At 43.1% G+C, this 72,089-nt stretch overlaps 1 protein-coding gene across 1 annotated transcript; it reads right to left on the reverse strand.

The window, feature by feature from the left end:
• Nucleotides 1-6,324: 6,324 nt before the first annotated feature.
• On the reverse strand, nucleotides 6,325-41,442 carry OPRK1 (opioid receptor kappa 1). The gene is made up of 3 exons (XM_090037323.1): nucleotides 41,139-41,442; nucleotides 11,042-11,394; nucleotides 6,325-6,952 (listed from the first exon to the last, which is right to left on the reverse strand). The coding sequence occupies exons 1-3, from the start codon at nucleotides 41,396-41,398 to the stop codon at nucleotides 6,420-6,422; spliced, it is 1,146 nt and encodes a 381-aa protein (XP_089893449.1). The 5' UTR covers nucleotides 41,399-41,442; the 3' UTR covers nucleotides 6,325-6,419.
• Nucleotides 41,443-72,089: the final 30,647 nt, after the last annotated feature.

The raw sequence follows: 72,089 nt of genomic DNA on the forward strand, positions 1-72,089 counted from the left end.
ATAAATAACTACTCAGAAATAACTTTTGGTAACTTTTTCCTGGCAGTATTGCCAAATCTTTTTCAATATGCAATATAATTTTATGCATAGCAGACTTCTTTTTAAGTTTCTTCTCAAATGTTTTGGCCTTGCAAACAGTGTAAAGCACATACCACAGTATCATTGTGGAACAGCCTCATTCTCCACACTGAATAACACCTTCTCACCCACAGTCCCATAACAGTCTCACATACTATCATCATCAGCAATCCTTTGCAATCAAGCATGATTGTCTTCCATGATTGCTTTATCTGCAGGGACAAAGATGGCAGACAAGGCTGACCAATGGGATCCATGCAAGGTGGATGGTTCTGGATTCCTGATTTGGTCCGCAACATGCTGTTTCTGGTGCTTCTGGTTTTCATCTCCTGTTGTTGTTGTTGTTGTAAGGTTTCAATGTACAGTGATCCTGGCAGCATACTCTTCCTCCATTTGGGGTGGTCTTGGGTAATACCCTTCCATGAGTTGATGTCAATGTTGCATTTTTAAGTTGGCCTTGAGGACATCCTTGAAGCACTTTATCTGTCCTACATTTGAGCTTACACTTTGGCTGAGCTGGGAAAATAAAATTTGCTTCAGGAATTGGAGCTGGATGACATGGCCAGCCCAGCAAAGTTGATCGTCAGATGATCATCACACCTCAGTGCTCATGCTGTCTGCTTGAGAGAAGATGCCAATGTTGGCATGTTTGTCTACCCACAGGATTTGAAGGATCCTTCTGCAGCAGTACTGATGGTACTCCTCCAGTGCATTCAGGTGCCTTCTATACATTGTCCATATCTCAGATCTGCACAATAAGGTGGGGATCACAACTGTTTGATAAACCATGAGCTTGATTTTGTGTCTAAAGTTGCGATCTTTGAACATCAATTTTCTCATGCTTCCAAAGGTTGCACGTGCACTTTAAAGTGATGTTGGATTTCTTCGTCAATGTCAGTCTTCTGTGAAAAGAGAGTTCCCTAGAGTCTCACCATAAATCTGAATTACCAGAACTGCTCATTAAGAGCTTATTGATGGAAGACCTTAGTCTTCTGAATGTTGTCAGTCCCATTTTCTTGTTTGCCTCGGTAAAGACATTGACAATTGCCTGAAGGTCTGCTTTTGAGTGAGCACACACTACAGCGTCATCAGCATACTTCATCTCCAAGATTGAGGTCAGGGTGGTCTTGACCCAAAGTCAGCTAAGATTAATGACAAACACCAAGCAAAAGAAACTGAATTGCTAAGAAGTCAAGGCAGAAGTCCAAAGGAGGACCTGTGATATGAAGAACTGTTGGTTAGAAGACAAGGTGATTTGACATCTCACTGAAAACCACAATATGCATGGTTTTTTCAGTGCCAAAGCCATCTACAGTATGAGCACTCAGAGACTAACCCTTTTGAGACCTAAGGATGGAGGAGACCTGATCAAGGAAATGGGAGCCATCAACACTCATTGGAAAGAGAATTTTGAAGACCTTCTCAATTGAGACTCTTTTGTTGAGGAGACTGTTCTCAATTCCATCATGCAATATCCAGTCAGAGATCCAGTTTGAATTCCTCCAACCCTTGACACAGTGAGGTAAGTTATCAAGCAAATGAAGAATGACAATGCATTTGGAGCTGATGGAATCACAGCTGATATCTGCAAGCAGGGGGAGGAGCTTATATCACAGCTCCATGCCATCATTTTAAGGATTTGAGATGAGGAAATCCCAGATGCCATTATCTTCACTGGTTTCCAGCTGCAGGAAAAACGCTGGGAACATCATAAACCTCTCTACATGGCCTTTTTTGACCTCACAAAAACTCTGTCAACCAAGAAGTGCTGTGGAGATTCCTTCTGAAGTATAGATGCTCTCCAAAATCTGTCACCATTCTTTGCCTACTCCAAGAGTGGACATGTCTACATGTGCATTTGATCTGGGATCAGTTTATTTGTGATTAAACAACTTGCAAGTAAAAGCTCCCGAGCAGGCATTTGTGGAAGCAAATTTGTTGCTAATGGCACCAAACTGCTCCCACTTACTAGGGCCCTGCAACGGGCCCTTGCTGCCAACCTGCTGCCACCAAGGGGAGCTCTAGGCTCCTCCTGGGTGTTAGCCCAGGGGTTGGCAGGGAGCGGCAGGCCAAAAGACAGCTTTCTTCTGGACGGGGCTGGGATACTGAATCCTGCCCATGTGGGGGCTGCCTGCTGCTGGGACAGGGATAATGGCAGGCAGCACGGAGGTCCTGGCCCTGGCTCCTAAGTCAGGGGCAGGGGACTTGGAAAGATATGCAGGGGAGGGGCAGATCCCAGATCCCTGCCCATCTGCCACTGGGGTAGCTAGTACAGTGCTAACTACCCCACCAGCAGATCGGGGCAGGGGGCAGGCACCTACCACACCCCTGCAGTGCTTTCTAAGCCCCTGCAGGATCTGACCAATACTTCTGAATCCTAGCTTAATAGAATTCAACTTTGTATCTGCCCAAAGTAGATTACTGTCTACTATCCATTGGTTCCAGATTTCTGCTATCACACAAGGAATCATAGCCCATCTCAATAGCATCTGCATCCCTTAAAACGTACCTGTGAAAAAGGGAAGAAACAGAATCCCCTTATTACAGAGAAGTTACCATGTTCAGAGAAGGCAGAGTACATAAGACCAAGATCTTTCAGTGGGAGATAGATAAGCGCAGAAACAAGTACCTTCAGTAAGTCAGTAAAATCATACAAAAATTGCCAGGTGCTGATACATTTCCTCAAATCCAACAGGTAAGGTGATTTAATTAAAAAACCAAGTCGTCACAAAATTTTGATGATCAGTTATCCTCTTTTTAACAAGTGAAGAACTACATAGACTTTTCATAATAGGGCATGGCAATTATTACATAGTGCAGACAGCAACACCTGTATTTAAATACAAATACATATATACAGTACACTAATGGAATCTGAACAAGAATACACCTTTTAAAAAAAATTAAGTTTTTATTCCCTTTTAGAATATTTCCTTACATGACTATATGAAGAAGTTTTTGTGTGAGCATCAGTAAATTTTAAAAAAGGCATTACCGTAACACCCAGTTGTTATTTCTTCTTTCAGAGGGGGCATCCAGATTACTTTCCAAATATTTTCTCTGTATTCTATGTTTCCCTGTCATGCCATATGATTGAAATTTTAATAAATATAGTCAAGCAATTAATAATGACTATACATGCCTTAAGAGCAAAAAGACTTACACTATAATTCTCTTAACCACAAGGTTAAAATCATAGATTTCATAGACATCAGGGCTGGAAGGGACCTCGGGACATCATCGAGTCCAGCCCCCTGCCCAAAGGGCAGGAAGTCAGCTGGGGTCATAGGATCCCAGCAAGATAAGCATCCAATTTACGCTTGAAGGTGTTCAATGTAGGTGCTTGAACCACCGCCGCTGGCAGACTGTTCCAGACCTTGGGGGCTTGGACAGTAAAGAAATTCTTCCTTATGTCCAGCCTGAAACGGTCTTGCAGGAGTTTGTGACCGTTCGACCTCGTCATCCCTTGGGGCGCTCTGGTGAACAAACGTTCCCCCAGATCCTGGTGGTCACCCCTGATAAACTTATAGATGGCCATCAGATCACCCCTGAGCCTGCGCTTTTCCAGGCTAAAGAGTCTGATGTCTCTCATGGGATAATAATCAACTGAATATTCTTTATTAGCACATCATACATAACATTAATTTTAAAATTCTTCATGGGGAGGAGTGCAGAAGGGGTAGTAGAAAGATGAGATTTTTGCCATTCATATATTTGAAATATTTTATTGTGAATTTTACCTGAAACTATCTCTTTCTGTATTATTTGTACATTATAACATTATTTAGAAAGGAGGATTATTTAGAAAGGATTTTCTAAAGAAGAATTGGGAACCACATTTTCAAAATTAGGAATGTACAATAGTTGTATACATCTTATTTCTGGAAATCACTGATGTGCTCATACCAGTATTTCATGTTAGGTTCCTCACTGGAACAAAATCAGGGAATAGAAAATTTAACAAGATACTTTGTCAGTATTAGATAACTAAACATTAGGCTCCTTAACTATGAAGTGGCAAAAGTAGTGGCTACCCAGCTACACTCATTGAAGTCTGTGTGTGGTCACTGACTTCAGTACCTAACTACAAATGTGTGTGCCTAAATTTACACAAAATGGAAACATTACATATTTTTAGCTGAAGTGCAATTTTAGATCAACATAGAACAAAGAGTTTAATTTTGTTTTCAAGTTATTTCATCCTTCCCAAATCCTTTTCTAAAGAATTAACATTATGCAAAATCAGTTTTGAATAAAATTAGGAAATTTCTTTGAAAAAATATTAAAAAAATAAAGCCTTTTTCAATGTGTTTATTTTTTCAGATGAAGGATTCACCAAATCCAAATAAAAGTCACAAATGATTTGTCTTCTCCCCACCTACATTCTTCTGTAGATATACTACTTTCCGCAAAATGATTTGCCCAGCTCTACTCTTTACTTGCCTGTGAGTCATGAAATTTCTATAAAGTTGCAGTTCACCTGGTGGCTGACCTAGCTCCTTCCAATAGTTAGCCTAAAGTCAAGTAGATTTGCACCTTATAGACAACAAAAGTGTGTGTGCATGCGTGCGTGTGTGTGCAGCTTTTGTGAGCTGTGGCTCACATCATCAGATGTTAGCTCCCAGTATCAGACAAGGAATTTCCCATTAACTTCAGTGAGAGCAGAATTAGGAGCAATGTGTTGATGCGATAGATGACAGCATAAAGCAATGGTTCTCACTTTGTTTAGACTCAAAGCACCTTTTGGTAGACTCGAGTTACTACTCAGAAAATGTCAATTTCTACTTTTCACTCCTTTTTTTTTTACTGCAGACAAATAACAGAGCAATTCTTCTGTTGCAAACTCAGAAAGACTGCAATAGGTCAGAATGTTTTAACACTATAGATTCCTATGAGACATTTCTAGGTTTATCTTGTGAATAATGTTTGTGCGCATAACAGTGCTAACATTGTGTAGTGCCCTCCAGCACTCTTCAAAAGATGTCATGGCACCCTGGTTGTATATCACTGGCATAGAGACTGGGTATCTACGGTTTAGTTTCATTTCTGTGGTAAGTTACCTTAGACAAGTCAGTTAAATTCTTTCTCCGTTGGCTTCCCTATCTTTGTAGAAAAAAAAAGATAATATTTACTCAAGTCAAAAGTGTTTGGAGGCTAAAACTGTTTCTGTAAATAAAGGTACAAGGTGCACTTTCATAAGCAAAATGTAGCACAGTGCATCAAAAAGAATAACTCCCATTCTCAAGATTGAGTGGTACACAAGTGAAGTAGATGTGGGGGGGAATTTATTACATTGTATGATAAAGAATCTCTAAACATATGCTTATTTTAATGTGTTTAAATAGTTAATAGTTTAAATATTAAGAAGAGCTAATATATTACATATGCCCATTTTCTGATTCACTGCACATAAACATTTAAACCTGAATCCAATTGTTTGGTTGTATTATAAATGTTATACTAGTTTTCAGTAATTAAATGCAAGAATTTGCATTTTCTTGTATTTTCTGTAAAACAAGTTGAAAGGAATAATATAATATCCACATTCAATAGATATACAACATTCTGGAGAATCACACAAATACATTAAGCATCATCTGTGACAATATATGCAAAAATATATTAATACTTTGTCCTTAAATCTTTTTTTTTAAACACTGAAAAGTCTTCACAATATAGACACAATAAAATCACTTTGGTATGAAGGCAGATCATGCTTAAATTGGATTTCTACAGCACAGACAAACATACATGAGTTCACACAAAGTAGTCGATAAAGGTTTTGATTCTCTGTTATGCTCTGCAGGTTCAGAACTGAGAGTGTTCTTTGTTAAAAAGCAAAATAAATTAGGATGACTACTTCTCATTTCTGACAATTTAAAGGAAAAACTGGAGTTTTTGCAATCATTCAAATTAATGTTATGACCAAATGCTTAATTTCATGGTAAATGACAGATACACAAATGGTAATGACAGATACACACTGCAAGAAGAAAACAGTAATAAGAAACATTTTCATTTTGAGCCACTTTTTGAGCTTATTCTGGTATTAAGCTTTTCCTGTCTTGCAGGAAGTGAATGTCTTAGCAATATGGAAAGCATGGTCCCCAAACTGCAGAACCAATTTTTTTTCCACTGAGCTTATTTTTTGGGAATACCTCATCCATAAGTATCACCTGGATCTCATTTATGTTACTGCAAACTAGGAGAGCTCTTAAATATTGTCAAAAATGTCTCTGTGTGGCAAACTGCACTCAAACAGCAGTAGTTATCTGAGTTAGTCCTAAATCATTTGATTCTTCTCTTCCTTGAGGACAATAAGATGACATCTCCACGACTAGTCATACCGGTTTGTTTGTCCCATCTGCATCCCTTGTATAAGCAGGGTCTTGGATTGTGTTTCTGACTCTGCTGATGCTCTGCCTATCCATCCTCATCTTAAAAGGAAAGCAGAAGTCCTTGAAACATCGCTTGAAATTTTCATCCAAAAAAGCATACAGGATTGGATTTAGGCTGCTATTGGTGTAACCCAAGGCAATACAGAAATAATAGCTGGAAATTGCTGCAGTGCTATGGGATACATCCCCTAGTGCCTCAACCAGCACAAAAATGTGAATGGGAGTCCAACAGATAATGAAAACTGCCACAACCACAAGAACCAATCTGGTAATACGACGTAGATTTCTGTCTTTTTCTCGAGACCCTGAGAGGAGTCGGACATTTTTCAAGCGCAGGATCATCAGGGTATAGCAAACAATTATAATAAGAACTGGAATAACAAATGCAAAGACGAAGACGCATATTTTCATGAAGATGTCCCACCACACATAATCCGTGTCTGGAAACTGCAAAGAACATTCAGTACTACCTGTATCTAAAAGTAAAATAGGCAAAAAGAAAAAGAAATTTGTTTTATTATTAGATATTCTAAACCATGCCTCTATCACAAAAGAAGCTAAGAAAAGTGATTACCACATAACAATCCTAATAAATAATGTTTCACCAAATCATTTCGGTAACCATTTCCATTTACTGTTGCAACTGGTTTAATGTCACCAGCTTATGAAATTAGTCAGTCTTTCATATATATATAGAAAAAGCAGAGAGAGACAAAAATAAAACCTATAGAGATTGAACAAGTTTTTTGGATTTGGATCTAAGGTATTTAAGACCAGATCAGGTTTCATGTTCAATGGAACCGAACTCTTGTAGCTGTAATCATGTTATACAAAATTATAGATTTCTGCCATCCTAAAGAAATTCAATGAGGTTGCTTTGTCTGATCACATACATGTCATCATGAGACAATCCTGAAGTGAAACACTGTGGGGCCATGTGTTCCTATAAAGTTTCTTAAGTGCAAATAGTTTAGGCACAGCACAGAGAAAAAAATGTTTTCTTAGTAATAGATTCCTTTTTAGTAAAGAATAAGTAAAACAGATATACATAGTATCTAATTGAACTGCTTTTTGTTTTAGTGGATCACACTTCATTGCATAGCAACTGCCAGGTTTGAGCCACAGACATCACTTTGCTTCTGTTCTTCCTGTAACATCATGACTGGAAGTCACATAACATCATTTTATGTTCTAGTAATATATTGTCAAGCAAAAATGAACGTTTGTAGTCTTAGCTAATACAACTGGACTTGAATTCAAGATTTCATTACAGGTCCTGCAGTGAAGTGGCACAAGCAGTATTTTGTATAGAATTCCTGGGGTAGATTTGATGGCAGGTGGTGCTAGTTAAGGAAATTGCTGCTGAAACTTGTTTTGCCTTGAGTAGACAGTGTTTTTACTACTGCTGTTCAATTGATTGACTACAAAGTGTTCTGTCAGAATCCTAGCTTTACTGTACAATTCAAGGATTTTGTAGGTGGTATCTTTTATTGGACCAACTGCATGGCTGGGATAGACCTAGACAAACTTTTGAAAGCAATGTATCCTTCTTTAGGTCTATGCAAGTCCTTCCTGAAGCTTTATGACTTCCTCTTAAATCAAGTTACTTCCTAATATAGAACCTTATGAAGAAAGGACCCTGGGCATCAGAAAAACAGACTTTGACTCACTCAGGAAACTGGTGGGCAGGATCCCTTGGGAGGCCACTCTGAGGGGGAAAGATGCTCAGGAGAGCTGTTTGTATTTTAAAGAAACCTTACAGAAGGCACAGGACAAACCATCCCAATGTGCAGAAAGACTAGGAAGTATGGCAGAAGACCGGTCTGGCTTAGCTTCAGGGAGCTAAAACACAAAAAGAAAGCTTACAAGATGTAACAACTTGGACAAACTACTAGAGAGTATAAAAGTATTGCTTGGGCATGCAAAGATGAAATAAGGAAGGCCAAAGTGCTGCAGTATCTCCATTTTCAAAACACTGACGCTTGGCTTACATGTGGCTGAACAAGCGATTTCTAAAATGCATCAAATGCAAAGGGAAAGTATGCAGACATTGGAAGGATGGGGAGGTAGGTCACCAAGGAAGCACACCAGGAAATAGCAAGAACCTGCATGAAAAAAAATCAGGAGTGCAAAGATGAAGAACAAACTGTACCCGGCAAAGGAAGTTAAGGACAACAAGAAGAGATTCTATGAATATGTTGGCCAGAAAAGAAGGTCCAAGGAAGCTGTGGGTCCTCTGGTAACAAACTAGTGGGGGGGAGGACTCCTAACAGAAGATATAAGGAAGGCAGAGCTACTCAAGAAGGCAGAGCTATGTTGCCTCAGCCTGCACAAAAAATTTAGCTGCACACAGACACCTAATTAGGATTATCTGGATAAGGAATGGGGAAAGCTGAGGGATGAGATAACAAGAGATGGCCAGAGAGTTTTTTGTGGGTGTGAATAAATTCAGTCAGCAGGGCTGGATGACCTTCGTCCCAGGGTACTGAGAGAACTGGAAAAGATCTTTGAGCCCTTGTCAATGATCTTCATGGGAGGTGGGCCAGGTAGCAGAAGACTAGAAAAGAGCCAATGTAGCGCCCCTCTTTAAAAAAGGCAAAAAGGAAGACTGGGGGAATTACAGACCTGTTAGCCTCACCTCAATACCTGGGAAGTTACTGGAGCATATCCTAAATAAGATAATTAGCAAGCATCTGAAAGAAGAAAGGTTGATCACAAGCACGAAGTATGAACTTAGGAAAAACAAATCATCTCAAACAAACTTGATCGTCTTTGACAAAGTAACTACTTGTGTGGATGAAACAAATGGTATAGATATAGTGAATCTGGACTTCAACAAGGCCTCTGACAAGGTCCCACAGACCTTCTTATAAACAAATTAGAGAAATGTGGGCTGGATGAAACTATTCCAAGGTGGAGAGATAACTAGTTCAATAGCTGTAAGCAAAGGGCAATTATTAATGGGTCCGTGTCAGAATGGCAGGAGGTTTTGAGTGGAGACCCACAAGGCTCTGTCCTAGACCCAGTGCTGTTCAGCATGTTTATTAGTTATTTGGATGCTGACACAGAAAACTTCTTGAGCAAGTCTGAAGATGATACAAAACTGGGAAGGATTGTGAACATATTGGGGGATGTGAGCACAATTCAGAAGGGTCTCAACAGATTGGAAAGCTGGGCTAGAGCTAACAGGATGAAGTTCAGTGCAGACAAATGCAAAGTGCTCAGGAAAAATAATCCAAAACAGAAATATAAATGGGGGACACCTGGCTGGATGGCAGCACCATGGAAAAGGATTTGGGAGTCCTGATACATCACAGACTCAGTATGAGTCTGTAGCATGATGTAGCCACACAAAAGGCAAATACAGTTTTGGGCTGCATGAATAGAAGCATAAGGTGCAAGACATAGGAGGTGATAATGCCTCTCTACTTGGCACTAGTTAGGCCTCATCTGTGTATTTCTGGGCTCCACATTTTAAAAAGGACATGGAAAAGTTAGAGAGGGTCCAGAGGTGAGCAACAAAGATAATAAGAGGCTTGGAAAGCAAGTCATACTAGGAAAGGCTGAAGTAGCTAGGCACATTCAGCTTGTGGAAAAGGCACTTAAGAGGAACATGATAGCAGTCTTCAAATACTAGAAGGGTTGCCATAAAGAAGAGAGAAAACACCTTTTCTTTCTTGCTGCAGAGAGGAGGGCAAAAACCAATGACTTGAAGTTGCAGCAAAGTAAATTTAGATTGGATAACCAGAATAACTTCTTTATCATTAGAATAGTGAGGCAGTGGAACAGACTACATAGGGAAGTTGTAGACTCTCCAGCACTAGAAGTGTTCAAGAAGAGGCTGGACAGCCACTGGTTGGGGATGATCTAGGCACAGCTATGTCTGTGTTTTACTGTGGGTATTTCCCATGTTTCTAGGCTTTGCTAGTTCCCCTGATCCCTCCCCCCCCACCTTTTGCTACATGTGTCAGGGTGTTTTTAAACCTGGCTCAGAGACATTCGGTGTTGGCTACAACTAAGATGCAGGACTTCAGTTAGGGTGTGCCGACTGTCCTGCTGGGAGCAAATCCAGAGATTCCTAGCTACAGGGTCTTGCTGCTCTGCTCAAGGTCAAACCAACTGCCACATTTGGGGTCAAGAAAAACTGTAAGATTTTAAGCCATCTTCTGTAGTGTCTTCAGAATTGTTAATTTCTACTGTCTACTGTCCACTCATAGATTTTGGTGGTCTTTTCCTAGGAGAGATAATGACTCAGTGTATGTTTCAGTCATTTAATTAACAAAGACATCTTACTTTTCATTATTTATATTTCTTTCTAAAGCGTTCCATAATACATGGACAATATTGTAAGTATTAAAGTCCTAGAAATATGAGATAGAAGAGCATTCATTATTAAATACTTGCTGAAAAATGTAACCAATATTTTTACACACAGAATTATAGGATACACAAATTAGAGAAGTGTGAGTTAAGGAGGTTCCACTGTTTTCAATGGTCCAAGCCACATTTTTATATTATGTTAGAAACAAAAGAATTTAAGTTTAAGTGATCAGGATCATACTCACCTTCCCTGACTTTGGTTCCTCCAAGAACTATTGCAGATATACCCACTGATGAGGACAACAGCCAAATACATATATTGATTATCTTTGCTTTGAGAGGAGTACGAAAATCCAGAGCCTTCACAGGGTGACACACAGCAATGTATCGATCAACACTCATCATGGTCAATGTGAATATGCTGGTAAACATGTTGTAATAGTCAATTGAAATAACAATTTTACACAGCACATCCCCAAAAGGCCATGAGTTCATCAGGTACTCCGTACTTTGAAAAGGCATAGTAGTGGTAACTAAAGCATCCGCAAGAGCCAGATTGAAAATATAGATGTTTGTTGCTGTCTTCATCTTTGTATACCTAAAGCACAAAAAAAAAGGTTTATTATAGCAATGAGTTCACAAATATGGTCAGAGTATTAAGGGAATTTTATGTAAACACATTTGGACAACAGTCTCTAGTTCACAGACAGAAGTGCAAGAATGACCAAGACTCAAGGATTATATTAAATATAGCACCTCAACTGTATCGCTTACGTATTGCCCATAACTATTGGGATTACTGGCAGAACTGGACAAACAACTAATTTTAATTGGATGTCAGTTTAAATGTCAGTTTTAATTTTGTCATCTAAAATCCAGCTACAAATAAATTAAAACAATTTATTTCATTTGCAAGGACAGAAAATTCTAGCGTGACCTTTCCTTATAGCCAGATTGTTGTTTGTTGTTGGTGGGAAGTAGTTGATATCCTTATCTCACCTTGCGCTTTCATGAACCAATGTTAACCATCATTCTTCCTGGGCCAAACTCTCTACTTATATAAATTATTCTCTCTCTACTGATTTGCACTAGCTAATGATCTGACCCATAGCCTATACTTAATAAAAATAAACTTCTGCAATCCATCACAATTACTTGCAACATAATATGTGTATGCACATACACACTTTAATGCACTGTTAATATACTTTAAAGCAAAATTGATACCTTTATTTGCTTTGTGTTATACCTTTTAAGAACTGTAGCCTGCAAGAGCAACAACACAGTAGGATCACACAGTGAAAAGTAATTTTTAAGGTTCAGAAGTGTGACATAACAGCTTTTTAAACATTTCTCATTATGCTCAAGGTGCATACAATGATTATATTATTACACAGCAATAATGTTCATGTTGATAGTAGAGGGGAACTGAAAGTCAGGATATCCAAGACTGCTTTTGACTCTATTATTGGCTCACTTTCAACTATCCTTATCACCTTTCTATATCTGTTTCCCCATTAATAATATACTGACTCTTGTAAAATACCTTTCTTTTAGGAAGCAGTTTATGTATAAATCCTGAAATACTTTAAGATTCACTCACTTTCTTCTGCTCAGGTTTCTTGTACTCCTAGAGTACATGCACACCTTCACAGGACCTCACCTACAGTCATGCAGCTTACTTTAAACCATGTGACAGTAGATCGGGTCTTGCTTATGTGACATTTGCCTGTGCCAGAAGCCATGCTGGGGGCCTGATCTAAGACAGGGTGGGAGAGGGTTGGCAGGGAGCTAGAAGGTCTGAGAGGAGTGTTGGGCAAGGGGCTAAAAATAGCCTGATCAAGGTGGTTGGGTAGAAAGAGCACAGCCCCAGAACTAGGATGAGTATTTGGGCTTTCTTAGCCCTGGGGCTTTACTCTGAACATGTACAGATGTTCATTAGATCGGGCTAACCTGTTCCCTATCTAACTTTGTTCATCTCCTCAGGTTAACTAAGTTAGATCAGGCCAGCCATTTTCGCTCCATCTGACCTCCCCACACATCTGTACAGATCTGCACTTAGATGAATCTAAATCAATCTAAATTAGGTCAATCTAAGTATAACGTCTGCATGTACCCATACATTTCAAACATGTGTACAGTCATTTCCATGTGCAAACCTGACAGCGATGTGCCTAATTGCTTGTTTGGGCATATCATTAACTGATTTGTAGATAGAAATATAGAATCTGTGAGCACAGCTGACGCACAATATGTGAAAGTGGCTGCTCATTAAACTTAATTTGTAAGATGAAAAATAACTGTGCAGTCTAATAATGAGCAGTTTTGTAATGCCAACTGCAGGCACATGCAGAATAAGAATAGTTTTATGTAATTAAAATATATACAAAACACTAATTTCTGATTAATAGACAACTTATGGGCTGAGGCAGTTCTTTTGAAGTATTCGTAACAAAATATATTGAGAAAATGAAAGGCCTGTGATGAAAAGAAGTTGTACATTTTTTCCTTAGATACCAATGAAATCAATCATATCTATTGGTTAAGCAGAAGCTGACTTTAAAAATTCTTCGTATATGATAAGGAAGAAATATTGTAAACTCTGCATGTATATTATAAGGAAATATTGTTAATATATTCATTTTCATTCATCAGTCCAGAACGGGCTCACGAATGCCCTCAGCTGTGACACATCACAGCTGAACCACTTCACTAAGTGATGTCTGTTTCTAGCTAGTTTATTAACAAGTCGGTACACAGTCCAGAAAATTATCAGAACCGATTACTAAATTATTACCTGTTTTTTCAAAATACTAATTTCAACCAGAGAAGAAGAGGTAGACAAGAAATTACTGCGTGGCATTAATGATGCTAAAGTCGGGTAGCTCTTTTCAAATCATTTTTTTCATTGAAATATAACTTTAACAACAACAGTATTTTCAGGCTGAAATGTTCCCTGAAATATGAAATAGGCGTTTTAGAAAGTTTGACAAACATAGTATGGCAGAGTTCCACAATAGTGCTAATATATCTAAACTGCAAATAAGAGTAGGAATGAATTAAATGAAATATGAAGAGTAAAACAATGTTATAGGAGGGCCCTGACTCAGTGAAACCAAATCATATATAAAAACAAATGTCAAAAGCTCCTATCAATTATATGTACCTGATTCTGTTCTGCTTCCATGTGTGATTTTTTTTCATGAATGTCAAGCAGTAAAGATCAGGGGCTTATATGCAGATGAAATTCAATATGAAAATAAATCAGAACATAGTAACAGGCTGAGGATATAGGGTAACTAGATATCAATCCAATATGATGGATCTGCTGCCTTTGAGGTCTTAAATATCAATAATAAAGTTTGTCAATATGGAACTAACACACAGCCAGCTGCAATATGCTGCAATTGTCTTGTCGATATAAAGTTAGGCAAGTGGTTCTCAACCTTTTTAGATTCATGGCAGCCCTTGTTAGACCCACAGCACCCTTTGGAAAATGCTGGCTCTCAGCTTTCACTCCTTTTTGGACTTTAGAAAAATAGTAGAGCAATTATTCTGTTGCAAAGATCCCAGAAAGACCACAATGGATCAAAATGTTTTTGATATTCCAGATTCTAACTTGAAATTGCTGGGCCTATCTTGTGAACTGTGCATAGGTGTTTGCATGCCTCACAATGCTAGTAATTGCCAGATCCTTACAAGTATTTCTTGGCACCCGAGGATACCTGGTTGAAAAAAACCCTGTGTTAGACCTCATCATCACTTTCTGAATGACAGTCTAGCTTTTACAGAAGCAAGGGCACATTTTCATGTTAAAAACAATAAATATAAAAATGTTATTGTAGGCCAAGATTTTCAGTGGAAGCCTAAAGCTAGAGCCTAAAGTCATCTTTAGATTCCTAGATGTCTAAGGCATCTTCTGGCACCTAAATATTCCTAAGTGGCAAGCTCCCAGAAGTTCCTACTGAAATGAATGGCAGTTGCCATGTGCACAGACTTTCTATAAAAAAAAAATGCATAGAAGTACAGACTTAAGAGCAAAAGCCAATGGGTGGCTACACAAAAAGTTGCCATGTGGTAAGCAAAGGGATGAACTTGCTGTCTGTGTGCATGCTCTTAGCTCACAGTATGTGTTACATAGCTTCCCCCCTCGGTGCAGCTATCCAAAACTCAGTGAAGTAAGTCATCTCACATCTACCTTACATACATGGGTAATCACCTCAGGGTAATGAATATTTCAACCTTACCTCATGGTAGTTTGCCCTTGAAGGCATATACCAAGGAATTCATTTCTTTATTATTGTATCTAGTTAAAATCCATACATAAAAAGTTATTATGAAGTTACTCATGAACTGCAAGGAATCTTTTTTTATTTAAAAATGGAACAGTTCCCTTGGACCAGGACCCTTGGATCAAAAAGCATGACTCTCTACTGTTTCTCCTTAAGAACAAGCTCCCTTAGCTCAAATGCAACAAGAAACTTAAGCTTGCATACAGTTTTACCATTAGAGGTTGATCAAGAGGGATATTGTTCCTTGGCTGGATAAATGTATCCCAACCCAAGATATAATTTAAGTCTCCTTTCAGGCCACTATAACTGCACTAAACAAGTCATCTGCAGGGACTAAACATGGGATTTCCAGATATAACCCTCTACACCTTGAGTAAGTTTGGGGGCTAGTTTAAACCAATAAACTTCTTCATAAGGTCTCACCATTAAAAGATAACAATGTCATATTGTGGTAGTATAAATACACTGTTTTTCTCCTTTTTAAAAAAAAAGACTTGAAAAATCATTAGTATAAGTGAGGGGTACAGGATGGAAGAGGACAGGGTGACAGGGGCATGAGTCCCACAGTGCTTGTAAGGCAGGGCACCGGAGGGGAGACAGGGGAGCCTAAGCCACCAGCAACACAGAGGAGAGTGGAGTGGGGTCAGGTGTTCCCTCTTCAGCCTCACCTTCCCTCCCTGTGGAAGATACTGTTGCTGCAAGGAGAGAAACTGGGGAGCTTATGGATATATGGGTATCACCAAATTGGGCAGCTTTGCACAGTCACTCACTGTATAAAATGGCAGCACTCGTGGGCCCAGGGGAGAAGGGCTGCTGGCAGCAGCATCCTGTCCCTACCCTGCTGGGCATGGCTAAAGCCTAGAGCTCCGCTGTCTCCATTCCAGCACCCCAGCGTGCAAACCCTCAAGTCTGAGTCTGCTGCCAAGTGACAAAATCTACTAGTTCAACCTTTGAACTAGTAGATTTTTTTTGAGGGTTTTATTTTTATTTTTTTGTTCTTTATTTTGATTTGGGGATTTTTTTCTATTAAACATAAGCTTGTATTTTGTCTTGTATGTAGAAGCAACAATTATGGTTGATCTTTTCTGGAGCTGCTGAAAGAACCCAGAAAAAACCCAAGCATATTGTAATTTCCCATATAGTAATTTGAGGGGACAAGGATGTTCATTTTTAATACTTAATCTATCAAAAAGTCATTTAATTCATTTAATAAAACAGGCAAAAACACAAGTTTTTAAGCAGTCCAATTGAAAGTCCTTCCCGCCTCTCCCCTGGCAACAGCTCTATTTTTTAATTTTTCAAATCTTGTGATGTCACCTAGTTCTCCAGTCTTCAGAGTGCCAACCTAGACAGAAACAGACCTTGTAATGTAAAATACACCGGTGACTCATGGATCTGCTTCTAAGGATAGTGGGCTGTATTTTACAAAGCTTGCAGGGGAAAAGGCTGTTTTCCAATGGGACAGACAACTGGAGAGCTTTAGCTTCACAAAAGCAAAAATAGCCTCATGAAAGTAGGAAATAGGTAAAGCAACCACAACTAAAAGCTTAGTGAGCAGGAGACCAATTATTTTGAGGAACTTGTAGACTCCATCTTGAAATCAGCCTTTATAAGAGCCCTTGGGTGACTAGCTATCTCATTCAGATCCAGTGGACACAGATTGATCCTGTTCACCATTTCTCTACTATGTGCTGCTCCTCATCCCATGAAGCAGTTCCTGTTTCAGCAGGGTGACCTGAGTGGAGCATACTATCACTTCCCTTATTATATGCCATATGCAGCAATGATGATAACAGCAGTTGTGGGAGAAAAAATATTCACTCCTGCATTGCAGTTTCAGTAGAACAAGCTGTTTCTTAAGCCTCAAGTCTTTCTAAAGCAGGAGTGACTGTTCTTCACTTTGATGGAGGCCTCTGTGCTTGTGGATCCTGTGTTATCATCTGGTGAAGGGCAGAGGTCTCTCTGCCCTCAGGGAACAGAAATAGCAGGTCCAGCAAAAAAATTTCAAGATGTCGTTTCTCTTGTTTTGCTTTGCAAGAACTATCACTCTTCCAGGGCAAAATGGTGATTGCCTCCAACAGTCCTCTTGCCTGCAGTCAAATTATGATCTGATAACTGTTCCTATCTAGATATTTCTGTAAGAGAGAAATAGAGGAAAAAATTATATACACACAGAGGGCCCATTATCTGGATTCCTCTCATAGGGAATAATCTTCTACCTATTCTCAAAGCAAAATATTTGTTCTCTGCCTTACAAGTACAGATAGAAAATATTAGCAGCCAATTCAGGGACTATTCTCTCTCATAACTTTTTAATTTAAACTCTGGGCAAAATAGTAGTTGCATTTCAAAGAGGCACTCTACTTGTGCTTACTGGAATAACCTAGCGGTAGCAGGGGGAATGTGCTATATATTCACTTCATAGTGAATGAGCACTACAATTGTACTATAAGGCATGTCCATGCTATAAAGGAGCTTGTTTATAAGGGTGGTTTCCAATCCCCCTCACTAGACTGCCAGTGCTCAGGATGGACTACATTCCACTCTATCTATATGGTGTATGGGTGGACATCTTAGTGTGATTCTTTTCCATTCTGCTTGAGTCCTGGAAAAACAGTTAGTGCAAAAGATGGATTATTCTTCCTCCTTGCTGCTCTTTTGCACCTCAAAGTTAAATTGATAGCATATTATAAAAGCAAACATAATGATAGATTTTCAGAACTTGAACAAGGTAGGACAGAAACAAACTTAGGTGCCTACATTCACTTACACGTTTAACACGTGGAACAGAATCTGGTCCCTAGTGTCTCTTTTTGAGAGACCGCTTCTCTGCCCCTATATGTTGTTTATCTGTCCCCCTCGGCTCACTGCTCCATACCCCCACCTCCTTATAGCCTGCAAACTTTTCAAGCCTCTGTATTATTCACCAGATCCAAAACAATCTTTCCTTGTGAGGTTTGTTGGGCTCCATATGGTAAAAAGATAAGCCTAACACTCTTGGATCATTTGGGTCTCTCTATTCTGACAAACGTTGGATAAGCTAGCCATCCTGGAATCACCTCCAGAAGCAGCACAGCTGCTGACACAGCTAACATTCATATTCACTGAGCATTGACTAAAGATTTAAAAAAACCCAGCCATTATGACTAAATCAGCTTAAGGAATCAGCCAGGGTTTGGAAAGGCATGATTAAGTAAGAATATTTAAATTGGCTGGGAAAGACTCTAGCATCTAGCAAAACCCTACTCTGCATAAGAATGAAGAGGACATTATTATGCCCACTTCATTCAAAGTCACTTTTGGGGACCAATCTGACCTCAACACACTCAGGAAGAATCAGTGCATTGAGACAGAATAGCACTGGTTCCTAGGAGCCATTAGCTGGGCAAGATTTGTTAGATCTCATATTCTAGCTATCTCCCTTTTCCTTCCTATCGCTCTTTCATGCCAGAGCAACACAAGCTGGCAAAGAGCTTAGCTGAGATCTGACCTTTGTCTTCAGAGTAAAATGGTCTATTTCTCTCTCTAATCCCTGATTGTTACAGGTCTCACGTTATCCTCATTCTGCTGTTTGGAACTAAAACAGATTCCCAAACCTCTTGCATCTCCACTACCTCAACAGCATACCCTAAGATGCTTCAGGATAAATCATTTTCATAGCTGCACTCCCATCATCCAGCCCTGCTACACACACACTCCCTCATGATTCTGGGTGAAATGAATTTGTCAGCCAGAAAGTCTATCTGACTAGACATAACTCAGCACACAGGCAAGATGGAGATCTGACAGGATTAGAGCCAAAAGGTCTAAGTATATGAATGGCAAACATCTGGCCCTTACCTTTTTTTTTATCTAGTATGCTGTTAGTTTGTGAAACTATCCACAATCCTGTTCATACTTAATGGGTGTCTTCAATATTCAGTGGTGTTCGTAGGCAAAATTTCTCCAGGAGAACTTGTGACTCTACCATCCGCTATTAATATTCCCATTTTTTTTCAGTACACGTGATAGGGCATTCCCTCAAGGAACAGCTCCTTCAACCACCTCATAAAGTCCAACCATTTTTTGTTCACAAGTATTTGCCTTTAGGCAAATCCTATATCAAACAGTCTAATGCAGTTGTTTAAGTGAAACTTGGTTTTTTCTATTAGTAGAGAAGACACTGGAGCAAAGGAAGGAAGGAAACAGGATGAGGAAAGCAAATCAGCTAATGATTGGTAGTTCATTGATCCTTCTAAACTTCTGCTTCCAAAGAAGCTGCAAGCACTGTCATCACCAATCTTCCCAGGACCTGCTCACATTTCTTGCTAGCTGGCCGACATTTTCTGCTTCCACCCTGTAACATTATCCCTCTTCAAGTCATTATTATATCAGAACGTATTCTTTTGAACTGCAGTGAAAATTATGATATTCCTCAGCTTTACCTTATTAAAAATCATCTTTATTAAGATGAGGAGGCAACGATGGCTTCAGTGGGAATGGTTATTTTAAGGGTTTGGATTCGGTTTTCTTTTGGTTTCTGGTTGCTCCAAACCTGCAGGAGAACATAATGTTTGTCAGTGTAAGACCTAGAACACAGCATCCAATGACACCGTTTTGCCATTATCAATAAAATAATGTAGTAGAGAGCATGCACATAAAATGGATAAAGCTCTCACCAGTTGTCAACAGTGCTTGATTCTGGAGCAGAGATTTGGAGTCTCTTCTGTAGTTCTTCCAAATGATTTGTAAGAAAATACTTCAGAGAAGACATCAAGCATTTCATATTAAGTGTATACTAAATAAGGAAGTTAAGTTGTAGGCACAATCTTATATCTGCAATTAATCCTATGCCAATAAAGGAAGAGAGAGTTAATTCTTCAGTCCATCCTTAGCTGGTGAAAACTTGGATATAAAATTCAGTGTGCCACCAAATTACCCCCCACATCAATTTGACAGATTCCCCCAGCTCAGCTTCAGACTAAGCTACCTGGGCATCTGTGCACTTAACCAGATAATTGATAACCGAAGCATTGCTTCCCTGCTGAGCCCAGGATACAGCCAAAAAATTATTCCCACCCACTTGCTCACGCTCCACACCTCCCCACACAGAATGGGTAGGTCTTCTTTCTTAGTAACAGTCCTTGGCTCAGCAGGACACAAGTATAGATATGGCCTTAGACTACACTTCTGAGGCTGTTTCCAGCATCCAGGTTTTTTTTGAGTGATTATATGAGATACCTGGGGTATATTTCTCAGAGGCAGGGCCATCAAAAGTCTGCACACTTAATTATGTAAATCAGATTTTCAGAACAAAAAGGCGCTTAGCATGCCTTTCAAAAACTCCTGACAAATAATGTGTGCAGATATATATAGGAAATTTCCTATAGGAATTTTTAACTTAGGCATTGAATGGCCAGATTCTGAATCCATCAACTGACCATGCATACAGCACCGCTGAACTTCTGCATGCCTCTGGGACAGAAGACAGCAGGGTTAGGGACAGACATTATACATAAAGCAGTTTAAGTGATCAGAAACTGTTTTAAACCTGTAACAGAACAGATGTTCAGTGCACATAAACCAGTTTGAAAATGGCTAAAAACCAGTTTGAGATAAACCTGGTGGAATGTAGTATCAGACTTAACTGATTTGGCTGCAACTGGTTTATGCAATGTCTGTCCTAGACCCTTTTCTGGTTTAAATGAAATCGGACTCCCCCGCACCCCTCATGCTTTCTGGGCTGGGTGGGGCTCTGTGCTCCACAGCAGAGTTGGCTCCTCCCCTCTGATCCCTGGCTGCAGCTTCAGCAGTATCTGCAGGTGTGTGCTTGGCTCCTGCTCTCCCCCTCCCCTCCCCACTCTCTGCTAAGCAGGCATTCCCCCATCCCTCGCAGACAGCTCTCAGCACTAGCTAGCAAACCACATGCTGGCTACAGTCCTTGCTGTGGCACACAGGACGAAGGCAGAATCAACAGGTACCTGGTAATATCCCTCTGTTGTTTTCTTAATGGGTTGATAAACACTGAGTTAGGGGCGATAAACGTTTCCTGCTGGGCTGCTCGGGGGAGGGGGGTACCCCTCCCTCATCATAGTGTCCTGCTGGGGCATGGCCACGCCCCACTCAGCACAGCTCTGTTCAAGGGAAGGGAGGGCTGCTTTAGTGCCCCCCCCCCACACACCCCAGCTTCTAGCCCGAGCTACTGCAGGCGTGTGTCTGCATTTCTGGGATGTCTTTCTGGTTCCAAACTGATTTAACCTAGCCAGGTTAGACTGACCTGCAAAGATTGAATCAATTCAGGCTCAGGCTCTTTGAATGTCTGTCCCTAGCCCAGCTGTTTGGGGCACAGCAGAGTGCGCAAGAAATTGGGAGACGAGCATTCTTAAAATTCCATTGTAGTGTCTAACATCCAGGCAGAGAAGACACCCATTCACTTTTACATGATGTCTCTCAACAATATAAACAATAAACTGCATGAAAATAACTTTATCTTCCTGGAGACACTAGCTGAATGTGACTAGGACAAATGATTCTTAGGAGAGTAAATACCTCAGGCTTGAGTTTAACTATTACAGAAACTTTCCCAGCAGGGTCACCAAAATCTATTGTATAGATTCAATGTTTTTCTTTTTCAACATCCGTGTGCAGAAAAGGCTTTCGTCAAACACAGCCCTTCCCATCCTCACTTCATTGTATAGACACACCCTGAGATTTTCTTTTTCTTTGCATGACTTTCTTCTCCAAGCTAATTAAGTTAGTGCACTCCTATCTGTCAGCTGACAATTGATCCACATGCTCACAGGTACATTTCTTTTTTGTTCATACTTCTCTGACACAATAAATTGCGGAACAAAGCTATACCACTTCCATGGTGCTTCTGTGAGTGTCACCAAGAAGCATGCCCCACCCATCCACTCCCATCACATGTCAAACCCAGAAATGAGATAGCGAAGCTATGCTGTGAGCATCGTCTGTCCTCATTCTCAGGGTTTCTATGGTAGGGAATGCCTTTAGCGCCTGGAGCAGGTGGTCAGGACATGTTCCTTGGCAGCTCTCTCAAACACTGTAGTATCACTATATACATGCTTACCATGATCTGGGCATGCCTGTCTATAACAGTGCATTTGCTTTGCTTTAAGCAGGAAAGCCATGAGGTGAACAACCATTGAGTGGCTAACTAAAAATAATCGCTATTCCCCATGACAGACAAGGAAACAGAAGAAATATCTTTCCTAGGAGTACAGCTGGTCACACATTTTCTGAAAGAATGGTTTTTTTAGGAAAATGTAGTTGAAATTAAAATTATCTGAAGGAACCAATTCATCTTAATTGCATTTCATTTATTAAAAAAAGTTATATATCTGGTTTAAGCAAATGGACTACTAAAGAATTTAGCCTCATTTTCTGTCTATTAAAGGAATTACATTTCACCTAGAGATGGCTAAATATTTCCTTTGGGAATGATTTCTCAGTGGAAGATGCTCCTTTTTTGCAAAACTGACATCTTCCATAGAGAAAATTGAAATGCTGGCACCCTATCTGCTCCCCAGGAGAAATACCAAGATTGAGCTCTCCAATTCTCTGCCTCCCTCCCTCAATTTCTTTCTCTTTCCACCATACCAGTGGTTGGAGTCAAGGGATGTGTCCACACATGCAAGCACATATGCCTGCAGCTCAAACAGAAGTAGTGCAAATTTGAGCCAGGGCTTTTTGCCTCAGCACACGTGCTTGGACATGCACTTTGTTTTGGAGCAAATTGTGCCACCTGGGAAAAAATAACCCTCCCTGGCTCCTCCCAGATCTGCAGCCAGGAGAAGCTAGAGACCGGAGCCAGCACCTGTGCTGTCCCCAGCAATATAAAAAGCCGTCCAGGCAAGTAGCTCAGGGAGTATATCAGGATTGATATACTAGCAATCAGGAGCTACTGGGGCCCAGCCAATTGGTACCTGGGGACACTACCCCTTGTGCCAGCTGGACTGCTGAAGCAGCCCTGAAAGTTCCCTGCACCCTCTACCCACTGCAGCAGCTTGGCAGTGGGGGCTGCTGCCTGGCTGTGACCTGCTGCATACCTGCCAGATGGGGACTGCGCATTCACTAGAGGCATCATCCCCTCTGGGCCTCTGTGGGCTGTGGTTGCAGGGTTGGCCTCTATGCGGCACTACTGGCATATGTGCCAGGCCATCTGGGCAGCTATTGCCCGGAAAATGTTCTGGGTGTAGTGGCCTGCTTTGGGCTGTCAAAGCATGTCCTCCTGGCCTCATTTGGCCAGCTGGGCCAAGGTGGAAAACTGAAAATTCCCTGATAAAAAAAAACCCCAAGTCACTCTGTAAAATACCCCAAAATCCATGTTATTCCACAAGTAAAACAAAAGACCACTAAAGAGAAAGAGAGAGATAAAGAGAGAGACCAGTTGGACAATGTTTTATTGATATATCTACAGTGTTAAAGCACATTTCTTATTATAATATTAAAGTGAACTCTGAACACAGGTTTCATGTATTCATGAATACAAGAATATATATTTTGCTGCCCTCCCAGAGGGGCTATTGCCCCTGCAGGGGCCACCACCTCCTCTGCAAGGCCCATATACCCCACCCCAGCCCCCCAATTGCTGCCCCACATGATCCCATCCCCTGCCAGCTGCTGCAGCCCCCCTGATCACTACCACCACCCAGCCCCACCCCCCACTTCCTCAGACCCCCCCAATGGTTACTCTGCCCAGCCTCACCCCCCACTTGCACCCCAAGGTCCCCATGGTTTCCCCCACAACCCCAGGCACCTTCACTTTAAAGAAGAAAAAAAAAAAAAGAGGGGCAGGGAAACAGGAGAAAAAGCCTCTACTTACCCTAGAAGTAAGTCTGGGGGGCCGCCAGGGCCCCCCTCCTGGACAGCACAGGGCAGCAGGGGGCAAGAGGGCCTGGGCTGCAGCCACTGGGCCTGGCCCTCTGCCCCACACTGTGGGGGGCAGGGCCTCAGTCAGCCAGACAGAAGTCAGACTGCTGGTAAGTGCTGAGATTTGTATTTTTCAAACTATGGTGTGGGGGGGGGGGCTGGGATTGGGGAGGAATTGGGGGGATGGGGAGGGATGGGGCCAGGCAGGGCAGGATTTGGAGGGTTCAGGGGGCTTGGAGGGCTGGGAGGGGGAGGGGCTGGGCAGAAAAGTGATTGGGGAAGGGTCTGGGGGGCTGGCAGGGGATGAGGGCAGGCAGAGCAGGGATGAGGGGCTAGGGGAGTGGACGGGGCCAGCAGGGTTCTCCCCATGGTCCCCTTCCCCATCCTCCAGCCCCCATGACCCCTTACTTACAAACACTGGAGCCCTGGTGCTGAACATGCGGCCTAGCCGGCCGCACGTTTCAGCACCAGGGTGAGGGACCAACCACAGAGACACTCTGGCAGCCAGAGCATCTCCGTGGAGGACCCAGCTCTTGGTTGACTCAGGGCATGGTCTGGGATCATGCCCTGCTCTGCTTTTTTAAACTTCAGCTTTTTTAGACCCCTAGATATCCAGGAGCCTAATTTTCTCCCCAGGCTGCAAACTTGCAGTGAGGGAAACATTTTTTCGTTCCTGCACATGCCTCTCGCCCCATGTCAAAGGAGTTTGAGATGGGGAAGAGGTATGTATGCACTCATCTGGATGTGCCCAAAGAGGCTGAGTGTACCAGCTCTCTACTCTAGCTGCCAAACCCAGGAAGTGAGCTAACTGCCCCAAGCTGCTTGCTTCTCAAGCTTTCCAACCTAACTGCCATTGTCAATTTGACTCTCTGGCAATTGACAAGATCCTTACAGAGTTTGGATGGCTTCAGCTTCTAGCCACTGATTCCTATTATCCTTTTCTCATTCCCATTATGCTAGAATAAAAGAAGCCCTTTGGTACCCAGTATTTTTTTTTCTTTGGAGGTACTCACATTGTATAATCAAGTCACCTCTCAATTTTCTTTTTGAAAAGCTAAATAGATTGTGCACTTTACATCTCTCACAGTAAAGCATCTCTCTAGCCCTTGGCTGCATTTTATAGCTATTTTCTGCATGCTTTTCAATGAACTTTTAAAAACATAGATAATAGAACTGTATGAAGTATTCCAGGTATCACATGCTTATTCCTACTCATTTCTACCTTGTTTGTGCATCCATAGAGCCTTTGTTTATGCACTAGGAGCCTATGCCGACCTGGTTGTCCTCTATGACGCCCATGTTCATTTGAAACATTTTTTTCTAGGATGCAATTCCATATTTTTTAGCTATAACTCACAATCATTGTTCCTAAGATATATAACTTGGCAATTGTACTAAAATAGTTTTAATTTTAATGGACTCCAGTTATGAAGAAACCCCTCTATTCCATGTCACTTACATAATCTTTACATTCTTTATTACTTGCCCAATCTTTGTGTTATTCACAATTTTTATCTACAACAATGTTCCAGGTCATTAGTGAATAGTGTTGGGTTTAACACCAATCTCAGAGAATGCAGCTACTGCAGCCTTCCAACCCCCGGGGGTGCCTGATGTGCCTCCACAACTGGAAGTTTGCAGAAACTGCAATCTCCTAGCTGTGGGAGTGCTTTATGCACCTCTGGGGCTGGAAGATTTCAGCCACACCCCACAGCTGCTGGGACACTTCATAGAGCCTCCAGGGCTACAAAACTGCAATACCTTGATCCATAGCTTCAGGGGTGATCCATGTACGCTAAGGGCTGGGAGATCATAGCTGTACCCCCCAGCTGTCAGAACTCAGACTCCACAGCTGCCACGCACTGCCAGGACTGAGAATCTCCTCAGCTGCAGGACTCCCAGCTCTGGTTGGGTATGGTGCACCCCTCCAGCTGGATGCCTGGTCAGCTGACTGGGGTTCCCAGCCACAGGGAAGACCCTGCTATACATGCAAATTAAAGCTGGATAGCAACCAGTACATTTTTTTGAGATCTGATTTCATAGCTAGTTAAACCTTTCTATGGCATGATAGGTACCTTATGGCTAGGGACATAAGTTATACATAAACTGGTTTAAGTGATCAGAAACTGATTTAAACCTGTAACAGAACAGAAGTTCAGTGCGAATAAACCAGTTTCAAAATGGCTGAAACTAGTTTAAGACAAACCTAGTTGAATGTAGTATCATACTTAACTGATTTAGGTCAAATTGGTTTATGCCCCAGACCCCTTCCTGGTTCAAGTTAAATCATATCTCACAGCATCCTGGGATTCTTTGCAGCTATGTGCTAGGCTGTGCTGTCTGCTCAAAGAAAGCAGGGCTGGCCCCACCCCCCTGCTGTATAGCTGGAGCAGGGAAAGCTGGCTGACAAGGGGGTGGAGATGAGAAACTCAGCTGGGGACACAACCTGCTTCGCCTGGTGGGGGTGCAGCAGCTCCTCCAGACTTTTCCCACTGGAGTGGAGGGGGTGAGGGGGTGGGTGTGGGACAGCAGGCTCAAGTGGAGGAGGATTAACACCCCCTGCCTCTCCTCTCCCATCAGCATGGGACTCCAGCCAGGTTCTGCCTAGCTCTTCCCCCCTGCTCATGGCTCAGCATGGCCCGGGACTCCCAGAGCCCCTGTCCCAGCCAGGGGACAATCCTGCTGCACCTTCCCTGCGCTGGCTGGGGTTTTGCTTGGGGCAGCCCAGGAACAAAGGCTAGATCATGGAGGGGAGTGGTAGCAGGGGAATAGAGGAGAGCAAAACCAGCCCCAGGTCCAGGTGGGGACACACACAGAGCAGAGCACAGAGGGATTGTGGCAGTGGTGGCTCCTTCCTGGAAGCAACTCCTGCCAAGCAGAGGGACCTAGGCTGGGAGGGTCAGAGAAGGGGCTCAAGTGTGTGTCTGCTCTAGCCTGGGGCAGAGTTAAGCCAAACTGAACACACAACAGGAGGAGAAGCTCCTTCCCAGAGGCTCCTTCTACCCACTGAAGTGGCACCCAAGCCAGCCCTAGCCCTGGCAGCAGTGCACACAGTGTGGGCTTGCACCAGCAGTGCCTGAAGTTGGACAAGGGCACCAAGAAACTGGGCGGTGCAATGTTGGATGCCAAGCTGAGCTAAACACTAGGATGCTTCATGGACTCCAAGGTGGACAGGCTCAAGGGCTCCCTGGGCAGTACCATGCTGCCATATGGTACTTGCTGGATGGCCTCAGCCCCCAGCACTACTACCTGCAGTCACCCAGGCCACCAGGCACCGAGCTGGGTGTGCCCTGCTCACTCTTCTCCTACGTGTAGGTGGTGCAGCACAGCTTCATTTACCAAGCATGGGATGCTACAGCTTCCCTGCTGCTGCCATTGCGGGGCTGGCCCAGGCCATACTGGTAGGCACCACCCATGCTGCCTGCCCTGCTGAACTGCATTTGGCTGATAAGCAGGCAGGCAGTGGCAGCAGGGAAGCCACCTGGGGCAACATGGAGCTGTAGGGGTATTGTCCTGCACCTGACCCTTGATACACAGGGCTGTGCTGTACTGCCACTGGGTAGGGGAAAAGAAAGCAGGGAACCCATCTCGGTGCCCAGTGGCCCAGGTGGTGGCAGGTAGTGTGCCTGAGGCCATCCAGTAAGTGCTGCACAGTGGAGGCTGATGTAACCAACTCCTCCTCACCATCTCCAAAGGAGGAATACTCTGTTCTGGTCTGGACCTGCAGAGAGAAAACCAGGAAAGCCAAGGCTGCAATGGAACTCCAGCTAGCTACAGATATCAAGAAAAATAAAAAGTCCTTTTTTTAGATATATGGGGAGCAGGAGGAAAAGCAAGAGCAACATTGGACCCCTGCTAAACCAGATGGGACAATTGACAACCAATGCCCATGAAAAAGCAAACTTGCTTAATGGGTACTTTGCATCAGTTTTTCCACCAGTCCCATGGGATGCCCCTGCCCACTGTGGGTCAGGGAGGTCCAGGTGAGGGAGATTCCTTGCCCTCCATTGAAGCTGACCTCGTGAAGGAATACCTTGACAGGCTGCACACCTTTAACTCAGCCAGCTCTGATGGTTTATACTCAAGGGTACTCCAGGAGCTGGCAAGCATCATAGCTCATCCCCTGGCACGGATCTTAGAGAACTCCTGGTGCTCTGGTGAAGTGCCCGAAGATTGGAAGAAGGCCAATGTCGTGCTTCTCTTCAAGAAAGGGAGGAAAATAGATCCAGCAAACTACAGGCCCGTCAGCCTGATGTCTGTCCTGGGGAAGGTCTTGGAAAAGATTATAAAAGAAGCCATCCTTAACAGACTAGCTGATGACAATATCCTGAGAGATATCCAGCACAGGTTTGTTGCGGGTAGGTCTTGCTTGAACAATCTCATTTCCTTTTATGACCAGGTGACCTATCACCTGGACAAGGGGGAAGAGTTTGCTGTCGTACATCATGACTTCAAAAAAGCCTTCAATCTATTATCCCATGATCACCTCTTGAGAAAACTGGTTAACTGCTGCCTTGACCTCACCATGATGCACTGGCTGGGGAATTGGCTCCACGGCAGGACACAGAGGGTGGTGGTTGACAGAAGCCAATTGTTTTGGTGCACTGTCAAGGCTCTGTCCTAGGGCCTATACTGTTTAACATCTTCATCAATGATAGTTTCATAGTTTCATAGCTGGTAGAGTCATAAGGGACCTGAGCAGATCATCAAGTCTGCCCCCCCCTGCCATGGCAAGTTAGAGTACTGTGGTCAAAGGACCCTGGCAAGGTGTTCATCAATGATACGGACATTGGCATCAGAAGCGGGCTGGCCAAGTTTGCCAATGACACCAAATTCTGGGGTAAAGCACCCACACCTGAGGATAAGAAGGTGAGCCAGGCAGATCTTGACAGGCTTGTGAAATGGGCAGATGAGAACCTGATGGTGTTCAACACCGAAAAATGCTAGGTTCTGCACCTTGGAAGGAAAAACCTGCAGCATGCTTATAGGCTCAGCAGTACTACACTGGTTAGCACTACAGATGAAAGACACTTGGGGGTCATGATTCACCACAAGATGAACATGAGCCTTCAATGTAATGCTGCGGCTAGTAAAGCAAACAAAACACTGGCTTGCATCCATAGATTCTTCTCAAGCAAATCCCGGGACATCATTTTCCCATTTTACTCTGCCTTGGTGAGGCCACAGCTGGAGTACTGCATCCAGTTTTCGGCTCTGCAATTCAAAAAGGACGTGGAGAAGCTTGAGAGAGTGCAGAGGAGAGCCACACACATGATCAAAGGTCAGGAAAGCAGACCTTATGATGAGACGCTGAGAGCCATGAGACTCTTCAGCCTAGAAAAGCACAGGCTCAGGGGTGATCTGGTGGCCACCTATAAGTTTATCAGGGGTGCTCATCAGGATTTGGGGGAATGTCTGTTTGCCAGAGCACCCCAAGGGGATGACAAGATCAAATGGTCATAAACTCCCCCGCGACCAATTCAGGCTGGACATAAGGAAGAACATTTTTACTGTCTGACCCCCAAGGTTTGGAATAGACTGCCGCCAAAGGCACCCACTTGAATGCCTTCAAGACACATTTGGATTCTTATCTTGCTGGGATCCTGTGATCCCTGCTGACTTCCTGCCCATGGGACAGGAGGCTGAACTCAATCCTCTGGGGTCCCTTCCATGTCTATGAAACCTATGAAACCTGGGAAGCTTATCTGGCTTAGAGCCCATGAAGGGGCCTTGCACCTAACGAGCGAAACGAATAAATAGGTAAGCTACAGGGGCCAAGGCAACACTGGGACAAGGGGGTCAGTACACACATCCACAGGAGGCCTCAAATGCCTCTACGCAAATGCTCGTAGTATGGGTGACAAGCAGGAGGAACTCACCCTCCTGCTATTTGACACCAGCCCAGACATAGTGGGGATCACTGAAACATGGTGGGACTCAACGCATGACTCGGCGGTGAATGTCAAGGGCTATAGGTTGTACAGGAGGGACAGCATAGGAAGGAGAGGTGGGGGCGTGGCACCCTATATCAAGGAGGAATATACATCCTTGTCAATTAGCAACGAGTCAGAGGAAGGGCACTCTGAAGTGCTTTGGGTTAAAGTGCAAGCTGTCGAGGGGAAAGAGACATAACGGTGGGGGACTACTACAGACCTCCCAACCAGGGGGAAGAGCTTGACCAGGAATTCTAAGGTCAGCTCACTGAGGTAGTGAAGTCTAAGGATGTGGTAGTCATGGGGGACCTGAACTTCCCCGACATCTGCTGGGAAGAACAGTCGGCCAGGTCTGACCGCTCACATAGGTTCTTAGACAGAGTGCAGGACCTCCATCTAACCCAGGAGGTGCACAGCCCCACCAGGGGAGACGCCTTGTTGGACCTAGTGCTGGTCACGGGTGATGACCTGGTGAGGGGGCTGCGGGTGCTCGACCACCTGGGCGACAGTGATCATCGCCTGCTGGAATTCACCACCAAGCGCAAGGTGGCAAAGGCCTGCAGTAAGGCAGTAGCCCTATATTTCAGGAGGGCAAACTTCAACGAGCTAAGGAGGATAGTTGGGGAAGCACTGAGGTCCTAGAGGGGAGGGGAGCCAGGTGTCCAAGGAGAGTGGTCGCTCCTTAAGGAGATGATCCTCCAAGCCCAAAGGAAGGTAATCCCAATGAGGATTAAAGGGAGCAGGAGGGCACACAAGCCTCCATGGCTCACCAAGAGCATCTGGGAATGTCTCCTTGCTAAAAGCGTTTCCATTCACCCAATGGAAAGAAGGGGACATCACCAGGGACGACTATACTGCAGTCGCTCGGGGATGTAGGGGGGCAGTCAGGAAGGTCAAGGCAGAGATGGAACTGGGACTAGCTTCCCAGATTAAGGACAATAAGAAGTCCTTCTTTAAATACATAGGGGGTAAAAAGAAGGTTCTGGGTAATGTGGGACCCCTGCAGGGCACGTTAGGAAATTTGGTCATCACACCAGATGACAAAGCTAACATGCTTAACAATTTCTTTGCCTCCATCTTCCTAAGTAGAGACCAGAACAGTCACCTCCCTGCTGGGCCCCCCTCGGGCCCCAGGGGAGGCACACCTGGGCCAAGGGTTAGTGAGGAACTAGTTAGGGAGCTTCTGGAGGGACTGGATGTATTCAAGTCAGCCGGTCTGAATGATCTCCACCCTAGAGTTCTAAAGGAATTGGCCAAGGTCATTGCAGGACCCCTGGCATGGCTTTACGAGCGCTCGTGGTGCTCTGGTGTGGTGCCAGAGGACTGGAAGAGGGCCAACGTGGTTCCCATCTTCAAAAAGGGGAAGAAGGAGGACCTGGGAAATTATAGGCCAGTTAGTCTTACCTCAATCCTAGGCAAGCTGTTTGAGAAAATTATTCTGGCACACATCCACAAGGGGCCAGCTGGGGACTGCATGCTTAGGGGCAACCAACACGGGTTCATCAGTGGCAGGTCCTGTCAGACCAACCTGGTGGCCTTCTGCGATCAGATCACCAAATCATTAGATGCAGGGGTAGCAGTGGATATAGTCTTCCTGGATTTCCAGAAGGCTTTCGACACTGTCTCTCACCCCATTCTCATCAAGAAACTGGGGGACTGCGGTGTCAACACCCACACAGTCAACTGGGTCGCCAGCTGGCTGGAGGGCTGCACCCAGAGGGTGGTAGTGGATGGGTCCTTTTCAACCTGGAAGGACGTGGGCAGTGGGGTTCCGCAGGGCTCGGTCCTCGGGCCCGCACTGTTCAACATCTTCATCAGTGACTTGGACGAGGGGGTTCAACATCTTCATCAGTGAAAAGCACTCTGTTCAAATTTGCTGATGACACTAAGATCTGGGGGGATGTGGGCATACTAGAAGGAAGCAACAGACTACAATCAGACCTAGACAGGTTACAAAGGTGGGCAGACGAGAATAGGATGGGATTCAACACAGACAAGTGCAAAGTGATGCACCTGGGGAGGAACAACCGGCACCATACCTACAGGTTGGGGAACTCCCCTCTTGTCAGCACAGAGGCAGAAAAGGATCTTGGAGTCATCACTGACTCCAAGATGAACACGGGCCGGCAGTGTGTGGAGGCAGTCAGGAAGGCCAGCTGTACCTTGTCATACATCCACAGATGCATCTCGAGCAGGTCCAAGGAGGTGATACTCCCCCTCTATGCGACACTGGTCAGGCCACAGCTGGAGTACTGCATCCAGTTCTGGGCGCCACACTTCAAGAGGGATGTGGACAACATGGAGAGGGTCCAGAGGAGGGCCACTCGCATGATCAGGGCACAGCAGGGCAGGCCATACGAGGTGAGGCTACAGGACCTGAACCTGTTCAGCCTCCACAGGAGAAGGCTGAGGGGGGATCTAGTGGCCTGTTATAAACCAGTCAGAGGGGATCAGCAGGCATTGGGGGAGTCCCTGTTCCCCCGAGCACTGCCAGGAGTGACCAGGTATAACGGTCACAAGCTGGTGGAGGGTAGATTCAGGCTGGATATCAGGAGGCGCTACTTCACGGTCAGGGCGGCTATCTGGAACCAACTTCCAAGAGAAGTGGTGCAGGCTCCTACCCTGGGGGTCTTTAAGAGGAGGCTAGATGAACACTTTGCTGGGGTCGTTTGACCCCACTACTCTTTCCTGCCATGGCAGGGGGTCGGACTAGATAATCTACTCAGGTCCCTTCCAGCCCTAGAAACTATGAAACTAACCCAGCTTGGCCTTCAGCATCATGCCACCCAGCTTCTTGGTGCCCTTGTCCAGGTCCTGGCACTGCTGGGGCAAGCCTGCACTGTGCACACCACCATGGGAGTTGGGGCTGGGGCCGGCCCAGGTGCCACTCTCCAGTGGGTAGAAGGGGCCACGAGGCAGAAGCTTCTCCCTCAGCTGCATGCTCAGCTTGTCTTTGCCCTGGGCTAGCATGGACATACACTTGAGCCTGTTCCAAGCCAGGCCCGAGCCTGGGTCCCTCTGCTTGGCAGGGCTCATGTCCAGGATGGAGCCACCACCACTGTGATCTCTCTGTGCTCTGCTCTGTGCATGTCCCAACCTGGGCTTTGGGCCAAGGTTCCCTCTAAGGTGCACACACACGGCTGTGCACAACTCAAAGTCAGGCCGCGCACAGCCTTTTCAAGACCACACACCGGGAGAGGAGCTGAAAGTAAGCTCTGAGACGAGACAAGGCGAAGCAGGGTCAGGGGCCTGGTGTAGGCTCTGCCAGCTCTGAGGAACTGCTCCACTCCCCTGCATCGCTTTGGGGAGTGAGGAGGCATATGGCATCAGGGCCGGGGAGTGGAGCAGTTGCCTGGAGCTGGCAGAGCTGCACTTAGGGCAGGCAGTGGGTCCTCCCCAAGGTGAGGCAAGGCAGGGATGGAGGGTGGGGACTGGGGCCTGGCACAGGCTCCGTTGCCTCTGGAAAAATTCTCCATGGGCTCTGCCAGCTCCGGGGAAGTGCTCCACTCCCCGGCCCTGATGCCATGTGCCTTCTCGCTCCCTGAGGTGATGTGAGGGAGCGGAGCATTTCTCCGGAGCTAGCAGAGCCCATGCCAGCCCCCAGCTTCTGGCCCCTGGCCCCAGCCCCCTAAATTTAATGTATTTTAAATTATCTCATGAACCAGAATATTTTTCAAAGCACAAATTGGAGAATTGTTTTGATTTTTTTATGTGCCTTTTTTTAAAATTTTGTTGGAATAATTTGTTTTGTTTGTATTCCAATATGGAATTGTTAAGCACATTAAAAAGTACAAGATGATGCTCAGATCCCAGTGTAATGGTGGCCACATATGTGCCTTAGCTAGATGGAACCTTTGATGTAGCAAATAAAGTATGGACAGTAGTCAACAGACATGGGGTCTTATACAAACTTCCATGTAATCTTTGGCCACTACCTTTTGAATCATTGGCTAATGAAGTACAATCAAGTAATTAATGGATGAGACAAGAAACAAAGACAAAGTGGTTTAGCAGACATTCAGCTAATTCAAAAATGAGTGGGTAACAGTATGAAATGTCTAGAGTGATTCTATACATAGGATGCCATTCACTCCAGTGAAGCACATTACTGGTTATATATTTTTAAGACATTAGACAAACCAGCAAACCAGAAGTCTCTTGTTTCCCTTAGGAATGAATCCACATAACTCTGCCATGGACTCTTGTTTAAATTGTCTTAAGGCCTAAAGAATGATTTCAATCACAGGAGGCTTGCAAAATATTTTTAAAAGGAATAAAGGAATGGATGCCTCCAAGCTCAATGATAGAAGTTGCTCTCCCAAACATATGATCACCTGCAGCAATGCAGGCAGAACACACTAAACAGGTAAAACCAGAATGAATGAGTAAAAAGCCAATGTGATGCCTAGGAAACTGGTACAAGTTGTTTGTGACTTGACTAGAGCAAAACTATAGTTACAGTTATAACTTATTTCCTTTATTTTTCTTCCCATCCAGCTGTCTCAAGAAAGCCTGAAAGTTTTGCCTGAAAGTTTAAATCCAAAGTGCCTAGTTAGAAGCTAATAGGAATAGTAAATCTAGGTTTAGGGGACAAGGCTATTTAGTTATATATGATATTTTAAACAGGTGTTTCATTTTTTAAATGTCTTCTAAGACCTTGGATGTGAAGTCATATCTCAAAAATGGCAAGGTGTAGAAATCCCACTAAGACTTAAAAACTTCCATTCAATGAGTTGGAACACTTTCATCTTGTTTTTGCAATTTTCACCCATCTTATTCTATTCTCTGTAGTATATGAGCACTTTCTAGTAGCAACTTAAACAATAGGAGTCTGGTCATTCCTTGTTTGTTCTCTCATCCCCTGCCCAGGGGAGAGATGCATTGCATATGTGGTAAAGCAGGTATTGAGAACCTATGGCCTGCAGGATATATCTGGCCAAGCTTTCTGTAGTGTTTCAGTAGTAGGGGGATTCAGTAGCATTTTTTGGAGAGGGAGAGGGAAGATTGCCTTCCCTGCACAGTAACAGGGAAAGGCAGCAGTAGTGGCCAGATCAAAAGACCACCAAACCAGGGGGAGAGCTTAATCTGGAGTTCACCCGAGAATTGACTGAGGCTGCACGTGCACATGACATGGTCATTATGGGTGATTTTAATTATCCAGGCATCTCCTGGGAGGAACACTCAGCCGAGTTAGAATGGTTGCGATCCTTCCTGACCTGTGTCGAGGAGCTCTCCCTGACCCAGGAGATGCATGGGCCAACCAGAGGTGATGCTCTGCTACAGTTGGTCCTGGCCAAAGGAGATGACCTGGTGACCAACTTAAATATAGAGGGAAGTCTGGACAACAGCAACCATGAAACCATCGTGTTCACTGTCTGACGTAAGGTAGGTAAATCAGATAGTGGGATTGAAGTCGTGGACTTCAAAAATGCAAATTTCAACAAGCTGAGGTCACTAGTATGGCAAGTGCTGCAAGGACCAGGGACCAAAGGCAAAAGATGTGCATGAAGAGCAGTTGTTCCTTAAGGACATGATCCTTTAAGCACAAAGGAAGTGCATTCCCATGCTGAAGGACTGGGCAGGGAAACAGGAAAATCATGATCCTCTTAAGAAAGAGGCTTATAAACAACGGAAGCTTGGGGTGGGCCCCAAGAAGGACTATTCTACGATGGCCCGCATTTGCAGGGAACAGCTAAGACAGGCTAAAGTGGTGACCAAGCTTAGATTAGTAATGAGAATCAAGGACAGAAAGTCCTTCTTTAGGTACATAGGGAGCAGGAGGAAAACAAATGGGAGTGTGGGGCCATTGCTCTACAACTCAGGAGAGCTGGTTACCAGCACCCAGAAGAAAGCTGAACTCCTGAATAACTATTTTGCCTTGGTCTTTCACCAGATGAAGGGGAAAACCACACCAGGTAGAGTAGAGGATGAGCACAGTAGGAATAACTGCCTTCCTGCTATTGCTGTAGAATTGGTGTATGACCAATTAATAAAATTAGAAGTATACAAGTCAGCAGGATCAGATGATCTTCATCCGAGAGTGCTGAAAGAGCTGGCTGAAATCATTGCAGAACCCCTGGCAAAACTCTTCCACAACTCATGGTGCTCTGGAGAAGTCCCTGAGGACTGGAAAAGGGCAATGTTGTGCCCAGCCACAAGAAGGGCAAGGACAAGGACCCGGGTAACTATAAGTCAATCAGCCTAACTTTCATCCTAGAGAAAATCATAGAAAGTGCATCGAGTAGTCTATCTGCAATAAGCTTGCAGAAGATAAGATTCTGAATGACAGCCAGCAGGCAGATCAACCTCAGCTCCTTCTATGACCAGGTAACTTGCCACCTGGACACAAAAGAGCAGGCTGACATTGTATACCTACACTTCCAAAAGGCCTTTGATCCAAGAAAATCGGAGGATTGTGGACTTAACTCCAAGACAGTCAGGGGAGTGAGAAACTGGCTGCAGGATAGGACCCAGAGAGTCATTGTGAACGGATCCGTGTCATCCTGGCGAGAAGTAGGCAGCTGTCCCCCACAGGGGTCGGTGCTCAGTCCAGTACTTTTCAACATCTTTATTAACGATTTGGATGTGGGAGTGAATAGCTCACTGGCCAAGTTCACAGACAACACCAAGTTATGGGGAAGCGAGGTTACGCTTGAAGATAGCCTATAGTTAATAGGCAGACCTAGACAGGCTAGTAAGTTGGGCAGATAGGAACCTGATGAAGTTCAATGGTGAGAAATATAAAGTGCTCCACCTCAGGATAAGCAACCCTCAACACACCCACAGGCTTAGTGGCACCAAACTAACTAGCACCATGAATGAAAGGGACCTGGGGGTAACAATAGATCACAGTATAAATATGAGCCGGCAATGCCATAACCAGTAGGGCAAATAATACTCTGGCATGCATCAAGTGATGCATCTCCAGCAAAACCAAGGAGGTGATTCTTCCACTCTACTCAGCACTGGTGAGACTGGAGCTGGAGTACTGCGTCAAGTTCTGGGTACCACACTTTAACAAGGACATGGACAAGGTTGAGAGAGTCCAAAGAAGAGCCACCTGTATGATCAGAGTCTTAAAAGGCAAGCCATACGAGGAAAGGCTGGGGGATCTGGGACTCTTCAGCCTGAAGAAAAGAAGACTGAGAAGGGACCTGGTAGTAGCTTACCGCTACACTGGGGAGTACATCAAGGGCTTGGTGAGCAACTGTTCAGCAGGGCACCAGAGGAGAAAACCAGGAGTAACGGCCACAAACTGTTGGAAGACCAATTCAGGCTCAACATTAGGAAAAACGTCTTCACAGTTAGGGTGCCTAGACTGTGGAATAAGCTCCCTCCAGAGGAGGTACAATCACCTACCCTAGAAATCTTCTACAGGAGACTAGACAGTCACTTTGCTGGGGTCACCTGATCCCCAGTTATCTTTCCTGGTTAGTGCAGGGGGCTGGACCTGATGGTCTTCTGATGTCTTTTCCAGCCTTACAATCAATGAATCTATGAAGAGTGCCAGCCCTCCTTGGACAGAGCTAGGTAATTTCAGCCCACTGTCCCTGAAGTGTTGCAAGCCTCTGGGGTAGAAAATCTGGCTTTGGAGGAGTTTGGGGTTTTGGTGGTAAAGCAGGCAGGATTTGAAAGTGCTGCTTTCACAAAGGAAACTCAAAATCATTATCCCATTTTATACAAGGGGAAACTCAGGCACGAAGAGGTGAAGTGATTTTCTCAAGGTCATATACGAAGTTCAGTCACAGAACCAGGAAGAGTCCCAAGTCTCTTTCGACTCCCAGTCCACCAGGCCACACAACCTCCTTAATAAAATAGTATCAGCAATTTCTTATTATGCTTTCTACCTTCAAAGAACTTCTCCCTCCACCAAAGAGAAAGCATGTGGTTTGGTATCCTCTTACAACACTAAAGAAGAAGATTCTTCAATGGTGTCTGCAGAACTCTCTCCCCTTTCTCCAGATATTCATATATTCCCCATCACAATAGCATGTTGAACAGTCTCTTAAACTGTGACATGTTCATGTACACACACATTAAGGAGAATTTATCTTACCCCCTTAAAAGTGGTGTTATTGAAAAAGCTTGACCTTCTTGGTATCCCCCCCCTGCTACTTGCTCAAACCCAACTAAGTCTGGGTTTCTCTATCACTTACAGATGCTTTCCTTCTTCTATATTCTTTCTTTCTTTCTTCTATTTTCCCTTACCTGCTCACTGCTTCCCTCCCCACTGATCTTCCTCTTTTTCCACACCCTACCAATATATGTTTCACTCTCACTTTACCTTCTTCTCTACACATCACCATACACCTTTTCCTCCATCTCTCTCCACTGCAGAATAGGCACTTTTTATATACTCCTTGGGAACTGCATTTCAAGCATTCTTCTTCCTTCCTTCTCCCCACCATTTTTTATCTTCTTTTGGCTTCCATTCCACAGAATTATGCACTACAGGTTGAGCTCTTAGTTACATCTGTCTTCTATATCTACATACTCTCTTTTCTAATCCCATCCCACAGAGGATGTAGTCATCAGGATTTTCATATTATCATCTCTCCCTTTTCTTCCAGGATAACATCGTCCTCAGGTGGGGACTGTCTTTCCCAGTCCCCACCAGCCCCCTTTCTCTCCCACCTCCTCCCCCATAATTCTTGTTTTACTGAAGCAAGCTCCAACTCCTTGTAATGTCACATAGGCATTACACATGTAGGTTATGAAGAGAGATTACATATTAGAGCTGACTGGAAAATGTTCAGTGAAATGTTTTTCCCAAAGAAAAATGCTGTCAAAGCCAAAATATTTCATAAATTTAATCATAAAGTTCTCTTGGGTTCAAGAACAATGAGAAAGATAGATACCTTCAAACTGAAAACTTGTTCTTTTCAATCTGAAAAGGGAAGTTTCAAGAGATTCTATTTCATAAAAGCATCATGGAAGGCAGGCAATTTTTGAAACCTTGTACAACAGTGTGTAAAATATTATTGTTATTTCCTACTCAGTATTTTTTCCTACTCAGTTATCCAGAAAGGTGAAGGATGAAGGCACCTGTGTGCAGTCTCAGTTTCACGGCATCCAACTCACAGATCAATTAAGTAATCATTTCTGGGTCAGGGTCTCCTCATTTGACCTTTTATCTAAATCTGTATGGTCCAACTTTCTCCAGTCGTTTTTTCTCAGGCTGCTGTAAATCTCCCACATATGAAGCAGTGCTGCTAACTTTTCCTGTTTTATCAGAAGTCTCATGACATTTGTGGTTTTGCTTACAGACTCTTGCAATGTACTGCTCAGCTTTATTTAATGAAAAGTAATAAGAAGGAAGGTGAGCCTTCCCCATGCTGTCTGCAATGCCTAGCAACAATGCAGATGGTAAGAGGGGAACAGCTAGCACTAGCTGGAGATTTTAGACAGGAAAAAATTGACAATGAATAGAATCATATGCATCCCCTACCTATTTGAGAGGTAAAAAGAAAAGGAGCAAGCAGTGTGCCATCATCCCCCATAAGACTTCTGGTAGGAGGAGGGGAGGAAAAATGGAAAGGTGGAGGGAAATATCCTGCCCAAACCACTTTTCCATAAGCTTCCCACAGAGCTTGAGTGTGAGGAGAAAGGGACTTTGCCACAATATATAAAAATTATTTGGATTATGAAAAACCAAATAGTAGGTATATATCAGGCAAGTGTGATGAAAAGAAGGTAGACTGCAAACAGGATGAATAATTAGGTACCAGCATTTGGCTTTTTTTTAAACCTATTTTAATATATATCTTAGCAATGCCAGAGACATTAATATAAGCTAGAGACAAAGAAAGAGGAAAGAGTAACAGAAGTCTAGTGTGAGGATGCTGGCAAGTGTAAGAAAGCCATATGAAGCAGAACTCCAAAAATATTAGGAGGGAAAGAGAGAGAAAAAGAAAGAAGTGGGGGAGGGGGAGTAAAGTTAAAGGCCTCTTTCTCCCCACATGCATACAAAAAGAAATTAAATACCCATTGTACGTAAGGGTATATGTAAAGGACCAAACAATACGTAAGAGTATGAAAATTACAGCAAGACAATACTGGAACAAACCTATTATTTAATATTGACCCATAGGCATCTTATTTATTATACTGATTTCTAAAAGGGATTTTACTTTCAGAGGTTGCTGTCTGATTTTAAGTGGTCTTCCAAAAGTACATTGTAAATAACCATATTGCTTTCCATTTAACTTCTATCTGAATCGATTGTCACATTTGTCATAATTCTGCAACTGGATTCATAGCATGCCGGAGTTGTTCATCAGATCTTTTTTCAATACTTTCCAGCTGATTTTCCAAACAGGAACTTTTTTACTTAAGCAATAATGAAGTCTCGAACACAACTTTCTGGAGGCTTATTGCAGATTTCAAGTGCATTGTAAAGCAGAAGATTAAAAGGACAGAAAGTGTGCAATCAGCTTGCCAAACTGTGCCATATAGAGTATTTTTTATAAACTGCACATAGAAATTATAAATGGAGAACAGGAATACTCCCTCTTACACTGGAAACTAACAAAAATGTACATAATTATGCAACTGTAAATATAGGTTAATTTAACTGTGCTGCTTAATGTGAAACACTAATAATTGCAAATACATATAAATTGCTCCTGTTTTTTGAAATATGAAAAACCCTACTGATGCTTACTTTGCTTTTATCAGGCCTAAAAGGAAGACTGGAGTTTAACTAATCAATGGCCTGATTTAAAGGAGAAACATTTCCAGATTTCTATTCTGACTGTCCAAATCATTTTTAATATCCAGCATAATATAAGATGATCTCTAATAATTAAGACTGGACTCATAAACAATTCTATTACTTTAAGGGAATAATCTCAGAAAACAGATGCCTTGTAGAATAAGTGTTCTTATTGTAGTACATCTTTTTGTGTGGTATTGACTGTTTCTTATCCATGGGGGGCACTCTATCTCCACATTACATTAAACAGACATGTAGTACCTCTCTCCCAACTACTCAGACTGATGACTTCATAACTTCAGTTGCTCCTCTGAGTTTCTAATCGCGCTCCTAGCAAAGAGCTAAGTAGCTGCACAGTTGAAAACATCTGGACTCAGCTCAGTCACTTCCCTATGGTTCCTGGATAACGTACTTTATATCTCCCAAAGAGCTTTTAACAGCACTCTTCTCTTCCACCCCTTCCATGAAGACTCACTTGAAGCCTGTTGGTTTGTTTTTAAAAAGCCAAACAGTCCTCCTCAACATCCCTTACCTTATGATGACAAACATGACCAGTGAGTTGCCCACTAAGCCAACCACAAAGACCATGGAGTAGACAGCGGTGATGATAATTGGGATAGCTGGGGAAATGTTGGTGTGGTTCTGCTGCAAGTCCTCGTAGGCATCACTGGCATTGTTGTCATAGTCGGTCCAGCCCAGAAGCTTGCTGCTGCTGGTGCTGGGAAGGAAGCAGGAACCTGGGGAGCAGGTAGAGCCTGGCTCTTCACGAAAAATTTGTACTGGGGACCCCATGAGGGCCACCACAGGCGGAGAAGAGATGTGTACAAGAATGGAGGCTGAATAAGTCAAATACACTAGAAAGAAACAGGAAAGGGAATGAAACAGGACATGCAAATACTGACAGGGCATTAAAAGATGCTAGATTTCAAATTTGTGGGGTGGGGGTAAGGATGGGAGGTTTGTTTTAGTAAGCACCAACTTAAGCAAATCACACTGAACTGAACATCTGCATTTTTAAAATCCTTTGGCTGTTTAATGCAACAGATGAGTACTAATAAATGCTTCACAAGATGTTTGGCTAAAGTTTTGCTTCACTCACAAGATTACACTTTAGGAACAAACAGCAGAGATACCTTATGCTCTAGAAAGAGTTTAGGTCCAGTCCTCTGCCTTCACCCTCCATTCCCCTATCCCCATTCCATAAATCAAACATAGTCCTAATCACTGAGCTTTCTTACTTCAGCTACCCTGAAGAACAGTGAAGAGAAAAACCTTACAACCTCCCCTGCCCCCATTCCCAATTTGCTTGCCATTTTCCATAAGTCTTTTCCCTTTAGATGCAAGTTGAGCTTTATTTTTAATTAGAAAAGAAATAGTAATAAAAATTACCTCTTTCTGTCCTGGAAAAGGAGTCGTCCCCAGACAAATCCTTAGAAGTACAGATACATCCTTTTATTTGTTGGAGGCATCACTGATCTTTTAGGACTTCTGAACCTGGAGCATCTGCATCTCTGGAGAGGTAGGAATGCACTGGAAGTTGAGCAGAATCCCAGGCATGAGCTCCCAAGTAGCAGCAGCAGCAGCAGCTTCCGCTGCTGCTACAACTCCAGCCACTTCCCCTTTCTATCCTCCCTCTCTCTGTGTCTCTCCCACTCTGCCAGGTCTCTGGCAGCACTCTGCACTAATGCACATATTCTCCTCTCTCTCAGTCCCAGCAGCTCAAAAGCTCACATGACTTCTATCTAAACACCGACAGGCAGATTCAGTAAATTCCACAGTAAATGGATGCATCACTTTATATATTTTTCCAGGTTGTTCCCCCCACTCCCCCGGCCCCCCACACACAATTTCTCCCTTCACAGGTAGTGTTAAGTACTAAAGAAATGCTACTTATTCCCTATGTAAATATTCTAAATCTTGATGACTAGCTAGCAGAGATTACAAAAATCAGAAATTTCAGATGAAGCCATGCTTGACTTGCCTGGTCTTTTATTTTTTGGTAGAGGGAGCACTGAAGTGTGATGGCTGATCTCAACTGTTCCTTATTGTATAGCTTGAGAAGGCCAGTAAAGAGGACATTAGGAAAGTTTTCTAGGCTGAAACTCTGCAGAAAAGAGAGTTAAGGAAGCTTAGGTAGAATATGGTTTCCCTGAGTTAAATAACCTTCCTGGTACGGTATTAGGAGAAAGGAGATTTTTTTTTTAAACTCTTAACTATCATCACATGACACCTTAGAATTATGCTCTGCCAGAAATCAATTCCTCCACTGGGAAGGTGGGTATGCTTGAAGAGATTACACCATAAACTATATACCAAAGCAGACATAGCAGAGGGGAACATGCACTTCATCTCCCTAAAGGCTGAATATCAGATGAAAATATTCAATCATGCCAGTATTTGGATCCTATAGTATTCAGTGCATTATTTAATTAACCAAGCCCCAAGTGGGGGTGAAGATCCCCTCCCCCCAGCATGACTTGTAAACGCTAAATTAGAAAGCTGATATGATATTTCTAATGGCCCATTCCAAGGGAAGAAGGGAGAGAAGCTGTCCATAAGAATTCATAGCAGGATAGCAGGTCTCCCTCCAAGGAAAAACAGCAGGCAGTAGTCTGCCATGTTTTAGGAAAAATTTTGTGCTGTGGAAGGAATAAGGTGCTGTGTGTTCCTACTCTGTAATATAGAGACTGAACTCTATGCTTTTACCTATACACTTTATATTAAAGCTGAGCTCTTTTTTCCCAAAATTCCTGGACCATCCTAGCTACAATATCACTCATCATCCTTCATTTTTATAATATTGTTGCTTTGCAGTCCTCTAATCAGGTTAATAAAAGAGAAAAAGAGGTCATCATTTCATTTGAAGAGTTATCTGTGATTAAATGAACCTTAGAAAATAGAGGATTACTCTTCCTCTAAAGGGCTGAAATAGGTACAAACCAAAGAGAGTTATAGTTTCAAAGCCAAAACTACAATAACTGAAGTGTTGCCAAAAGTAACCACCTGGCACTCCACTAGACGGTTGAGGTTTTCATGGTTTCAAATGTACTTGAAATACCAAATATATAATAGACTCAACAAATATAGGACGTGTACTTGGGTCATACAAATTTTAAGATGCATCATTGGTCAATGGGTTGCAGATGATAATATTTATTTTATAATAAACATTTTTAATCTAGCTCAGTCCATAAACCAAGCTTAAAATCTTGGTCAGGTTATTAAAAAACACATTTTCCCCCCCCTGTTGCATGCAACCCTCAATGAAATTTTAGTAGCCTGACTAAATAGTACTTGAACATAACTACTAGGGTGTCAGCTCATACCCCCACAGGAGCAGTGCACGTTGCACTAAAAGTTCATAGAAGCTGCCAAAGAAACAAGTACAATGAGAGCACCCAGCTAGGCTTTCCCTCCAGTGACTCAGGGCACAGGTACCCAGGGCACATCCAGCCCACTGCTGCTTTGGGCAGCATTTGTTTCAAATTGCAACTGTGTTAGCAGAGAGAGAGAGAAAAAAAGCAAAAGAACATTGAGGTAGCATTTATCAGTAAGGACAAGTAACACTTTGCCCAACCACCTCTGAGACACCACGTGGAACAGAAGAGTTCGTGCACTGAGACTGCGGGGGAAGACATGGTGGGAGGGAAGAGAGGAAAGAAAGATGACCCTGCCCCTCAACTACACTCTTGCTCTTGCACATATTGTGATATAGCCTATTCGCTCAGGTGACAGTAGTTTGCACTGCACTGCTGGCAATTCCAGATTTAGTTCCAAGAACAAGGCACCGTAAATGAGAACAGGAGATCAGTACTAATATAAATAATAGAATTTGGTTTTTGTTCCCATTGAAGTAGGAAATTCTATATAGAATACTATATAGAGAGATTATTTCAGTTACAAATTCAAATCCACAAAAGTTAAGAAATGCTGTCTTCATTGTAAACATGAATTATTATGATACAGTCTATAATTGCATGGTTACATTCTAAATGTCCATGTCCCCCCTTGTCTTATTCACCGCACAGGGCAGGTGAACAATTCGCTAAATTTAGGTTGCAATGGCAACCATATATGTACCTGTATCCTAACATCTGATTATTTAAACTTTGCAACTCTAATAATATTCTTTTACTATATGGGGATGGGTTGTGCCATAGGCAACTGGCATGTGCCCCCCCGCCCCCCCCGACAGAGCCATCCCCACTGCCGGTGGCACCCACAGGTGATTGCCAGCTCCGTCCCCGCTGCTGACATCTGCAGGTTCTCACCAGCTCCATCCATGCCACTGGTAGCATCTGCAGGTGCTTGCCAGACACATCCCCACCGCTAATACTGGCTTCTGTGGGTGCCCCTCAGACTCAGGAGGCACCAGTCGCCCATGGGTTGTGTGCAACAAAAACAGGTGGCCAGAACTGTACTTATTTACCAAAACAAAACAAACAAAAATGCACATCCAGCAGCTGGATTGTGCTGCTGGAACACTAGCAGGAGGCTGGGACCTTCATTCAGTGGTAACTCCGGTGTAAAAGTGAAATAGCAAGACCAACAACCCTGAAGGACTTGGTGAGTCGCTTGCATACCATGCTGCCTCTGGGCATTAGTGTTGTCAACCCTCCAGGATTGCCCTGGAGTCTCCAGGAATTAGACATAAATCTACAGGAGACTGCTGAGAGTCACCTAGGAGATCAATGATAGGGCATTCATTAAAATAAATATTAAATGTAGAATCCAATTTAAACAGTAGTCCAGTGGTTTTTTTAAATGTAATAGTAACGTGCATTTGCCTTCCTGATGTAAAGTCTATGCATTGTAATCCATACCTCCTGAAATAGACTCAAACAGAGTTGGCAGCCCTACTGGGCATGGATGCCACTAGCATATGAAAATAGGCATTCTTTCAAGAAGCCCCATTAAACACAGTCTAGACTAGACGATCTTGTGAGGTCCCTTCCAGCTCCCCTCCCTCTGTCACTCCCCCACTGAGACTGGAGCATGGAAACTATCAAGCATTCTGGATTCAAGAAATATGGTCACTAAACATGGCTCGTGTTATCAATGTTTACCAGTTACTTCCCTGTTCTGTCATTCAATGTACTCGTGCTAAATGTTTATGCTATGAAATCCTGTCAAATAATGCTGTTCCCCAAAGACAAAGTAGTCTTTTGAAATTTTTAACTTAACCTTTCAAGAAAGTTCAAAACTTGAAGGTCAGCCAGCATGTGATATGGATTGCTTGATAAGGGACCATTTTGCAAAGCCACATTCAATTCTCCTGGGAAAAGCTAAGTAGACGAGAAAAAAAAAGTAGTCCTGTAAGTTTGCTCAATTTTGTTTCATTTGATAATTATTTTTGTCTTTACCACCTGACTGACCAAAGGCTACAATATTAAAGAACTAGAATAATGGGAGGAGATGTTTAAGAGCTTTCATGTGGCTCTAGTTGCTAGGGAAACCAACTTCTCCTGTCAATATATTCAGAAATGATAGCTGTTGATGTGAAATGTAGCTGTCAGCCGTTAAATTTTATCCTGTCTGGGGGGAGGAGGCATGGGAAGCATGTAAAATACATATTCCTCAGTGGTTCATATACATACGGTATAGTCATAGGATTGTGTGAATATTGCATATAGATTTCCCACTTCAGAAGCCTCAGTTTTCCCTTGCTAGTAGGAAGTAATTAATCTTCTATTTAAAGTAAGCAAATGGTATAGCTTTTCTGTTGTCTTGTTCAGAAAACAACCAACCATCCTAGGGGCTATTTTTCTTTTCCTGCTTGGAACTCAGCAGTCTTCCACTAAAAAAAAAAGACATGGAAAATAGAGCCCTACAGTGAAACATAGCCAACACTGCAGTGCCAAGTACAATGACACAGTTGCTTTTCTTGGTTAGAGAATGCCAAAAAGTTTCTGATTGCAGTGTAAGAAGAATGCTGACCTAATAAATATTTGGACTTTGAAACCAATTGTCTACAATCAAACAGGTGTATTTAATCCTTAATTGTGGCATTCGTGGAAAGAGAGATTCTTCTCCTCTGTGACAAAGTCTCTGAAGTCTCAACTAGTTAAACAGTGCCAGATAAAGCTTCATAAAAATCAATCCAGATTGCTTCCAGTGAATTTCCCAGTTGGCATTTCCTCATTTGAGAAACTTTAATCTACTTTGCTTATAAAGTTAATCAGATTTTAGGTTCTGTCTCAAATATTATGGCATCCAGTCTTTCAACTAGATGTTCTGCATGCTCAAGAACGCCTATCACCCACCTGTTGTTTAAACACATGGCCCCATGGTTGCTAAAATTGCTTGAGAAGAACTGACAGAAATTTTCAGTCTCCCTAAAATAAAGCAACTTGCTTTAACCCTCAAATATCCTGAAGTCCAGCCACTAGAGGGGTAAAAGAAGTGCATGTCGTGTTCCTAATGTTCTTGCTAATTATTGTAGGTCAGGGTATAGATACTAAATCTTTCAGAGAGGAATCCAATCTCCAAGATGCCACCCTGCCCTGCCTTCTGCTTAACATGGCTAACCACTTCTTGCTAATTATGGTCTAGTCTATAACCAGTTCCCTTAAGGAAAGTTTTGGGAAGTCAATGTTTGATCAACTCCGGACATTCTTCAGTTCCTTCGATTCTAGACAACTGGGAATTAGATATGGACAGGACATGGCAATAGCAGTGGCATCCATAACTGATAATCACCTTGGAAAAATGAATAGTGATCAGATCTCCCTGATGATACTATGTGATCTTACTGAAGTTTGCTGAGCTAGAAAATATAAGATGCCGTGGACTTTATTGCTAAATCTCAGAAAAACAACAAAAAATCACTTTAAAGTACTTCTATTTCTTTCCCTTACAGCGATCACAGCAGATTTTGTAGGTCACACTGGGTTCTTAGCTGTAGGACTCCACCCATCTTGTTTCTTTTCTTCTTTAATCAGATTCAGGACTGTGCCTCAGGATTTTAAAGAGAGACCATCAAGAGACTTGTGCATGTTATGAACTACTCTGTCATCAATATGCTAATGACACCCAGCTCTTAACTCCCTTTCCATAATTGTTTATTTGCTTTTCTAGTATCTGGCAGAAATACAGATGAGAATGAAAACCAACTGATGTGGCTCACAATCAAATACAATGACGTGCACCCTGTTTGTGCAGCACACAACCTCTAGAATCTCAGTCCCCTCGTTTCCCTGTGCCATTCAAAAATTTTTTAGCATCATAATTCTTAATTACTTGTATAAAGACAATAAAGCTGCCACTATATATAAGCTTCCCTTAACAAATAAAGGAATTCATTCTTAGAGGCAGTGGAATTAACAATGATCAAGAATAGGGACAAGGATAAAGTGATAGGGTAGAATAAAGGGTTGGTCAGGGAATAGTTACTATAAAAATCAGTGACATGGATATAATAAACATTACAAGTAATTCCATCAAATATAGAGTGACTTAGCAATCACTAATATGTCTGAAAAAAAAAGTCAAACAGAAATTGAATGTCCTGTAAAATTACTTTGTAGCAATAATCGGCAAAAATGGAGAAGGCAGCACAATGTGGAAAACAACTAACAGATTTTCCACTACTTGTCTCCAAATGACACATGTACTTTCTTTTTGTGAAGACAGAATGAAGAAAAAGAAAGATTATTCCAGTCTTATGGCTTCACGGAGCATGGACAGAGTCCAATCTTCAGATCACTCATCTTCCCTTTCCTGTTGAAGGAAAAGCTACAGTTTTAACCCTTTCAAGCAGCTCTTGTCTGATCAGCAAAAACCTGAAACTGTAGCTGTTTCTAAAGAGAGTTGGCTCCATAGGCACTTCTAGATGAACACACACATGCATTTCCCCAGAGACAAATAGCTGCAGCGCATAGTTGAGCCACTGCTAATTGTCCCTAGGGAATGCCCATGCCCACGCCCACATGCTCTGGCATACAGCAAGCTAGGGGAGGCTAGGGCCAGCATCTGGGCTGGTCCCAGCAGCCTTACCAGGAGACCTGGGGGTCTCTTGGGGCTCCAACAGCGGCAATTTGGGTGTGGAGCCTGGCTAGCCAGGTTCCAGTTTTGGGCAGCGCATGCTGCTGCCACCTGCACTGCCCCACTTTTTTCTGCCATGTTTTCAACCCACCACACTACAAATTAGCAGCACAGCTAATGCCTGCATGTGCAGCACATGCAGTTTGCAGCACCAGACAGCTCTGCAGTTCCACAAACTGCACATGTGCACTCGTCTAGCCCAGAGCCCGCTAGCCAATCCAGCCCCTTGAACAGTCTTAATGGCAAAAAGGGGCCTTAATAAAATGGCCGCCCACTCCAGGTACAGGGGGTGAGATTGGCAGGCAGGCCTGGGGCAAAAATAAAGGGTCCAGTGACTCAGGGAGAGGCTCATAACCCCAGCACTTGGCCTAGCAGGGCAGTCTGGCTATAGGAGCCTGCAGGAGGCAGAGCTTCAGGGAGAAGTCAGGTTGGACTGCCTGGGGAAGCAGGACTCTGCACCACAGAAGGGCAAAAAAAACCCTGCACCTCAAGCAACAAGAGAAGTCCCTCAAATCTTTGCATTGGTGCTCCCACGGGCTGAGATTTATCCTGACAGGAACAATTCTGTTTTGCAAGCTTTATGTTTTGGATGTGGATGTGTATGCTTTTCATTTTTGTTTAAACTGGAGGACTGAGTGGTGCTGCAGTGGGAGGACTGGAGGCCATCAGGTGCTGTGGAGGCACCCAGTATAAAGTACCCCATGTTATAAATTGTAACATCAAGGCATGGAAGGTGAGATAATAGCATGAGCAAGCCCTGGGAGGCCAGAAGGGGAGTAAAAAGGTAGGACTGGGTGGTGAGCCAGGCAAGAGAACTGGGCATGTTACACTAGGACTTTAAAAAGAGCTGAAAACAAACCATGAAATAGGACCAACAAACAACACAACTGGTAAAGAAAGGATAGCTTGATTAGTGTAACATCAACACTGTTAAAAAGAAGAGAAGGTCATTAACATCTGTGAAGTGAAGAGCCATTAGGAGGAATCAGATGGATTATAATGAGCCATTCAGTCAACTAATTCCATCAGCCCTGCCTGAAAAGAAATGTCATGACTGTTGCCAAGCAGTTGGTTTTAATGTGTGAGGAAAGTAAGAGTCAAAGAGGGATGCAACAGCACTACTGCAAACCTCTGTATCTGCACTTACTGGATCCATTCCTCCCTCCATGCAGCTCCTTGAGGGAAGAGAAGGAAAAAAAGTAACAAACATCTTACAATATCTCTGTGTCTCTATTCCGGGGAGAAAATCAGCTTCTCTGCTCAACACATTCACCCCAATTTTGGAAGGCTATTTTTGAGGGCAAAGATGCATGTAATATATAAGTATATATAGTGTCACTAATGGGAAGAAACAATACAGAACCTGATGCTTGAATGTACAAGGGAAAACGTTTAGGATTTAAGGAAATACCACCAGAGAAACAGAGTTTAGGACAATATAACCATACAACTGAGTCTCAAATTCCTCATATTAACTGACTTTATTAATTGACAAATGCTGTGACAAAATCGACACCTTTTAGTTGGATACACTAAAACTGTTTTATTCAAAAGAACGCTAAATGAAGTATAAATCATGTAATGTAGATATAATCATTACGATACCTATATTCAGAATAAACAGCAGAGGGTGTAGGTGCTACAATATGGCATTGATCCCTGAAAAATAAGGCTGTAAATTGCATATAAATGATGTTCAATGGTGGTGGCAATTTTATTCCTGATTATATTTTGAGTATTCCAACACTAAGTAACAGAAAGGTTGATGCTTAAATCTGAAAGCCACAACTCTGATGCAGTCCACGTCTATCATGTAACAATGCAGCTATTTGATTACACATATGAAATGGCAATCTTTATTAGAAGATAAAAAATGGAAAGAAGTATTGCAAATCTATGTAGGAATCAATGAAGTCTCAGGGCAGGAGCATTCAATTGTAAACTTTGCACTTCATCTGTTATAGATATATTTGATGCTGTCCCTGACATTGAAATCAGCTACAGCTGTAGAAATAAGTATGAAAAATATGAGAATACAAGACTATGGTCATTTTGTCAACCACTTAAAGCATATGTGAAAATTAAATTGGTATATTACTAGTGTAGCAGAGCACTGGGAGATGCCTGCTACTGTAAGAGAGCAAGCAGCCTGAGGTACTGCTTGCAGGTGGCAGAGAAGAGCTAATGAGAGACCCACCAGACCAGAAGAAGTTGCAGGGTAGGGCTATTTAAGTCCAGTCTGCACCAGTCAGACAGTCTCTCCCCAGCCACTATGCAGGTAGGCGCGCCTGACTGCAGGGCAGCAGTGTTACATGGAAGGAATCTGTTTTATACTGGATGACTCTGCAGACCTGGGAATTGAGGCAGGTCTCCTGGGTTAAGGAAAAGTGAGATTTTACATGCAAGTGGGCTTGGTTTTGTCAACTTCAGAGGGTTGAGGTGCCCACTAGAGGTCCCAAGAGCCCAAGAGGTCCCAGTATATAGGCTAGGGAATAGCCCTGGGTGGGAAGATATGCCCATGAGGAGCTGAAAAAAGTTTGCCCTCTTACAAGGGGCAGAGAGAGTTAATTTCAGCTGTTGTTGTGTTTCTGTTGGCCCAGGGACTTATAGTCTTGTTACTGTTTACTCTGGTGGTTTGGGCTGGGACTATAAGGGGTGGTTTTCATAGATTCATAGATTCATAGATGCTAGGGTCAGAAGGGACCTCAATAGATCATCGAGTCCGACCCCCTGCATAAGCAGGAAAGAGTGCTTCCAACCTTCTCTTGAATACCCCCAGGGTAGGGGAGAGCACCTCCTCCCTTGGGAGCCCGTTCCAGACCTTGGCCACTCGAACTGTGAAGAAGTTCCTCCTAATATCCAATCTAAATCTGCTCTCCTCTAGCTTGTGGCCATTATTTCTTGTAACCCCCGGGGGCGCCTTGGTGAATAAATACTCACCAATTCCCTTCTGTGCCCCCCTGATGAACTTATAGGCAGCCACCAGGTCGCCTCTCAACCTTCTCTTGCGGAGGCTGAAAAGGTCCAGTTTCTCTAATCTCTCCTCATAGGGCTTGGCCTGCAGGCCCTTAACCATACGAGTGGCCCTTCTCTGGACCCTCTCCAGGTTATCCGCATCCTTCTTGAAGTGCGGCGCCCAGAATTGCACGCAGTACTCCAGCTGCGGTCTGACCAGCGCCCGATAGAGGGGAAGTATCACCTCCTTGGACCTATTTGGCATGCATCTGCTGATGCACGATAAAGTGCCATTGGCTTTTCTGATGGTTTCGTCACACTGCCGACTCATGTTCATCTTGGAGTCCACTAGGACTCCAAGATCCCTTTCCACTTCCGTGCCACCCAGCAGGTCATTTCCTAGGCTGTAGGTGTGCTGGACATTTTTCCTCCCTAGATGCAGCACTTTGCATTTCTCCTTGTTGAACTGCATTCTGTTGTTTTCTGCCCACTTGTCTAACCTGTCCAGGTCTGCTTGCAGCTGTTCCCTGCCCTCCGGCGTGTCCACTTCGCCCCATAGCTTAGTGTCATCTGCAAACTTGGACAGAGTACATTTCACCCCCTCGTCCAAGTCGCTGATGAAGACATTAAAGAGTATCGGTCCAAGCACCGAGCCCTGCGGGACCCCACTGCCCACACTCTTCCAGGTCGAAACCGACCCATCCACCACAACTCTCTGGGTGCGACCCTCCAGCCAATTCTCCACCCACCGGACTGTGCAGTAATCCAAGTCACAGCCCCTTAACTTGTTCACCAGTATGGGGTGGGATACCGTATCAAAGACCTTCCTGAAGTCCAAGTATACGACATCCACCCCTCCTCCTGCGTCGAGGCGTTTTGTGACCTGGTCATAAAAAGAGACTAGATTGGTCAGGCACGATCTACCTGCCACGAACCCGTGCTGGTTTCCCCTCAGCATAATTTGTCCTGCCGGGCTCTCACAAATGTGAGCCTTGATGATTTTCTCAAAGATTTTGCCAAGGATGGAGGTGAGACTGACTGGCCTATAGTTACCTGGGTCCTCCTTCCTCCCCTTCTTGAAAATGGGAACCACATTGGCCCTTTTCCAGTCCTCCGGGACTTGACCCGTGCGCCACGAGCATTCAAATATTCCCGCCAGTGGCTCTGCAATGATGTCGGCCAGTGCCTTCAGTACCCTCGGATGGAGCTCATCCGGGCCTGCCGACTTAAAGGCATCCAGTTCCTCCAAGTGACCCTGCACCACCTCAGGGTCCACGCATGGAAGTCTGGTGCCTTGCTGCTGCCTCCCTACACTCCCAGTGAGAGACTTGTCATGCCTCTCACTTAGGAACACTGAGGCGAAGAACTCGTTGAGGAGTTCAGCCTTGTCCCCTCTGTCCGTCACCAATTGTTTCTGCCCATTTAGCAGGGGTCCTATTCCTCCCTGGGCCTTCCTTTTACTCCCTATATAGCTAAAAAACAATTTCTTATTGTCTTTTACTTGGGTTGCCATCCTCAGCTCCATGGTAGCTTTGGCCTGTCTAACTGCCTCCCTACAAGCACGAGCAGAAGAGGTATATTCCTCTTTGGTGATCTCTCCCTGTTTCCACTTTTTATGTGCTCCCCTTTTGGCCCTTAGTCTGCCCTGGATTTCTCTGGTCAGCCAGGGAAGCCTCCTGGCCCCTTTCCCTCTTTTACCTCGCACGGGGATTGTCTCGCTTTGTGCTCGAAGGATAGCTTCCTTAAGGCACAGCCACCCTTCTTGGGCTCCCATCATTTCAAAACTACTACTCTGCAGTGCATCCTTCACTAATCGCCTGAGTTCGCTGAAATCAGCTTTCCTAAAGTCCAGCACGTTCACCCTACTGGTTACCTTACCCACTCGACGCCTTATGTTGAATTGTACTTTTAGGTGATCACTGTCCCCCAGATGGCTACCGATCTGTAGGTCCCCTACTATGTCATCCCCCGTTGCCAATACCAGATCCAGTAAGGCATTCCCCCTAGTGGGACCATGTACCTCCTGTGTCAGGTGGAGGTCCTGTACACAGGTTAGAAACCTGCGTGAGCGGTGGGACTTTGCTGTCTGTGTCTCCCAGCAGATGTCCGGGTAGTTTAGGTCCCCCATGACCACCGCCTCTTTAGCTTTTATGGTCTCTGAGAGTTGCCTCAGGAGCCCCAAATCTATTTCTTCCCCTTGATGTGGGGGTCTGTAGCAGACCCCTACCACCAAATCCTTTTCTCCTTGCCCCCCATGTAGCCTAACCCACAGTCCTTCTACTTCCTCATCCTTTGATTCTGTCTTGATGAGGGTTGATGTATATTGCTCCTTAACATAGAGCGCAACCCCTCCCCCCCTTTTCCCCATTACTGCCTGAGGAACATGATTGCCTTGAGCCCTTACAAGAGTCAGGCTTAAGGGGTGGGACAGTGCAGGGCTACAGAGCAGACAGGGGGCAGGGGCCCAGCACTCAAGAAGGGCATGGCAAGACAGGGGCCAGGGGCCTGGCACCCAAGAAGCACAGCCAGAGTGGGTCAGGGGCCTGGCAGACAGAGGACAGAGGCCCAGAGACTAAAGGCATTAGATTGAAGCTAGTGCCTCCAAGCCAAAGACAACACAGTAGGCCTAGGCAAACAGGCCTAGCAAGATAAAAAAGGGCAGAGGCTATGGAGGCTGAGGCTCCAGAGGGAACATTATTATAAACAACTACGAGGCTTGGGGCATGGTGTAAGGGAGGAAAAGGAGCCACGCAAGTTGCCCCTCAGGCCACCGGTACCCTACAGGGGCCTAGTCAAGCCAGGAGGGAAACTATTAGGATTGAGGTTCACTCTGAGGCTGTTGCTAGCCTCCCTTAATCACTCTTTAATAGTAAGATCAAGGCATAGCGGGTGAGTGAACTAGAGGGAGAAGCCATAGAGTTTGAGCCAGACAGGAGCTGCAGTTCCACTAGGAGGTGTCATGGCCGCTCCAGTGGGTTTGTGACCTATTACAAGTAGTCATAACCACTGAAAATCTTCAGATTGGGTAAATTGCTAAGGCCCAATTCTGGCACCATTACTCACTACCCATTAAACTTAGAGGTGCCGCTCATGAAGTAAAGTACTACATAGCATAAAGATGGTAGAATCAGGCCACAAAATTGAATTAGACTTCTGAAAGAAGAAGGTGCAGGAAATGAAGAAAGAGAGCCATTTCATATGAACAAAACTAGGAAAATGAAGGGAGAGAACAGGACAAGCTTAAGAAATCAAAAGTCAAAAGGGTTGATGAGATAAATTATATATTAGAATAAAACAGGTTATGTAATTTATGAACTAAAATGTTTTTCCTTCATGTAAAATATCTGCAACATACAGAAGAGGGTGAAGGCCACATAATTTAGAGGCTAACTCTACTGCCACTCCTACTCCTACCATTTGCTCTATATTCTGCTTGTCAGTGGTGAACACAGTGACCAGACAGCCTCTTTGTAGCAAAGTACTGTCTAATTTTAACAATAGGGATAGAGATCAATAGGATTCTTTAAAAAAAAACAGCCTCTATGTGTATCTAGTTGGAGTAGAGGTAGAGGCTTTAAGTACCAGTTGCTCTATATTCTGCTTGTCAGTGGTGAACACAGTGACCAGACAGCCTCCTTGTAGCAAAATACTGTCTAATTTTAACAATAGGGATAGAGATCAATAGGATTCTTTAAAAAAAACCAACCTCTATGTGTATCTAGTTGGAGTAGAGGTAGAGGCTTTAAGTAGGCTTCCCAGTCTCTCAAAAACCATTCTTTCAGTGGGTAAACTGCTTTGTTTTCTTCCCATATTGTATCTCCCAGAAGTTCCCCCCCCCGACCTCCACCCCCTTTTTCGTCCCCTTCCCAATCCTTTGTCCTCTAATCACTGCTTTCATTTTAGAAGCTCTGCTTCCTGCAGTCCTTTCATAGCATCTGATAAAGCAGTGGTGGTTATGAAAGCATATGCATCTCTGATTTAATTAGTCTATAAAGTGCAAAGCTACCATGGCTTCTGCTTAACATCAGACTAACAGAGCTAACTACCTATATCTTCCCATTATTAGTCGCTCCAAAAATTGGAGGTCTGGGTGTCTCTGTCCTACTTGAGGAACACATCTTTTACAAAATGAGTTAAGGACTTTGGTCTCCTGTGCTCACAGGGTGTGTCAAGACATGCAAGAACATGTGGTTTCTGCCACCCTAAACTGCACTCATTGCACATTAAATTGTGCATGGTGCTGCTAATTTGCAGTGTAGGGGCAACATTTATTACCAGGATATCTCAGTATCAACCCCCCCCCAAAAAAACCCTGGGAAAAAAGCAGGGCGCAAAGCAAGTGAGAATAGTGTGCACCAGGACAAATGCAAAGACAAGAGAGCAGGCAGCCCACAGCCACAGCTGCCTGCTCCCTTGTCTCTGCACACTGTGGAGCCCCACTGTGGAGACACACTCATCCCAGCTAGCTGCTTGCGTCTTTCTGGGGCCCAGTATGTCTCAGGATGGGGGAGCAGGCAACCCCAGGCTGGTGCTTCCCTATCCCCACATACCTCAGCATGGGGGCTCCACTGTGGAGCCCCTGCGCTGAACCATGCAGAGATAAGGGAGCAGCATGCCGCTCCCCAGCTGGCTGTGGCACAGGGTGCCTCACAGCAGGGGCTGCCTGCCCTGAAGCACCCTGTGCTCCAGCCAGCACTCCCCCCATGCCCATGCAGCACAGGGAGCCCAGGTGGGAGCCAGGAAGAGCTAGACATTCCCTGCAAAAAAAGGCACATGCAGGGGTGTGTGCTGCAGCACAAAGTAGCAGCACAAATTTGTGCTGTTATTGTTTGTGCTACTGCATGTGCACACCCCTGCTCGTTTGGAGCCACAAACTTGAATCCTGCCACTCAAAAACAATGTTCACAGGGGATATAGAAAGAAAATATCAACAAAGGCCCCAGCGTTGTCCCTCGAGAGCTAGCATATGATGGTTGTCTCCAACCATTGTTCCCACCCTGCTCTTCTTTCAGCAGCCTGCTATTAACCTACAAATCCAATATATTTCCACAATAACCATGTCTAAACTATCGCTATCAATTACAGAGCTACCCCACTTCTGCCACGGGCTATACATTTGGAATATACTAGATAAGTGTAAAATTAATGATATCTCATGATGGTATTTAATTATGGGGAAAACAAGTAAAGAATGGTATTAAAATGTGCAATATTCATAAGTTACATCAAGTTTTGTTAGCATGTAATGCCTTTTTTTCTTGAATAGGAATTTTACAAATATTCTATAGCTAATAATATTCTGTATAGAGGAACAAACACATGAAACACCCTTTAAATGTCTGAAAGAAGTCTGCTCTGACTAGCAACATATAATTTCCTCTAAGGCCTGCCTGCCTATCTTTTCAGCTAAACACACTTGATATTTCTTTTATATAAAGTGCCATCCAATATTTCTAAATAAAATTGCACAACACATACATGCATCTATTTAGAGTGTGTATTGGTAGTCTGGAAAAAAGGTAACCTTGTACACAAATGTGACAAGTGTTCTACCAGCTACAGTTCTACCAGCTACGGGAATTTCTCACTGAAACATTTTTCCTCAATAACAATTTCATCTAAACTTCCCTGAGGTCATGGATGCATGTGGGAAAGGTGGTAGGTTGGTGGGGGTGTCAATGAGGGCTCAGGAGGAAGAGAAAAGCTTTACTCCGAAAAACTCAATAGCCTGGTAGTTAGAACTCTAAAGATGGCTTCTTTCTCTCAACCGTCTTCTTCCCTCTCTCCCCTCTCAGGGCTATCCTACTTTGTATCATCATTAAACATTGGGAAAGAGAGATAAACTGTGTCCAGCATAGGGCACTTGTATGGGATGTGGAAGACAAATGTTGAAAACCCTGCTCCAACTCACATCTAGTTAAGAGTTAACCTGGATATTCCCACTTTCAGGTGAGTTAAAAAATCATGGAGCTTTTGGCTATTCTACTGTAAGTCTTCCCCTCTTGTGATTTTAATCATAGGCGAAATAATGCACAGGCCAGCTGGTCCCAGGGCCCCGCATGCCTGGAGGGTAGGCGAGGGGGGGCAGCTCAGTGCAGACAAAACCAGTGGCCAGGCTTGGCTGGGAATGCAAAACACAGCAGGCTGTAGCTGCTGGGTACTGGGTGGGGTGCAAGGCACAACCTCACCAGAGCCCTGGGAGTGGCCAGACCTAACCGTGGAAGGAAGCAGAGCCAGGTACCATGCGTGGCCAGGACCTGTCAGCAACAAAGCAGCCCCAGAGCAGCCAGGTCCCAGCCTGGCCCAGCTATGATCCTTCATGTTGGCCAGGCACCACTGCAACTGGACTGAGCTGCGGCAGGGTGAGGGGCCGCCCTCAGACCTTGGTCCACACCCCACAGTGCTGCCCATCCATGGGATGATGTGTGGGGTCCTGCATGACTGGTCCGCAGCTCCAGCTCCAGCCCTGGGCCTGGGGGGCAACATGGCCTGCTCCAGCCACTGCTCCTGCTCCAGCTGCACTGGTCAGGGACAGAGACTGTAGTAGCAGGGCAGGACATGGATCAGTGTGGGGGGCCGAGCTGTGAGGGAGGAACCCTGAGCCCATGGGCCCAATGAATCTTAATCCACCTCTAGTTTTGATGGCATTTTGAAAGGCCTCATTTTCAGAACAAAAATCAAATGTTTAAACTTTGAGTTTTTTCATGAAATAGCCAAGAAGTGTGTTCTTAAGTAAACACAGCACTGAAAGAAAATTTTTCTGTAGCCAATAAAATATTAAAAGTTGCTATATGTATAATGTGCTGATAGAAATAGCAGTCCTAAATATACAACTAATACAAACTTTAGACACAACTAACAATGAAGTAGAAAATGAATACAAGGGAAAAAACAAAGGAAAACAAACAAAAAAAACGAGCTCAGCTATTACAGTATCAATTCTGTCCAAGCAAAGCAAAAGTATATGCAAATGTGATATACCCGGTAGGCAATTATTTGTGAAGGAAAAAAAATCTGACAGTAATTTACTCCCTGAAGAAAATTAATGTTGTTATTTATTAAGAATAGGTAACATAATTATACACAGTGCTTTACAGACAAATATGAAACCAGTATGCTTTCTCTAAAAGTTTTATTGTCTAAAGTTTGACTGTTGATAATTTCAGTAAACTGGAAATTCTTCTGAGGAAACTTAACAATTTCAGTTTAAGTGTTGAAGCTGCCCATCATCAAATTGCTTATTTAGCTGCCTAACTATGTATTTGGCTGCCTTATACAAGGTGTTCAGATTTGAAACTTTTGGCTGCAGCTTTTAAATTACATTTGTTGTGAATTTTGCTAGGTGTTAAAGCCTTACTCTGGTTTAAAACCACACATTGGCTTTAGGTTTTAAACAACCCAATGCACTCAGCCTTCAAACTTATTTCTATTAACTTTGGTCTGCTGAGCTACTGGTCAGCAATACATCCAGACATAATTATGATTTATTTTTTAACTTATGTTTATTATTTAGGATGTGAAGAAAAAGGAGCAGGGCAGAGTCAAATAGGATGAAGAATGATACCAAGACAACAGGAGCTATATTGGCAAAGCTAGCCATGCTGATAAGTCTAAGACACTTGGCTGGGTTTAACAGAACAGTTACATATTTTTCAAGCAAATTAAAGTTTCTTTGTCCATCTACTTCTCAGCACTTTTGGTACTACTGTGTCTAATGTTTAAAGTAGGGCTGTCCTATTTTAAGTCTAGGGACAGACATTCAAAAAGCCTGAGCTTGAATTGATTCACTCTCAGCAGGTTAGTTTAAGCTGTGCAGCTTAAACTGATTAATAACTGAACAGACATTCTCTGTTAAATCAGGAAATGCAGCAATTTGCAAAACACACAACAGGGAACTATGCTTTACAACAATCTGCAAAGCGTATAACAGGGAACTACCAAAAATTTTCACCTAAACTAAGATACAGCCCAGTAAAACACAGCATGCACAACTTCATCTAACTTAAAATGCAAAGCAGGAAGACAAATGAAAGCCGTGCATAAGTCTTACTAATCCTGAGGGCAGAGTATCTCCTTACAGCCAGGCATTCAGAAAGGCTTTGTTTAAGTTTTACAGGTTCTGATTTATAACGTAAATATAGCACACTGTGTTCTTTGGTCTGCAACTTTCAGCCAGAAGCTGTCTGCAACTTCCATTAACTCCATCTCCAGCACATATGTGATGATTGTCATTTCTTTGCCAACGCTTCCCACTTCTTGGTCTTGTCCTGAAGGTCTTAGCTCTGGGCTCACAGGTGCAGGTCTTGGATCTGCACACAGGGGACTAGCTTGCCTCTCTCCCCCATTCTGGGAGCACTGTGGAATTAATTCCCTCCCTGGCTGCAGGCAAGCTGGACAGTGGAAGGAATTAACTCAGTCTCTGCCTGGCTGCAGGAAAGCCATGGAGGTATGGCTGGGGGTGGCAAACCCCAACTGCAGTCCACAGCGTTTGCCAGCTGGGGGGAGGGGAGGGGCAGAGGGAGGAATTTGCCTCAGGGGCCATGGCAGGCCAGCATCTAGCTACGCCCCACCCTTACTCTAGCTAGAGAGTAGAAGCAAGGGGCCAACCCAGCTCTCTGGAGCTCAGCCCAGCCCAGCCCAGAGAGCTATTACCTCTCAGCTCTGTGTTCTCTGGATTTACAAAGGACCTTTCCCCTCCACACACACACCCCTCATCTAACCAGAACTAAGCAGAAGTAAAGTTTAATAGGCATCTCGGGCCGTACATTCCCCAATCCCACTATGGGAGGCCTATTTAAACTTGATTGATTAAAACTCAGTTGTTGGGTTAGGGAATGCTGAGGCAAGAGACCAAGTCAGAGGGGGTATGGGCAACATTTGAACAATGGTTAAGAGTTAATCACAGTGTCCAGCCCATTGGAGCCCTGACCACAAATACTGTCATGCTTTTCCCAGGATGGCTGGTGGAAGTCCCCCTCACAAAAGTGTATGAACACTCGAATAATTGCCTTAAGTTTGTTAAAAGACTACAGTAAGATCTGGAAAAGTCATGCTAAGCTGAGGCTTGTTCACAACAGGTAAAAATCCAAAACTCTAATGCTGCAAGCTATCTATTGTTTCTGAAGAAACAATGAGGTAGCCCATCCAGTATATTTGCTATCCATAGGAATTTCAAGCTGGCTCCTAAGTGTCTGGTTCTTCCTTAACCTGATGTTTTTCCTGGTTATTAATCAGTTTCTTGAGATGTTCCAAACCAGATAACCCCTTGTCAATAGGAAAGACAATTATTTACACTATTAAGAATACTTTGAAGAAGCTGAACTGAGGGTATACAAATCTGTTAAAAAAGCAGCAAAGTGTGTGCTTCAAGAGGAGAAGTCTCTCTGACACCATCCATTGTTGTTCACGAGAAGCTGGAAGAAACAGATCATCTTCCTTCAAGGACTGTGATAAGAACTTTACCTGTTAGCATTGGAACCCAAGTTCTAATGTTGACTGGTAAGATCCCAGTTCTCGCTTTCTCTCTTTTTTCTTTTTTTCTCTAGGCATAGATTTCTGAACCGGAATTGTATTAGTTAAGCTTGAGCTAAGTTTCCCTAAATACTTAGTGAAACCAGGGTAATATTGTAATTGGTTATATTTGTTTTCCTTTGCATGTCTATTACTACTAGTACCATTATATATTTCATATACTTAGGAATAAATAACTTTTATAGTCAAACTGGTAGTAACTAGGTATGTTTTTCCTTCTCTACTTCTCCTTCCCCACTTGATCTGCAGCAACGCTTCTTTTACCTAAGCTAAAGATCCCTGTGAAGCCCCAAAATCCTGTGGGGTCTGCTCATCAAGAGGCTAAAGATTGGGATGTGCTGAGTTTGAAACACATAAGGGGATCAACTTGTACAGGCTGATTGACCCAGTTTGGCTCAGATGTGCCCTAATGAACTAAATACTGGCCCATGAGGGTGTCAGCTGGACACCCAGCTGGATTCAGAGGTATTTGGTTTACCTGTGTGCTTGTGTCTGACTGCAGTTTATTGTTGCTCTGATGAACTGATTCTTGGCATATTAGGGTGTCAGCCTGTCCATGCTGATCAACCCGGCTGGGTCAGGTGTGTCACATTAATCTGTGTGTATTTGTGTGTGTATGACTGATTTAGTGACTGGAGGAACCCAGTCCCATTGAAACTGAGTCCTGCAAGATAGCTCCATTGGGGGTGAGGGCTTGCAGAAGGGAGAGATACAGCTCCATATAGAAACACAAGTAACACAAGCAGCACATTGACAGAATTACAAAGACCCTAGAAATGTATCCCTAATAAATGAGCACACTGCAAAGTGATGGGCAAATCTGGTAACAGAACATGCCAGGATGCTGGAAGTCTCTGATTTAACTTAAACCAGAAAGGGGTCTGGGATAAACAATACATAAACTGGTTTGAGCCAAATCAGTTAAGTCTGATACTACATTCAGCCAGGTTTATCTCAAACTGATTTCGGCCATTTTCAAACTGGTTTATGTGCACTGAATGTCTGTTCTGTTACAGGTTTAAACCAGTTTCTGATCACTTAAACTGGTTTATGTGTAATGTCTGTCCCTAGTCTAAGTGGTCAGAGGTGAGATACCATATGACTTGCAAACAATGTAGGCCCCCCATGCCTCACTGTGCGGGGGCCCCCCACCCCTCAGGTTATGCCTCCATGTTCCCGAAGGCAGGGGCTGGAACCGGAAGTTAGAGGAAGGAGTAGGAGACAGGAGATTTGAAGCATCCCCAGTTTCTAAATACTGCAAGACATGTAACAATTATTGAGGAAAGGAAATTCAGACAATTTGGCCCTGAAAAACTGCAAGCCAACTGCAAAATGACCCCCTTTTATACAGCAGAATAGAAAGATGTAGAAGTGGAGAGCCTGGTCTTTTTCCAAAGCAACAATAACAGTCTACATTTTGTGTCTTACCTAGACAGTACCTTGATGAATTTATTAGAAAGAGATGGAAGCAGATAGATACCCCTGCTCCTGTCTCTTCATCTTCATTGAAAATAGGAATGAGCCCTAAGATTGCATCATTTGTTCTCCTAAAGAGCCATTATCCTGAGTTGCTGCAAGTCTGTTGGTGGGGCGGGGGGAAGCGGGGAGAGCTTAAGCAGTTGTCATCATTTGATTTTTTTCTATCCTATGTTTCTATAGCAACAAAAATAACCAGAGATGCACAAAGTTCAGGGTCAGCACTAGTTTTCTGCCACTGTTTCACAGGCTAGCAAGATGATAAACTTTGGGAATAGTTCATATAAGCACACTGTGTTTAGGTTAAGTTGCTTTTTCACAAATGTTGCCATGGAAGCCTTTTAGTGACTATATGGTCTCTTAAGCCACTTACTGAATAATTACTAACAGGCACCATGGCTCACAAAACAGACTGCATTGCCTACAGTGCTTTGGCTCTGTGATTAATATAAAAGCTTGTTAGCTTAATCTCTCATTGAGCATGATTTGACTGACGCCAGTATTATCCATGTGTGGTTTGCCTTGATTGTTAGCCTTTCATTTAAAGTGCTATAGTCTTTCCGAGTCACCTCTTGCCCTTGTAATTCCTAGTCTGTAGTTATTAGCTTGTGACCAAGGATTAGTGTGCTATGCCAATCAACTTCAGGCGATTCATAGCTGCAAAAGGAAATTATACAGGAATGCAATAAATATTTAGCAATGAACTTTCACAACTCCAATTACTTTGATGATCTTTTTCAAACACCAGCAATAACTACAAATTTAGGTGAAATGCAGTTGTTACTGCTAAGTGACCATATTTCTCTGAAATAGTCTGAGATTGGATTTAAACAACTTTTTGTCTCAGCGGTTTCCTTTGAGAATATTATATTATACAAGTTATTTTGTTTTCCTGCAGATATATTTAATTTGTTTTCCTACAAATATATTCACTTGAAAATCTTAACCATATCCTGATTTGGAACAACTCTCCTTAGGCTATACTTCACAATAAAAGAAGATCAATCAGTATTTAAGGACCATGCAGTCTATAATTTTAACATACACATATAGAGTACACGTCCTCCATGATCACACTACAGTGCACCAAAACAGCAAGATGATGCTTGAGATATGCTGCATTTTTCCACACAAAGTGTGTGAAATGCTTAAATCTCCTACGCTCCCGAACGCTTGCTGTGCACTATGCAATATTGCACAAGTTCAAATGCAAAGGAAAATTATCCAAACAAGAAGTTAAGGAACAAAGAAACTATGCTCTCATTCACTAACATGTTTTTTATTTTGTGTCTTCTGATTAACATTGACGCAAACCATTTCTTACAAACTGCTTCAGTCACCACAACATCCCTACAAGTTAGACAAAGGTGCCAGAGAGACTGAAGAAGAGAAATCAAACAACTTAAGTTAAAGCCACAGAAGGAATCATAGTTAGAGTCAAACTTAAAACATAGATTCTTTTTCTAAAGATCCATGTCTGGTCTACTTTGCCTCTTCTTTCTCTCACCATATATCTGGCCTGTCTGCAACAGTTCTATTCTCACAGTTCTATTTGAAATGTTCCCCAGTTCCCAAGTATTTCGCAAATTTAGCAGTTATTCCTGCAACAATTTTCCGATGCATCATATATATTCACATACCAAACAGCCCTGAATAAGATATGCATCTTGTTATTGGAAGGCAGAATGAAGCTGGGAAAAAGATTTTTTTTCCAGAGTCTTACCTGCTATGACACTAGCTCACCCAAGGCTGCATGCCTTGGCCATGTGAAACAGGGGCAGAGTCCCCTTATCAGGGTTCACTCTCTTTCTCTATACTGCCCAGGCAACAGCTACTGCCAATTCAGTAGTCATTGTGAGAGGGTTAAACCTGTAGCTGTAAACCCTGCAGTAGGGGGAGGGAAAGCAGTGCTAATGATGAGACTTCACTCCTGTTCCATACAGCCAGACTGTCAACCCTGAGTGAGCTGGTGTCAAGCACAGTGTCCCTGCCATCATGCCAGTGTCCCATTTTTCTATTCCAGGATAGAAATCAGTTTCCTCATTTAAGTCATGTACCCCAGTTTTAAATGAGTTATCTTCATGTAAAAGGTGTGTGTGCTGTGCATATAAATACAGTAAATATTCTTTTTTCACACAAGTAGCATGTATGAGGTCAGTGGAACTCCATATAGAAATACTATTTACCTGCATCTGTGAGTGTTTGCAGGATAGTGTCCTTAGATGCTGTGCTTCCTTTATCTTCCAGAGCACATATAAGATCACCCTGACATGAAGGGAAGGCAATACAGAAGTGCACAAGCAATCCAGGAAATTTTTGGAGAGTGTTGAGGACAACTTCCTGGTGCAAGTGCTGGAACAGCCCACTAGGGTTCAGGCTCTTCTTGACCTATTGCTCACAAACAGGGAAGAATTGGATGTATGTAGGTGGCAACTTGGGCAGCAGTGACCACAAGATGATTGAGTTCAGGATCCCAAGGGAAGGAAGGATGAATGGAGAGCAGCAGAGACTTCAGAAAAGCAGACTTTGATTTGATCAGGGAAGTCATGGGCAGGATCCCCTGGGAAGCCAGATTCTGGGGGAGAAGAGTCCAGGAGAGCTGGCTGCACACTTCACAGAAGCCTTATTGAGAGTGCAGGAACAAACCATCCCAATGTGCAGGAAGACTAGCAAGTATGGCAGAAGATGAGCTTGGTTTAGCAGGAATTCTTCAGTAAACTAAAATACAAAAAATATGCTTATAAGAAGTGGAAACTTGGACAAATAATTAGGGAAGAATATAAGAGCATGGCTTGGGCATGCAGGGATGAAGTCAGGAAGGCCAAAGTACAATTGGAGTTGCAGCTAGCAAGGGATGTGAAGAGTAACAAGAAGGGTTTCTACAAGTATGTTGGTAGGAAAAAGAATCAGGAAGGTGTGGGTCCTTTACTGAACTGGGGGAGGCAACCTTGTGACAGAGGATGAAGAAAAGGCTGAAGTACTCAATGTCTTTTTTGCCTGTCTTCACAGGCAAGGTCAGTTCCCAGACTACTGCACTGGGCAGCACAGTTTGAGGAGAAGGTGAGCAGCACTCAGTAGTGAAAAAATAGGTTAGGGACTACATAGAAAAGCTGAAAATGTACAAGTCCATGAGGCCGGATGGGATTCACCTGAGGGTGCTGAGGGAGTTGGCTGATGTGATTGCAGAGCCATTGGCCATCAACTTTGAAAACTCATAGCAATCAGGAGAGGTCCCAGATGATTGGAAAAAGGTAAACATGGTGCACCCATATTTAAGAAAGGTAAGGAGGATGATCCAAGGAACTACAGACCAATCAGCCTCACCTCAGTCCATGGAAAAATCATGGAGTAGATCTTCAAGGAATCCATTTCTAAGCTCTTGGAAGCAAAAAGAGTGATTAGGAACAGTCAGCATGGATTCATCAGGGACACATCATCCATGACCAACCTGATTACCTTCTATGACAAGGCAACTGGCTCTGTTGATGCGGGGAGACAGGTGGATGTGATGTACCTTGATTTCAACAAGGATTTTGATACGGTCTCCCGTAGCATTCTCGCAGGCAAGCTAAGGAAGTATGGGCTGGCTGGATGAATGGATTGTAAGGTGGATAAAAAACTGGCTGGAGCATCAGGCTCCGAAAGTAGTAATCAATGGCTCGATGTCTAGTTGGCAGCCAATATCAAATGGAATGCCCCAGAGGTCAGTCCTGGGGTTGGTTTTGTTCAATATCTTCATCAACAATCTGGAAGATGGCATAGACTGCACCCTCAGCAAGTTTGCAAATGACACCAAGCTATGAGAAGTAGTGGATACACTGGAGAGTGGAGCTAGGATTCAGAGCGACTTAGACAAATTGGAGGATCAGGCCAAAAGAAATCTCATGAGGTTCAACAAGGACAAGTGCAAAGTCCTGCACTTAGGATGGAACAATCCCATGCACCAGTACAGGCTGGGGGCTGACTGGCTGGGCAGTATCTCTGCAGAAAGGACCTGGGGGTCACAGTGAACAATAAGCTGAATATGAGCCAGTAGTGTAACCATGCTGCCCAGAAGGCTAATGGTATCCTGGGCTGCACTGGTAGGTGTGTTGCCAGTAGATCAAGGGAAGGGATTATGCCTCTCTATCAAGCACTGGTGAGGCCTCATCTGGAGTACTGTGTTCAGTTTTGCCCCGCCTCCCCCTTCTCCACTACAGAAAGGTTGCAGACAAATTGGAGACAGCCCATCAGAGGGCAATGAAAATGGTGAGGGAGCTGGGAGACAAGACTTATAAGGAAAGACTGAGGGAACTGGACTTTTTTAGTCTAAAGAAGAGGAGATTGAGGGGGGATTTAATAGCAGCCTTCAACTACCTGAAGGGAGGTTCAAAAGAGGACGGAACTAGACTGTTTTCAGTGGTGGCAGATGACAGAACAAGAACAAATGATCTCAAGTTGCAACAAGGAAAGTTTAGGTTAAATATTAGGAAACATGTTCTCACTAGGAGGATCATAAAACACTGAAACAGGTTGCCCAGGGAGGTGGTGCAAGTTCCATCCTTGGATATTTTCAGAACCTGACTAGATAAAGGTTTAGCTGGGATGATCTAGTTGGGGATGGTCCTGCTTTGAGGACTTCCTAGGACTAGATGACTACCTGAGGTCATTTCTAAACTTAACTTTCTATGATTCTAAGACTGTGGAATAAATTTATCCCTGGTATTTCATACCATCTGCGTATTCAGGAAATGAATAGTTTTCATATTATGAATATGAATTCATTCTGTGCAAGAGCATAAAAGCAGATGTAGAGTATTAGGAATTTTGCTAGGTTACAAAATTCACAACTTGCTTGCTGTTAGTTATATTTTCATGACAAGAACAAAAAGATTAGATTTCATTAGAATGGTATGAGAAATGTAATGATAACCCTGTTGAAGGCTGGCTACTATGTCAGTCAGCAGTCTAAAAAAAGATGCAGTCCAAAATGTGATGCTATTTTAAAACTAATCACAGTAGCTAATAATAATTTACATTTGCCTTATACCTTGCTTCTAATGATCTCAGCACACTTCACTTCCAAAAACTATAAGTAGAAAAACATGACATTGTTTTTCTTTAGATAAAATGATCATGGATTATCCGTTTATCAAGTCCAGGTTTCTGTTCTTCTCTGGGGAAAAGAAATGTATGACCTCATACATATAATAGAGCATATTCTCAAAGAACATTCAATTGAGGTCTTAGAATTCCATTTATTTTAAGTAAAAGAAGTGGAAACAGAACTGTGTCCATATCCACTGCTTCAGTTTCAAAGTACTGGATATGTAGGCACCTTGCTGGAAGAGAGCGACATATATATTTGCTCCTGAAAGTAGGCCTTCAGCAGGTGATCGCAGAGCTGGGGCAGGGAACTGTCTGCTATGGATGCAGGGGGACATCGTCCTAGCCAAGGTCTGAATTTGGAGCCCACCCCAGCAGCAGCAGGCAGCTCCCAGGGGCAGGGAGAAATCTCCCACCCACTGCTGACCAGGAGCAAATTTGCTCCCAGTCAGCCATCTGCAAGTGCATTACTGCACAGTAACTACTCCACAGTAGGTAGCAAATTAACTATGGGGAAGACCAATATACAGTAAAAGCTCTGATATCCGGCATCCCCAAGGAATGGGGGATGCCAGTTAATCAAATATTCCAGTTAATCAAATGTGCACTGTTTGGTGCACTCCCTGGTGTCAGTGTGCTGGGGGATGGGAGGGGGGGCCCTGCACAGGCTGCTTTTCCCCCTGCAGGTTGCTTTGCCCTGGACCGTGGGCTGAAAAGGTGGCAAAGAAAAACTCAGCTCGTGGCGGCAAAACGGGAAGTCTCCTGGAAGTAGTACTTTCAGTTTTGCTTTTGCCGCATTGCTCAGATGCCGGTTAATAGTCCAACTACTAAAGTGCCGGTTAACACAGCTTTTACTGTACTGCTCAGTAAGCATCTGCATATATAGACAGTGATGCTCACTGTGCCGTAAAGCAGTTTACTGCACAGTAAAGCTTCACATGTAGACATTCTCACCGTGTATCTATTTTCCATTTGATTTATGTAAGTGAATGTGTGTATTGTATAGCGAATGCAGTAGAGTGTGAGATCATATAATGACTTTGGTAGCACAGGTTTGAGATTAAAAACTCTCCTGAATATTGCAGTCACCCTAAAGTTCTAAGGCAAGCAACTCTTCCCAAATAAAATCTTTATGTCCAACAGCTGTTTTGTATATGCCATAATGATGTAAGAGATAAATTGTAAACATTTTTTAAATGCTTTAAATACTTTTATTGGTAATAGCTTTTCCCTGTATCTATAAAGTCAGGTTGTCAACAGATTAACAAAATTACATAAGAACTTTAAGGCCAGTTGTTGTCTGGCCCTGCAAGATACACAAGAGAGAACAATAGGTCACAGGGAATCTTCCATTAGTGCAGGGGACTGTCAAAAGTACAAAGCACATATTGGTCCAACTTTGCATGCTTCAAACTCATTGGAAAATGTCCTACTGACTACAACAGGGACAGAGTTAAAGCAATGTTAAGCATTTACGGTTTAAAGATAGAAGCACCAAAGTAAGAATAAGGCCACTATTCCCTTCACTGTGCAATAGGCAGGCAGGGAAGCATGGTCAAAAGTCTCTGGGCAGTAAGTCTCTCCCACTGCCAGAGGTACTACCTTGAAAAACCAGGAAGATGCTCGCTGAGTCCTACTATAGTACCACAATAAAATAAGTATACTTTTACATTCATTAATAAACATATCTTGGACTGAGACATACAATAGTCCATTTCCCATAAAAAATATAGTCTTTTGCTTTGGAATATATTTATTGAAGAAAGTAGATATCTCTTCAAAAATTGGAAATGCCTGCAATTTATTATTCAGTTAGCTTGGAATGCTAGTGCTAGTAAAGCTGAAGGTGAAAACCTGGCCTCACTCAGCTTATTTGCAATCTTTCAGTTACATCAATAGTGCCAAGACTTTTCCCTTAACTTTTAAAGTTGTAAATCGTTTAGGAAACGTAAAGACTTTGTGTGACTTTTTGAAGTAGGACATGCTTCTAGAAAAATTCTAGGTAAAACAAGTTCATACTTTTCATTTTTTTAAACTTCTTAAGAAATAAAATTAAAAAAACACTAATGTGAACAGTCTGCACTGCACTTTTAATAACTATAGTTTTTCTGATTTCTTCTTAGAAGACAAACAATTTTACATCTAACAATGTGGCTCTTTCATTAGAAGAGTTTAATACAATTGCTTCTGTGCTATTATACCTGTTAATAGAAAAAGTTTGAATTTGACAAAAAAAAAAAACCCACCTCTCAAGGCTGTTTTACTTCTGAATAACACTGAATGACTTTTTTAAAACTCTGTGGGAGAGACAACCCAACGACATTGTGAAGATAAGAAAAACAGTTTGCAATAAGGCCTGTTCTGTCTTTACAGTTAATGAAAAATAAAGTGGTTTAAACCAATATAAACACTCCATACAATTACACATGCATTACAGAGGCAATCTTTGTTCACTGAATGTAACATGCTGAGCAATTTATTATGCTGTGAATTAATCAACATGTTATTCCCAGAGATTGCCTTTATTATAGAATTTGAGACAGTTAAGGATTGGCAAAAATGCACTGCTCCAAGTAGAAAAATAATGTCCACATAATGCACTTATGCATGGAAAACATACATTTATTGGGCAATTTATCATGCAATATATCTTGAAATGTAGTGAGTTTGGAAAAAATTAGGTATGTATCACACCTACACTTTTCTGGCTGATTTATATATATGATAAAAGAGGGCATTTTGTCTCTGATAATTAGTCTAACTCAACCAGGATCAATGATAATAATGAAAATGCATTGAGGAATGGGATAATTATGTTTTATGCAGCTAGAACAAGTAATTTCAATAAAAAAAGAAGAAAAAAAATCCAAACCACCAAAAAAATGCACATTGTAATTTGATACTGCCCATATTCTCAGCATTCTACAATTATGTAGTTAACATGTCAGATCCACTTATATGATCCTGATGCCAAAAACTGAATAGACAGCCCAGAGATTGAAAGGAATCTAACATGATGACACTGATATTATCCAATAGGATAAGGAGATGAATTCTCAGCTAAAAAGTGACAAATTATGTATGCATGTGTACACGCATCTATCCCACTGAGTCTAAAAAGAAATGGAGATGTACAAAGATCTTCTGTGCTTCCTGATGAAAGTAGTGAGGAAGGAGAAGTGAGAAGAACAGGGATGCCTGTTGAGGAATCTAAAAAAAAGGATGTAGTACAGATTGGAACAGCTGCAACAGAAGGGGATGTTAGCTGTACCCACTGGATGAACTACAGAGAGGAGGGATGCCAGTAAAAGAGAAGTCAGTGATGATACAGGTATGAAGCCAAGCTTAGCTTTAGGACCAAACAGCACAGAAAAGGTGACAAAGACAGCTACAGAAAGAAAAAGTCACTGGGAATTGATAAATCTTCATTTGTGGGAGAAGGATGTTTGTGAAGCTGTATGACAAAGCAGGAAGAACAAGTGAAGAACAAGAATGAAGGGGCTGAAATAAGCCGCTCAGTTTTGAAGTTTCAAAACAGTGGGGGATTCAGGAGGAATTTTCCTGAGTAGCAAGAACTAGGCAAAAAAGGAGGGAGGCAGACTTGCAAGTCAACATCAAGCCAGTAGGTGTGGTTACATTATTAAGAGAAGATGATTTTATGGAGTGGATGGAGGAAGAAAAGGAAAGTAGCATCCCAGAAAGGGAACAAGGGGCAAGTGAGATGAGGCTGCTAGAAAACATTACAGTATAGAGTGCAATATGGCCATTTCTCCAAACTTCCCCAACTACATATCACTTTTTCATAGTTCCTGACACACCCATATTGGTTTGGTCTTAAAATATAGTCGTTTAAATGATATATAACAAAATGAATCCAGTTGTCTGAAATGGAAGCTGCAGGCTAGTACTTTTCAGAAACTTGACTGCTAAACATTTTTTTATTACTAGATAAATTGTGTAATGTACTGACTCAGTTTCAAGGGATCTGGGAGACAAGAGCCCCAAGTGTCAGCACCTTCCTTTTTCCATTTGGAAATGAGCTCAGTAGCAGAAATAAATCAGTAGCAAAACTTAATTATATATAACGTAAAAGCCATAAAAGGAGTTTTATCTCATCCCAGGCTAGTTTAATAATCGAAACTATCTGCTTGTTCGATACAAACTGAATATATTATCCAAGACCTTAGAAGTTAATTTAGAAATAAAGCATCCTACCCAGGACCAGCAAAAATCAATATGGGCATCAACCTATTCATAACATTCGGCTTTTGGAAAAGAGAAAATCAAAAACTATGTCCATACATAGTGCAAGTATTTATAAGAAAAGAAAAAAAATGTTGTACACAAATTGCTTACACTGTTAGTCAGGATGGATCCTATCTCTCTAAGCTTT

The sequence above is a fragment of the Crocodylus siamensis genome, chromosome 3 (assembly GCF_052110815.1).
Source record: "Crocodylus siamensis isolate JL-2025a chromosome 3, ASM5211081v1, whole genome shotgun sequence".
Lineage (NCBI taxonomy): Eukaryota > Metazoa > Chordata > Crocodylia > Crocodylidae > Crocodylus > Crocodylus siamensis.

What these genes read in the sequence shown, in the direction of transcription:
- OPRK1 (XM_090037323.1), bottom strand. Translation starts at nt 41,398, where the DNA reads ATGGGGTCCCCAGTACAAATTTTTCGTGAAGAGCCAGGCTCTACCTGC. An exon ending in GTCATGTTTGTCATCATAAG is followed by an intron (nt 11,395 to 41,138) that starts GTAAGGGATGTT and finishes TTTGTGCTTTAG; the next exon opens with GTATACAAAGATGAAGACAG. An exon ending in AGGAACCAAAGTCAGGGAAG is followed by an intron (nt 6,953 to 11,041) that starts GTGAGTATGATC and finishes TTTTACTTTTAG; the next exon opens with ATACAGGTAGTACTGAATGT.